Source organism: Anomaloglossus baeobatrachus, chromosome 1 (genome assembly GCF_048569485.1).
Source record: "Anomaloglossus baeobatrachus isolate aAnoBae1 chromosome 1, aAnoBae1.hap1, whole genome shotgun sequence".
Classification (NCBI taxonomy): Eukaryota; Metazoa; Chordata; class Amphibia; order Anura; family Aromobatidae; genus Anomaloglossus; species Anomaloglossus baeobatrachus.
This window is the reverse complement of record NC_134353.1, coordinates 235112445-235184533: the sequence shown is the minus strand read 5'-3', so window position 1 is coordinate 235184533 and position 72089 is coordinate 235112445.

The following is a 72089-nucleotide window of genomic DNA, read 5'->3' as shown; positions in this document are numbered from 1 at the left end:
GCCGGCTTGCCCAAATAAGGGATTCTTTGGCGCTTTTTGTCAGCCCAAGATACAACAATAGGCCATATTTGACTCATTCTCCAAAAATTATTGCCTTATTAAACAAACATTACCATGGGGTCTTAGTGACCCATTATATACGGTTTTATAGTTACAATCTAAATTGAGTAAAACTTAAAATAGCATGTGCAATATGTCAGTTGAACATATGAAAATACCTAAGAAGGCATTTTGTGGAAAAACATGTCTTGGAAACCACATATACAATCTGAGTGTGGTCATATTGACTCCATGGTATCAAACAAGGGTTAAATTACTCTGTGAATAAGCTCCATATTGATTATAATCAGTCAAATGTCTGTAGTGCACATAATGCTACTGTTTCTTTTTTATGGTGGAAAAAATAGAATAATATTGATTCCCATTATTGCATAAAAGTAGCTCCAAATTTGGCCACCAAATTATCCAGAAAAGCATTAAATTCCACTTGTTTTCAGAGACAGTATGATCATATCCTATAAGAAAATACTGTTTTGTGTCTTGATTATTTTTTGTCTTTGGACTAACAAGAATTACGAAGTATTTTAAACTAAATCATAAAGCTTTATTTACATGTTGTAACCCCTTTAAAACATGCCCAGCACATGTATGTTTCAAGTCAGAAGCTGATGTATGGATGTGTGGAGTTGGTTCATGGGGTGAGTGAGCACCATACTCTATAATGACTGAATGTTACAGCCAGGGCCTTCTTCTAATAATCGCCGCCCACAATTGTTGACTTGTTTAAGGCCACTGTCAAACTCTGACAGTGGCATTCATAGAGTGCAACATAGTGGTTGCGTTATTCTATGTGAGTATTGGCGATCCCATCACATGATTGTGGGATGCCAATGGGTAGCTGAAGACCTCCATACTTGTTATTATGAAGCTAAGCAACATTCTAAGTGCCCATCGGAACACCCGTAAAATGATTATGGCTTACCGATATGTTGCTCTGACAGAACGGGGTCTGTTAAAGACCTCTGTGCTTGTCATTACAGCAATATTTTGAAACAATGCCTATGGCCAGGCTTCAAATTAGACCATATTTTTTTCTATATACAGCAGTGCTATGGCATTGCTATTACATGTATTTTTTTATGCCTTTCCATCATGAAAATGAACTAAAAACACACATGTGGTTTTTACCAGCAGATTCTCTGCCTCTAATGCAAGTCTATTGCGAAAATCTGCACAAAAAATTAAGTGTACCCAAATGAGAAGTTGACATGCTGCGGATTTGAAAAATGCACAACAGGTGAGTTTGCGCAATGTAAAAAAGAAGCACAGTGGATATTTCTATAAATCCCATCTAATTAGCTAGAACTGGATATGTGCACATGTTGAATATTATTTTTTTCATCTCGGTATTTGTGAGCTGAAATCAAAAGTGGATAAAAAATGCAGAAATTGTGCACATGTGCTTATTATACTTTTCCTCTGACCATTCCACTCCCATTCCACTTACAAATACTGAGGTAAAAAACTCACCAAACATGGACATTGACATAGACACTGCATTTTTCACAGTGAAAATAGACAGCATCAAAAACTCACCAAAAGCTTATTATGGCAACATACCATCTGAGTCTCTTAAACCTGCTTTACACGTTACGATTAAGCATACGATATCGTATGCGATCGTAACCGTCCCCATCATATGTGCGGCACGTTCAATTTGTTGAACGTGTTGCACAAATGATTATTTGCTGTCACACGTACTTACCCTTCCATACGACCTCGATGTGGGCGGCGAATATCCACTTCCTGGAGTGGGAGGGACATTTGGCGTCACATCGACGTCACGTGGCAGCCGGCCAATAGAAGCAGAGGCCCGGAGATGAGCGGGACGTAAACATCCCGCCCACTCCCTTCCTTCTGCATTACCGGCGGGAGCCGCAGGACGCAGGTAAGATCTGTTCATCTTTCCCGGGGTGTCACACACTGCAATGTGTGCTACCTCGGGAACATTGAACAACCTCACGTTCAATTTTCAGCAATTGAACGACGTGCATGCAATGAACGTTTTAACATTCAATCACAATCGCACACGCTACAATATAACTTACGATGCCGGATGTGTGTCACTTACGACGTGACCCCGCCGACACATCGTAAGATATATTGTAGTGTGTAAAGCCCGCTTTACTTTATGCACATAGAGCCCATTAGGTCAACTGCACACATTAAGTATTTAGGGAGTTTTTTACCTCAGTATTTTTGAGCCAAAACCAGAAATGAAACATTCAGAGGAAAAGTATAATAGAAACATCAGAACCAGTTCTGCATTTTTTACCCACTCCTTAGTGCTCGCTTATAAATAAAGCTTATGCGTAATACTTCTCATCCCATGAGTTTAAATCATAAATAAGATTTGATTCTTCATTATTAATTAATATGCTATCACATTTTTGCTTTTTAAAGATATAGTTAGGACAATAAATATTAGATACCCTGCCAATCTTGAAAGTTTTCCAACCTACAAAGAATGGAGAGGGCTGTAATTTATATCATAGGTACACTTCAGCTATGACAGACAGAATCCCCCAAAATGTAAAAAATCTCATTGTTTGATTTTTAAATAATATAATTGCATTTTATTGCATGAAATAAGTATTTGATCACCTACCAACCAGCAAGAATTCTAACTGACACAGACCTGTTATTTTTTTGTTTAAGAAGCCCTCCTACTCTGCACTTAATAAATCACTTTAAACCTCTCCTTTATCACCAAAAGCTGTATAAGGACACCAGGGACAATATTGTAGCCCTGAAAAAGGCTGGTATGGGCTACAAGAGAAGAGGCAGGCAGCTAGGAGAGAAAGCAACAACTGTTGGCACAATAATTAGAAAATGGAACACGGTACCAAAACCTTTTTCTTTTAACTAGAAAATGGAAGAAACACAAGATGATTTTCAATCTGACTCGGTCTTGGGCTGCATGTGTAATGACAACTTGTGGGGTAAGGATGATTCCGAAAAAGGTCAGGAATTGGACCTGAACTACATGGGTGGACTTGGCCAATGATATGAAGAGAGCTTAGACCACGAGCTCAAAGATTACTGTTGATACACTAATTCTTCATAGATTAAAATCTTGAAGGATGGATAAGGTCCCCCTGCTCATGCCAGCACATGTCCAGGCCCATTTGAACTTTGCCAATGACCATCAAGATGATCCAGAGGAGACGTGGGAGATTGTCATGTGGTCAGATTTGACCAAAATATAACTTTTTGGTATCAACTCTATGAAACCTGAAAGATCTGGAAAAGATCTGTATGGAGGAGTGGGCTAAAATCCCTGCTGCAGTGTCTGCAAACTTGGTCAAGAACATCAGGAAATGTCTGACCTCTGCAATTGCAAAGAATGTTTTTTGCATGAAATATTAACTTCTGTATTTCTATTGTACGAAATACTTATTTAAAGCAATAAAATGCAAATTATTTATTTTTAAATTTTCCAATGTGACTTTTTGGATACTTTAGGGGATTCTGTCTGTCACAGTTGAATTGAACCTATGATAAAAATGACAGATCTCTCTATTTTTTAATGTGTGAAAACTTATCATATACTTATTTTCCCCACTGTATATGTATGTTTTATTTTCTTTGTATTTAACACAAAGTTTTTTCTGTGTCAGAATTTGCTTAGTTTCATGCTATTCTTTTTTTAATCCAATCAATTTTTATTGTAGGAAGTTACATTACAAAAAAAGGAGAAATTCAGGTATCATTGGCAATAATACACAAAGAAAACCACGCTGTAACATGTGGTAGTAACACCTTTGATTATGATTCACATTTCCTGTCACACCACCACCAATCATGTCTGATGCAAGTTTCATGCTATTCTTGTACTCATCTGAATGTGGTTTTAAATAAGTCATCCGAGCATATCCTCTGCTGATTGTCTGTGTTCAGTCAGGTTTGACAAAGAATCATTTAGGTCAGAAACGTGGTGCCTGGGAGCATATTGAATATTACTTTCCTGCCTTTTTGATCCCTTATTGACATAAGACATACTGATACGTCCTATGTTGGCTCTCTAACTTTGATGCGGGCTCACACACTGAGACTGTATCTTTCCCTATATGCACCGCCCCCGTGTCAGCGGCCGAGCCGCTCGGATCCGGAACTGCGGTAGCTCGAAGGGTCTCCGGACCCGGGGGTTCATGCAGACACTCGAATTTAAAAATGTGGATTATGAACAGGGGATTAGGAAGTTCATGATGCCACCCATGGTGCATGGTAAGGTGGAGTACCACTGCTGCTGTTGGGGAGCCCGGTGGCAGTGGTATGGGAGTGAGGTGCTGAACCCCTCCGTGGGTAGGGGGTTGTGCCCCGGGGCCCGGTGATGGCAGTGGAGGGGTACCGTTGGGAAAGGAAAGGGTTTCTGCATACTCACTCAGTCCAAGAATACTGACACCGACAGCTGGTAAACCAAATTCTGAGCACCGCTGCAGCAAGTAGGGAGCACGCTTGGATCCGTGTCCTTGGTGTTGCTTGATAGCCTGTGACCTTTTATGTGGCGCCTTGTTCACTGTTTGGACCCTATAGTGTGAAACAAATCAGGACCCGCTCACCCGTATGGCTAACGGACTGAGCTTGCTCTCAGGGTTCACGCTCGGGATTTGTTGGACTGTGTTTGTGGGGAAAGTCCTATCCCATCGGTGCGCTAGTACCCCAATTTTGGAGCGGGTGAGGGATGAATGTGAGGGATGAATCTTGAATACTTCACCCCATCGAGTAAATTACCAGGATGCTTGAAGCTACTTAGAGTCAGTGGAGTCAGGAAGGAAATTTTTTCCCCATTGGAACTTGTTTGCCACATTGGGGTATTTTTGCCATCCTCTGGATCAACATGTTAGGCTACGGGTTGAACTAGATGGACTTAGAGTCTCCCTTCAACCTTAAAAACTATGATACTATGATACTATGATACTTCCCGGCCTAGGGTCCGTATACCTGTCATGCCCTAGCATCTGCCCAGAGATGGCTCAAGGCCGCCGGCTGCCCTCCTTGGCAATTCGTGCCCCTTGATATGATCCCCTGCGACCGGGGTTCCAGCTCCTACCAAGCCCAGACCAACATCTGCCACCTAGTGGACTTCAGGAGCCCTGCTCCGAACCGGTGACCTTTCCCTCTCAGAGAGTCACACTCATACTACTTCCACTCCTTTTCACTTCTTCACTTTCCCTAACCGACCTCCCAAATGGACGGCCCTATTCCCTTCAGGCCCCCAAATGGTGTGTCTGGTTGGTGTGATGCAAAGTGTTCTTAGGGTTTTGACTGGCTCTGATCTTAGCAACACCAAAGAACAGGGATCCGTAGCCAAGGAGGACTTGGATACTATGCTGAAGGGAAGATTGCACAATACCCTGTGATGACCTGATAGGCCAAGGCATCACATTCCCCCTTGGTTAAACGTAGCTCGTCCCCGAACTACAGGACACCAGAGGTTTATTTTTGTTTTTAACTGTGAAAGAAAAAAGGAAATTTTAACATGACACAATATTTATTAACGGGTTCCATCCCACACAGGGGAGGCACTTTTCTTAAACGTTAACGCTAACTTTTTGAGTTCATCGTCCAACAGTGGGACGTTACCTTTTTCCATGGTAATGGAGGCTCAACCTACTCCGTTGCAGCCCCTTCCTGTGACAGTCCAGTCCCAATGTCCCGGACCCAATAACCCACCACCCAAAAAACCTGACCCCCTGGAAACCTATCCGCGGGTCTGTGACCAGGTTAAGGTCCCAGATCTTGTCTTTAGACGACTCTGGTTGGCACAGGAGGTACAACTATGTACAATACACAAGATCGTGTTGGTCATGCCAGTCCTGTGGCCATGGTCCATTTTTACTTATATATATATCTATAAAATAGAACGGAGTCCACGTACGGTTGTACACACTAGAAAGGAATTTGGTTGTTAATCAGGTAACTGCTTCGTTCATTTTCAATTATTTGATGAATAACAAACTGTGAAAAACAATAAACGAAATCACCGATACCTAACAGTTCTATGGCATCGTAAAACTACTGGCATTATAACATTTTTCAACATTCTTAGTAGTAGATCGTCGGGTCCCGTAGCCACGCTTCCTTGCAACTACATGCTACCGATGCAGACACAAACCCTTCTTCAAACATCACATGTTTGGTTACCTCCAGGGCATACCAGCCCCTCTCTCCGCATTGCTGGGTATAGGTAACCATCTCCTCTGGTTGAAGATTACACCCTGGGTGCCCCCAAGGGAGGTGCTGCGCTACGTCCTGACGGGACACATGCACACCTGCTATGAGGCCTGCTTCGCAGTTGAACCCCCACCCCAGCTTAGGGTTAAACTTTTCCACAAGGCCACGGCACCGTGGCCCTTTAACTCGAAAATCAGCACTCCTCACTTGCTCATTCTCTGCTCTGTCACGGATGGCAAGCTCCTGTCGTCGCCGGTCTAAGGCTGCGATCTCCACTTGTAGCTGGTACTGGTGTCGTTCCCAGTAGGGGGCATCAGTGTCTGGCTTCAGCTCCCTATCTGGCTCTAACTTTATTTGGACTCTGGCGGCCTCAAAAGCCATTGGGATGCTACGTAGAAGCGGAACAGGTGGGCTTCTTGGCACCGCTTCAGTGGCTGGGAACTGTAAAACTGACTGCTCCACAGCCGGGGTTGCAGGGTCCGAGAGCTCCGCCTCTGAGGATGGCCCGGTGATGCGGCCGAGTCTGGTCTGGTCGGGCTCTGGCAACCGCTGCCATGACAGGGATGATGGTCGAGATCAGGGCTTCTGCATCTGAAGCTTCACACTTAAATACTGCAGGTTCCGCTGCTGGGATTGGTGTGGGCAGCTCGGCATCCGCCGAGGATGGGGTAGGAGACAGTTGAGTGCTAACCGCGAGCGGGGGTGGTCCGCATCCCTCAGCCGCTGTGGCTTGATTTGGGAAATCAGTAGGGACTGGGTAACTGCTTACCCTCTCTTCACGTAAGATTTAAATCTCACGGGCTTGCACCGCCATCGCCAGGCTCCGCATCTCTTTCCTCCAGTGCTTCAATATAAACAGGAACTGCGTCCGCATTCTCCTGCATAGCTGCTCTGTCTCCTCTTTAATCCATGTCATGGTCCCGGGAACAACACGCTCCGGTGACCAATCTCGCTCCGCCATCTTTCCACTACGTCATTCAGGAACGTTATGGCAGAGTCCTGGCATCCCTGCTTCACTTCTGCTGGGATTACATTCCGGCACGCCCCCTCGGGCTTTTCTCAGCACTCTTTCGTGCACTGTGACCCTCTGGGAACTTCCAGTTCCGGCCTCACACACAAGACAAAGGGCGGGGCTTAAGATTTGCGCGCTTTCTCAGATAAGACAGTGTTTTGGCACGAAAAGGTGGTGGATAATGGCGGAATTGAAAGAAAAAGGACTCTTGACTCGCGGTTTTCGGTTTTCAAGGCGCACATCACCCAGGTTAGTGGGTCCTGCTCATATCCTGTTCACAGCGCCAGGTTTTTCAAGGTGTACCGCCCCCGTGTCAGCGGTCACCTCTTACAGCCAGCAGCCTCTGCTCACTGAGTGATTGGACTGCATGGAGCAGCAGCGTCTTCCTCCCATAACGTGCTATCTGATATAGCAGGGCTGCATGGGTTGAAGGAGAAAGAAGACAGAAGACCATGATTGTGGAGGGATGAGAATGAGTAATAAACATGGAGTCTCTAATGTGTCTTTGTATTTATTTCTTTTAAAGTATTTTTTCTCTGTGTGGTGTCTTTTTTTTAACCCTTTATTGGAGATTCTTAATGGCCGGCTCAAACTTGCCTGACATTAAGAATCTCTGGTTTAATACAAGCTAGTAAAACAAAGGTAGTAATAACCCATTATTACCCAGCAAGCCACCCGGCTTTAGGGCTGCTGGAAGAGTTAGATACAGTGCCAGATGATGGCGCTTCTATGAGAGCGCCATTTTCTGGGGCGGCTGCGGACTACAATTCGCAGCAGAGGGGCCCAGAATGCTTGGGCCAACCTGTGAGGATTCCAATCCCCAGGTGCCTTGTTGTACCTGGCCGGACACAAAAATGGGGCGAAGCCCATGTTGTTGTTTTTTTTAATTATTTCATGAAATTCATGAAATAATAAAAAAAGGGGTTCATTATATTTTTAGTTCCCAGCCGGGTACAAATAGGTATCTGGGGGTTGGGGGCAGACATACCTGTCTGCTGTACCTGGCTAGCATACAAAAATATGGCGAAGCTCACGTCATTTTTTTCTTTAGTTTTTTGGCAAAAAAAATAAAAAATGCTTCCCTGGATTTTCCATTGCCAGTGAAGGTAACACCAAGCAGTGGGGGTTAGCAGCCAGTAGCTGCTTGGATTACGCTTAGCTAGCAATACAAAAAATGCAGCAGGAGCCTATATATTTTTTTAATTATTTATTTAAATAATTAAAAAAAATGGGCTTCACTGTATTTTGATTGCCTGACATCACAGTACTGTAAAAATAAATCATTAAAAAAAAGGACGTAGTGCTCCACGGAATTTTTCATTCTCAGCGCAGATAAAGCAGGCAGCTACAGGTTGCCACCCCCATCTGCCTGGCGCTACCTTGGCTGGCAATCAAAATACAGGGAAGCCTATTAATTTTTTTTTATTTAAAAACATAGTTTAAAAAAAAATGACCTAGTTTTGATAGCCAGCTAGGGTAAAGCAGATGCAGACCACAGCTGGCAGCTTCACTTTGGCTGGTAATCCAAAACTGCGGGCACCCCACGCTGTTATTTTAAATTAAATAAATAATTTAAAAAAAAAACACTTGGGGTCTCCCCAAAATTGGATCACCAGCCAAGGTTAATCGGACAGCTGGGGTCTGATATTCTCAGACTAGGGAGGTCCATGATTATTGGACTCTCCCCAGCCTAAAAATAGAAGGCTGCAGCCGCCCCAGAATTGCCAGTCCTTGTGCTTCGATCCAGCTCATCCCATTGCCCTGGTGTGGTGGCAAACGGGGTAATATATGGGGTTAACACCAGATGTGTATTGTCACCTGGCATCAAGCCCTGGGGTTCGTGATGTCAGGCATCTATCAGATACCCGACATCACAAACCCAGTCAGTAATAAAAAAAAAATAGACGACAAACACATTTTTATTTGAAAAAACACTCCTCAACACATTCCCTCTTTCAACAATTTATTAGAAAGAAAAATAAATCCAGGTCTGGTGTAATCCAAGGGGCACCCACGACGATCCATACCATAGTCAATGTCTCAGTCAATGAAGAACAGAATGTTCCCCATTGGCTGGGAGAGTAGTGCAGTGACCTGAGCTAAGGCGGGCTTTGCACGTTGCGACATCGCAAGCCGATGCTGTGATGTTGCACGCTATAGTCCCCACCCCCATCACAGCAGCAATATCTTTGTGATTCCTGGCGTAGCGAACATTATCGCTACGCCAGCTTCACATGCACTCACCTGTCCTGCGACGTCGCTCTGTCTGGTGTCCCGCCTCATTCCTAAGGGGACGGGTCGTACAACATCAGAGCGACGTCACACGGCAGGTGGCCAATCAAAGTGGAGAGGCGGAGATGAGCAGGATGTAAACATCCCGCCCACCTTCTTCCTTCCATATAGCCGGCGGCGGCAGGCAAGGTGATGTTCCTCGCTCCTGCGGCTTCATACACAGCATTTTGTGCTGCCGCAGTAACGAGGAACAACATTGTACCTATCGCGGCAGCATAATTTTGAAAAAGTCGGAGCCTACATGGATGATACGATAACGACGCTTTTGCGCTCATTAATCGAATCATCTATGATTTACACACTACGATGTCGAAAGTGACGCCGGATGTGCATCACTTTCGATTTGACCCCACCGACATCGCACGTGCGATGTTGCAACATGCAAAGCCGCCCTAAAATTAATAGGTCAGCCCAGGTCACTACAGGGCATGACAAGTGCTGCTTCAGGAGGTTAGTGAGGTACATTACATGCGGTGATCGTTGCACTCCTGACATCAGTGCTGTCACTGAGTTCAATGACCGCCACCTTCACAAACCAAGTATCGCTGGAGCCTGTGACGTCACCGCTAGTGACGGTCTCGGGTCGGCAGCAAGAGAAGATGTGACAAGCGGCAGCCATGGAAGACAGTGACAGCACTGATGTCAGGAGGGCAGGACTTCATCACCGCAGGTAAGGAACTATACTAACCTCCTGACGGCAGTGCTTGTCATCCCCGCAGCTGCTGTCACTACAGTGTGGGCAGCTGCTGACACCATACAGTGAGAACATATGCTGACACTGCTGTGCGGGCAGCTGCGGACACCATACAGTACAGGCAGCTGCAGACACTGCTGAGCGGGCAGCTGCGGACACACCACAGTGCGGGCATATGCTCACACTGCAGTGTGGGCAGCTGCGGACACCATACAGTGCGAGAAGCTGCGGATACTGATGAGCGGGCAGCCGCGGTGCTGGAGCTGGAGCAGGACACAGACTGCAGTGGCATCCGACGGAAGTCACACGGAAGTGCTTCTGTGTGGCTTTCGGGAATTTTTGCACACATAACCAGGGTACACATTGGGTTACTAAGCAAAGCGCTTTGCTTGGATACCCGATATTTACCCTGGTTACCACCTTATCTCAGGCTGCCAGCGATGGCTCCCTGCACATGTAGCTATGAAAAGCCACACTTTTGGTGATCAAAGCGTTCTCAAACGTAACTCGAACTGCCGAACTTTTAGCAAATCGTTCAAGTTCGTTGAACGACTCGAACACCCCCCAAAATCACTCAAACATGAAATTGACGAACCTCGAACCTCCAACATTGCTCATATCTAGGAGGGGGTTGTGCCCCAGGGCCCGGTGATGGCAGTGGAGGGGTGCCATTGGGAAAGGAAAGGGTTTCTGCGTACTCACTCAGTCCAAGAATACTGACACCGACAGCTTGTAAACCAGAATTCTGAGCACCGCTGCAGCAAGGAGGGTGTACGCTTGGATCCATGTCCTTGATGTTGCTTGTTAGCCTGTGACCTTTTCCGTGGCACCTAGTTCACTGTTTTGACCCTATAGTGTGGAACTAATCAGGTCCCGCTCACCCGTATAGCTAACGGAGTGAGCTTGCTCACAGGGTTCACACTTGGGATTTGTTGGACTGTGTTTGTGGGGAAAGTCCTATTCCATCGGTGCACAATTTTGCAGCAGGTGAGGGAAGAATCTTGAAGACTTCACCCCTGATGGGTAAATTATTAGGATGCTTGAAGCTACTTCCTGGCCTAGGGTCCGCCTACCCCATCATGTCCTGGCCCCTGCCCGGAGATGGCTCAAGGCCACTGGCTGCCCTCTTCGGCAATCCGTGCCCCTTGACACGATCTCCTGCGACTGTGGTTCCAGCTCCTACCAGGCCCAAACCAACGTCTGCCACCTAGTAGACTTCAGGAGCCCTGCTCCGAACCGGTGACCTCTCCCTCTCAGAGAGTCACACTCTACCTCTTACTCCTTCCACTCCTTTTCACTTCTTCACTTTCCCCAACCAACCCCCCAAATGCACGACCCTATTTCCTTCAGGCCCCCCAATGGTGTGTTTGGTTGGTGTGGTGCAAAGTGTTCATAGGGTTTTGACTGGCTGTGATCTTAGCAACACCAAAGAACAGGGATCCGTAACCAAGGAGGACTTGGATACTGTGCTGAAGTGCAGATTGCACAATACTTTGTGATGACCTGATAGGCTAGGGCGTCACATATACATGTCACCTGAGCTGATCAACCAACATGTGCCTCTAACAGGGGCTGGTGGATCAGCCCACTCCTGTTAACTAACTAAATCTCGCGGTCAATCTCTCACAGTATTATTTAAAATGTGCCGGCAGGAGCGCATATTCCCTGCTCCCATTGGCAGCCCCCTTACATAATCATGGGGAATCGATGGGTTGTCATAATAGCCAGAAGTCAGCTGATGACCCCTTTGTCTGTCATGTTGGAATTTATTGGGAAGACAGCTTTTCTATGAAGTTTGAATAAATTTTTCTAGGAACACATGCATACATTTTTTGGTGGAACTCAGCAGGGAGATTGTTCCAAGCATCTTGGAGAACTAAGTGCATATCTTCTGTTGGTGTAAATTAGTGCAATTCCTTTGGTATTTTCTTTTTATCCCAGACAGACTTGATGATGTTGGGATCAAGGCTCTGTCTCTGTAGGAGCCATATCATCACTTCCTGAAGTCCTTATTCAACTTAAAAAATGGAAATAGTTCTTAATGAATTTTCTAAATAAATGTGGAACTAATCAGATTACTTCTTGATGGCTTAGACTTCTGACAGGAACTGGGATGAAATCTTCACAGCCACTGTCAAACCTGAAACAAGTATAGTTTTTTTTTTTTGTAGCGTTTCTACTGGTGTAATAATGAGCCAGAGTATGTAGGCAGTTTTTAAATGACAAAGCTATTGATGCCATTGACTGACCCTCATGTTCTTAAGAGTTTATTCAAATTGTAAACCTCTGAGACTTTTTGTAATAGTGCATTAATGCTTTAGAATGTCAAAAATTATTTATAATGCCCTCTTCTATGCCTGAGAGGAGATCCTCTAAGACACCATCCACAATTTTTCAAAACTATGTCAAGATGTTTTGGAAGTGCATTAAGGCATGTGGGTGCCAATCATGCTACTGTGTTACTTTACTAGTTAAATTAAATTTACCTAAATTAAATCCGCTTGTGATTTACATTTTTAACTTTGATTTTAGAGGGATTTGAAATTGAGGCATAAGTTACTTTTTAAAAATATTGTTGAATTTCTAAATTCTGTTAATACAGCATTTTGGTTTTAACAAAGTGCAAAATTTATATCAGTAAAACTTTTAAACTTTGATCTTTTGTTCAACAAGATCTAATGCATATTTGACATTTCATCTTCATTTTATTAGTAATGCATGTGGAAAAAGTTATATACTGTATTGGTCACCTTGTACCTCATGAAGATTACCATGAGGAGGTAGGTCCGCTTTAAGTGTTGGTATTACAATTATCTTGCCACATTCATGAAAAGTATTGAAGAAACATATTTTGTAATATATTTACAATTTGGATTGAAACAATTGACTCTATTTAATGTGCAGCATTTTGATTTGAGGACATAGCATTGAGCATGAGCCTGTAAAATGCAATGAAACACCCTTGCAGATGTGTGGAAGTTACAAGAGTTTCCCTGCAATATAAATCCAAGGCACTTGTAGAGTAATCCATGCATGTGCTAATTTTGAGACAATGGGTGGTTAGAATTGATTCCTCCCTGAGAAACAAACACCATTAGGAATATTTTGGTAAACCAAGGTGTGCCTCTATAGCAAACTAAAAGTTAACTTCGTCCCATTGCCTTTGTTACTGCGGTGGTATAAACCTATGTAGGACACCATTGCCAAAATGGACTGCATTATTAACATCTAAAGAATATTGTGCACCCCAAACCACTATTGTAAATACAAATATGTTGAGTTTTAGGCTATACAAAAGTGTTATGTTGCTGTATCTCTAAGATAAATGTCCCTCACCTATCTTCTAAAATACAAGTGAGAAGTGTGCAGCTTTGGAGACAGCACAGCACCTGCTTCAGTAATTGAACAGAACAGAGAACGAATGACATCCTAACCTGTGTAATTTTTAGTCATCTATTGAGTGATCAAAGGCTATTTCAGGACCTGGACCTCACTGATGTGCAGGTCAAGTGCATAAAAATCTTAAAAGTACAATTTTTAATTAAAATTGAACTTTTCATTTGTTCGATTTTTAGTTTTTAACGTTTAAAAATGCTATGTTATTTTATATTTCAAGTAGCACCCTAATTATTATGGAGTGTAGTCATTTCTTTATACTGACAAAATAAATACATAGCGATTCTGTAAATAAGAATTGTTTAGCTGGAATAGGAAAAAAAGATTTTACTAGCTTGAATGCACATATGGTAAAGTAGCATTGTACATAGGTATTTTCTCCCCTGCTGCTTTCTTGTTTGGGGTTGAGACAAAAGTTCTCTGTCATAGCAACCTTGTACAAATATCTTGTTATGTTCATTTGATGAAAAAAAACGACAGCTTTTCAACAAAGTGCTAGGTAGTAAACTATTTCATCTCTCTGTAAGCATTTTACATAATATACTACAGGGACCCAAGGTCTTTAGCCCATCCAAATACACATGTAGAGAGTCTCTAGCAGATGGTCAGTCTCTGACAGCCTGCTGGTTACATGGCAGATTTAGCTGGCTCTTGTCCTTTACTGAAATTCATGAATAAATCAAAAGAAAGTCAATAAAATATGCTTTTAATGCTTTTCCTTAAAAGGGACAGGAATACAACATCTGGATTTTAGAGTGTAATTTTTCATCTTAACCAAATTTTTAGAAACAATAAAATAATTAAAATCATAGTGTAGGAGGTTGTGTGAGTTAACACAATTGCCAAATACAATGCTTTGAAAAAGTATTTATCCTTTCAAATTTTTCCCCATTCTTTCATGTACACCTGCAAGCTTAAACGTATTTTGTGAGGATTTATGTGTAATGTCAAAACCAATGTAGAAAGTATTGTTATACAGATTTTTAAATATTTTAAAAATATAAATCTGAAAATTGAGTGGTGCATTTATATTCAGCCCACCTGGGTTAATAGTTTCTAGAATCACATTTTGCTACAATTATTGCTGGAAACATTTTGGGGAACTTTTTCGTTGGCTTTGCACATATAGCTACTGAACATTTTGCCCAATCTTTTTCGCAAAATAGCTGTAGGTTGGTGAGATTGCATGGAAAAAGTCAATGAATAATAATTTTCAAGTTTTGCCACAAGTTTTCAATGGGATTTAGGTTTGGAGTGGGCCATTCAAACACATGAATATGCTTTGATCTAAACCATTTCAGCTCTAACAGTATGTTTAGGGTTGTTGTCCTGCAGAAAGGTAAACGTTTAGCCCCAGTCTCAAGTCTTTTGTAGCTTCGAACATTTTCTCTTCTAGGGTTACTCTGTATTTAGCTCAATTTGTCTTCCCATTAACTCTTACTAGCTACCCTGTCCCTGCTAATGAAATGTAGTTTTGCAGCATGATGTGGTCATCACCATGTTTGATGGTGGGTATTTTCAGGATGATGCACTTTCTTCTACATGCTAGTTTTGTTTACTGCTACATGAGTGTTAGCAAACTGCAAGTGGGACTTCTTATGTCTTGCTATAGAAAATATCTTTCTTGTTGCCAGTCTTTCAAATTGGCCAAATTTGTGTAGTATATGACTTAACGTTGTTATGTGGACAGATTCTCTCATATGAGCCGTTGATCTCTGATGCTTGTAGAGAGTGACTATGGGCCTATTGACTGTTACTTAAATTAGTGTTTCCCTTGATTGGTATGTAAGTATAGGAGAATGGCTATGTCTTGGTTGGTTTGCAGTTGTGCCATTATCCTTCCATTTTTGGATGATGAATAGGACTGTGCTTTTTAAGATGTAAAGAACTTGTGCTATTTTTTTTAATACTCTAATCCTGCTTTACTCTTCTTCACAACTTTATCACTGACCTGTCTGGTGTGTTCCTTGGTTTTCATTATGCTGTTCGATCCCTTTTATTCTCAAACAAAATTATGAGATCTTTACAGCTAAGCTGTAGTTGTACTCAGATTAAATTGTACAACATGGAACCGATTATCTATTTAGGTGACTTCTGAAGGCAATTGGTCATTCAGTTTTATTTAAATACTTGCTACTTAATTTTTGTACCAAATTTCCATAAAATCCCAATAAAATAAATTTAAAGCATCATTCCATTTTTTTTTTATTGCTAGACTGATGTTTTAAAACAAAGTCCCCTGCCCCAGTTTTCTACTCACTCTGAGGCATTTTCACCTTTTTTTAGCATTGCTCCAGTCCCTTGGTGCCATATTGTGCCTGTACCTTATGACTGGCAAAAAGTCTGAAGTTACATGATAAATAATTAATACAACTTTATGAGAGACAGAAAGTGGCTCTCACTCTAAGTTGCTCTAAAGGGGGCTTTACACGCTACAGCGATCACGTTGGGGTCACAGATTTTGTGACGCATATCCGGCCGCTGTAGCTATGTCGTTGCGTGTGACACCTATGAGTGATTTTTCATCGTCGCAAAAACGTGCAAAATCGCTCATCGGTGACATGGGGGTCCCTTCTCAAATATCGTTACTGCAGCAGTAACGAAGTTGTTCCTCGTTCCTGCGGCAGCACACATCGCTCCGTGTGACACCGCAGGAACGAGGAATCTCTCCTTACCTGCCTCCCGGCCACAATGCGGAAGGCAAGAGGTGGGCGGGATGTTCGTCGCGATCATCTCCGCCCCTCCGCTTTTATTGGGCAGTGGTTTAGTGACGCTGCTGTGACGTCGCAGGGAAGGTAAGTAGTGTGACGGGTCTGGGCGATGTAGTGCGACACGGGCAGAGATTTGCCCATGTTGCACAACCGATGGGGGCTGGTATGCACGCTGGCGATATCGGTACCAATATCACAGTGTGTAAAGCGGCCTTAAATGGCTCTCACAATTCAATAGACATCACTCCATGAAACACTGGAGCAATCATCAGGTCAAAAAGTGCCCTAGACAGACTAAGCAGAGTACTTAGATTAAAAGCACCACACCGGCTGTAAAATTAAAAAAATGCTGGTGTTGTAATTTATGTTTGTGGGTGTAAAGTGAAATTATGTGGAACAGTTCAAAGATTCTGAAAGCTTTTTCATGGCAGTATACATCCTTAAGGCCCACAACACACATCCATGCCTCCGGTACGTGTTTGGTACGTTTTTGCACGTACTGAAGACACGGAGACCCATGTTATTCAATGGGTGATGGCACACACACGTAAAATCACACGGAAGGTGTGTCAGTGTGGTAAGTACGTGTGTGCGGTTTTCTACACTGACGACATGTCTGTTTTTGGCCGGCAGCACGCAGGAACGGACCCGCTATAGTCTATGGGTCCGTGATGCACGGACCGCACACGGAGTACGTCCGTGTTCAACACGTTTCGTCTGTGTGCGTTTTTAAATGAGCGATCTATTTTTTTTTTCTTTTTTATTAAAGTCAGTCTACTTACCTTTTTTTCTGCTGTTCTCAGTCATACTTACATTGGCGCTCGGTCTTTTTCTTCCCCCGGCTCATACTTAACAATCCCCGATCACCGGCGAGGAACAGCTGTGCCGAAAATACGCGGCTTTAATTCATTTGAAAATGCCGGCCGCTCATTAATCAATCTCGTATTCCCTGCTTCCGCCGCCCAGTGGCACCTATGATTGGTTAGAGTGAGACACGCCCCCACATTGAGTGACAGCTGTCTCACTGCACCCAATCACAGCCGCTGGTGGGTGGGTCTATACTGTGCAGGGAAATAAATAAATAATTAATTTAAAAAAAACAGCATGCGGTCACCCCCAATTTTGATACCAGCCAAGATAAAGCCATACAGCTGAAGGCTGGTATTCTCAGGATGGGGAGCCCCACGTTATGGGGAGCCCACCAGCCTAAAAATGTCAGCCAGCAGCTGCCCGGAATTGCCGCAGACAATAGATGCGACAGTTCTTAGACTCTACCCGGCTCTTCCCGATTTGCCCTGGTGCGTTGGCAATTGGGGTAATAAGGAGTTATTGGCAATCCATAGCTGCCAATAAGTCCTAGATTAATCATTGCAGGCAACTATGAGACACTCCCAATGATTAACCTGCAAGTTAAAGTTAATAAACACACCGTGAAAAAATCCTTTATTTGAAATAAAATACAATAACAAATACCTTTGTTCACCAATTTATTAAGCCCCAAATACCCATTCATGTCCAGCGTAATCCACGGAGGTCCAGTGTCGCTTCCAGCTCTGCTACATGAAGGTGACAGGAGCTGCAGAAGAACCCCGCTGCTCCTGACAGCTCCACGCAGCAACTGAGGTGAGTAGCGCGATCAGCTGTGCTGTCACTCAGGTTACTCGCGACCACCGCTGGATCCTCCACCTGTGACAGCAAGTCGCCCGAGTGACAGCGATGAAGTCACAGGTGAGTTGCGGTCACGAGTGGAGGATCCAGCTAGCCGCAGGTAACCTGAGGGATGGCAGCGCTAATCACGCTGCTCACTTCAATCACTCAGGGGATTAGCGGCCACCGGTGAGTCCTTCACGGGTGACCGCTAATCAGTACGTGACGCCCAGACAGAACTGCGGGATGACAATGAAGTCGGGTGAAGTATATCTGACTTCATTCTGATCGTGCAACTCTGTCTGCTGTCTGCTGACATGTATCATTTTACCACACACATGGACATTACACATGGACATTTCACGTACACATACACCGACATTCCACACACTCACATGGACATTCCACATGCACACAAGGATAGCATACGCCATCACACAGATGTCATACGTACCGGAGAAACGCCCAAAAAAACGTAACACGGACCCGAAAAACGGACCGTGTCACACGTACGTTTTTTATGCGGAAGTGTGTTTTTGGCCTAAAACAGTAGATTCACTTATAAATATATGGAAACTTTGTTTACTTTCATATAAAACATATTTTTGGTGTAGAGTTTATCACTCTTCCTAACGTTACTTAAAATTGTTTATGGAATAACTAGCTGCCAAATTTGCTAAGCAATTTCCAGATATGTTTTGATGCTAATATTTTTATCTAATATTATCTTTCTGGATGAATAACTAATCTTTCAGGATTTTATTTTAAAATTTGGCAGGCACTTTAATTGCCTGCAGATCAGTGGATCAAGGTCATGAGACCCCTAATTAATATTCAAAGAGTAGGCTGCTCAAAAGAGCTGAGAAAAAATTCAACTGCAGTGGCCAGAGTGTGATCCACTTGCTGTTCTAAAACCAGACTGAGGTCCATAAGTGAACCTCAAATTCAGTATATACTGTAATACTGGCTATTTTGTTAAGTTTGGGTTCTGAGAAAATGGTAAGAGGAAGAATTTTTTTTTACAAATTTCTGGGGGGGTTTCTACACCACTTAAAAGTTGGACAAGTCTAGTACTGCCATAACCATACTGACATGAAAATTTATGTTGCTCAGTCAATTTTACAAAACAATGAATGTCAGAAAAACAATACCTAAGAAACAAAAGCAGGCTTTACACTTTGCGATCTCGCTAGCGAGATCGCAAGTGATCGTACCTGCCCCTGTCGATTGTGCAACACGGGCAAATCGCTGCATATGGTGCACAACATCGCTTACACCCATCACAAGGACTTACTTTCCCTGCTACGTCGCTCTGGCCGGCGATCTGCCTCCTTTCTAAGGGGGCGGTTTGTGCGGCGTCACAGCGACGTCACACGGCAGGCGACAAATAGAAGTGGAGGGGCGGAGATGAGCAAGACGTAAAATCCCGCCCACCTGCTTCCTTCCGCATTGCCGGTGGAGGCAGGTAAGGAGATGTTTGTCGCTCCTGTGGGGTCACACATAGCGATGTGTGGTGCCGCAGGAATGACGAACAACATCGCTAATAAAAAGAGAACGATTTTTTGATTCAGGACGACCTCTCCACGGCAAACGATTTTGTGCACTTTTGCGATCGTTTTAGGTCGATTGAACATCTCACATGCTGTGATATCGCTAACGGCGCCGGATGTGCGTCACTAACGACGTTACCCCGACGATATGTTAGCGATATCATAGAGTGTAAAGCCTGCTAAAGGCACACTTGGGTATTTGGCAATTTTACCTCAGTTTTAATTTTTTTTACCATGTTTCCAGTAAATTATATGGTAAGATGGATGATGTCATTCAAAGTGGCAGCAAGTCCCATAAAAAAACAAAATGCCAAATGGGTACATCAATCAAAAAAAAAAGGTTACCGCTCTTGAAAAAATAAAAGGAGAAAACTAAAGCACAAAAACAAAAATTCCTTGATCATTAAGAGGTTAAAGAGAACCAACCAGCAGGGACCGCCATGCAGTCTAACAAGTACCAAGACCAGGCAGCAGAATGTGGGAATGGGGGAATAAATAGCAAATCCGTCCCATCTATTAGATATTCTGTAGCTGCTATCAATTTAATAGCAGTACATTTCTGTAATTTTACTTCCACATATTTCTGAAATAAAACCTCCAATCTCAGAACAAGAGGTATGCTTACATGCAGCATCCTAGCACCAGTATAGCACTGGCTTTGCTTTAGGCTTCTGCCACACTCACGTGAAATTCACGCACGTGCCGAGAGACACGTATTTTCCCTGCGTGTTGCGTGCAGGTAAGTACGTGTCTCTGGTACGTGCGTGACACGTGTGTTCTACGTGTGCTATCCGCGATAGCACACGTAGAACCGGTAATTATCATACTCACCTGGTCCTTCCTGATGTCCGCGCTGCTGTCCGTGGTGCTGATCCTCGGTCTCCAGCCCTCCCGTCTCCCCGCTGCTGCTGCTGCCAGCAGTGAAGTGAATATTCAATGAGAATAATGAGCGGCGGTCGGCAGCAAGAGGCAGCAGCGGCAGAGACAGGAGGGCTGGAGAAGGTGAGTTAATGTTTTGGTTTTTTTTCACTGACATGTGTGTTTTCTCCGGCGCGTGTCACACGGGACCGCATCCACACTACACCCGTGTGGTACGGGTGCGGGCCGTGTGACACCCGTGCTGCCGGTGAAAAAATGGACATGTCAGCGCTTTGAAAATCGCACACACGTACAAACGCACACGGACACACGTTCCGTGTGGTTTTACGTGTGTGTGCCTGCTACCATAGGGTGCCATTGCTGTACGTGTCTCCGTGTCTCCGGTACGTGTAAAAAATGCCAAACACGTACCGGAGGCACGGATGTGTGGCGCTAGCCTTACATATGAAAATCCTGATGGTTGGTTCTCTTTAAGCTAAGATTTAATATTCTACTATCACTAGCAATTTCAATTGATGGTATTATTGACATGTGAATTGTGTCTACTATTTTATAAGTTTTCTATATACAGTATTATCATTATACAACAGTCAAATTGTTTTCATGCATTTGCATGGTACATTAACAACTACAAAACTGTTAAGGAGCAGTTAAATGTGACACAACCCTTACTAGCTTTTGTTTCTTATTTACAGTGCCTTGATAAAGTTTTCATACTTTTTCATATGTTTTTATGCTACATCTACAAAGTTAAATGCATGTTTTTATATAGTAGTGCCTAGTAGCAAGTATGTGTAAAATGTAATGGAAATGATACAGGGTTTATGAAATATATTAAAAAATATAAATTTAAAAATTGTTATGTGCATTAGTACTTTGCCCCTTGAGTCAATATATTGTAGAACCACTTTTTGCCGCACTTAGTGCTGCAATTCTATTGGGGTATGCCTCCACTAGCTTTGCACATTTAGTAGCTGAGATATTTGTTTATTATTCATTGCAAAATAGTTATAGCTTAGTGAGATTAGATGAACAGCATCTATGCACAGCAATTTATGAGTCTTTCCATGGATTCTAAATGGATTTTAGGTCTGGACTGTGACTTGGCTATTCAAACATATAATTATGCTTTGATCTAAACCAATCCTTTATAGCTCTAGCAGTATATTTAGTTTTGTTGCCCTGCTGGAAGTGGAACCTATGCCTCAGCTTCAAGTCTTTTGCAGCCTCTAACACGTTTTCCTCTAAGATTGTCATTTCTAGCTTTATTCACCCTCCTTTCAATTCTGACCAGATTCGCTGTCCCTGCTGAAGAAAAGCAACTCCGCAGCATAATGGTACTACCAACAGGTTTAATGGTGGGGTGGTATTTCAGAGTATTATGCAGTGTTAGTTTTCCACCACTCATGGAGTGTTACAATTAGTCCATATAGTTTTAATATTTGCATGCCAGAGCTTCATTAACCTCGACCACATCATCCATGATCCAGAATTTCTTTGGATGAAAAATTATCCTCATGAGGTTGGATTCTCAGTATCATAAGATCAAGCTAGAATTCCAAAAAGTTCCTCTGCAGAGATTAATTCTTATACCTCCAAGAGCCTTTCCAGGGGAGCAACTGGCATTGAAAGTAGAAGTTAAGGGTCTAGTAGAGAAGTCAGTCCTCCTTGAAGTCCCTGTACAGGAGAAGGGGAAGGGATTCTACACCCCTTTCTTTTTGTTAAGGAAGACAAAAGGTTCCTTCAGAACAATAATACATTAAAGGAGCCTAAACAAGAACGAATCTTCAAGATGGAATCCATGAAATCTACAATAAAGATGTCTCCAAATTGTCACATGGTGGGTCTAGACTTAAAAGATGCATATTGCCATACCAAAAATTATTATACCAATAAGTATATACCAAGCTCATCATTGGGAAAGGGAAGCCCTCATAGTCCATATCTGGATGAATTTCTCATCATAGACAATTCAGCCTTTCATTGTTTCAAGCATCTATAAGAAGTCTGTACAACATTAAGAAATTTAGGTTGGTTCTTAAATCAATACTAGAGCAATGTACAAGGCAGTAGTGATGAGAGAACCCGTGGATATTCGGGTTTGCCGAACCAGCACAGCCAAAAGAAAAATCAGGTTCAGCAGCCAAACCTCACCCTAAAATTGACCTCAGACAACAAACCCCATACCAGTCAATAGGAACGAGAAGTTCTGGGCTGTAAAATGGCAGTAGTAAACACTAGGGGCTACAAATGGCAGTGAAATGGTAGTAAGAGCAGGATAGTTATAAATACCATGTTTACCGGAGCATCACACTGCATCAAACTAATTTCTGTGCCCTCTTATTAAGGTTCATTCATATTCACTGCTTCCTCACACACCCTCTGTGTCAGTATGATTGGTTAAAGACTGCTATACACGTCTCCCACCCTGTGTCCGCAGTCAATTTTGCTGTATGCTTCTGTAAAAAGAAATAGGTAAATAATTTTAAAAAATGAAGCAGGATCCTGCCATATTTTCATAAAACAACAGCTACAGGTGGCAGCCCCCGCCCGTAAGCTTTACTGGGGCTGGATATCAAAATAGAGGGGCAAACAAAGGTAGCATAAACGACACATACCAATTTCAGTGTGATAAAAAAAAAACAGAATAAGGTAACCCCAATCCTGGAGACATGCATAACAAAAAAAGGCCAATTGTAGCCAATATTAGAAAGAGATAATCCTGGTCATACAGCATGGCTAAATATATTCCCACAATTGTGATTATTTACTTAAGATCAAATATTACCTACAGCCATAAATATTACAATTTTAGAGAAAGTCCATAAGCATTATTAGCATAATCTACGATTTAAAAGCCCATATGCACCAATCCTTCATGAGGATAGAAATATTATAACTTTTTATTTATCATTCCTATTTGTATATAATTCTTCGCCTGTGCTTTTGGCAGCTGGACCCAGCTCTTCCCGTTGCCCTGGTACTGTGGCAAGTGAAGTAATAATTTTGGGGTTCATGCCAGCTGTGAATTGTTAATTGGGATCAAGCCCTGGTATTACTAATGCGTGGGCGTCTAATAGACACGCCTATTATTAATAATCCAGTATATGAAAGTAGAAAAAAAAATATTTGAACAAAAAAACCCTGACTACAGCCCTTATTCACCAATTAATTTAATTTTTTTTAACAAAAAAGTCCGCTGTAAGCCATAGCAAGGTCCCACGACGTTCCCTCAAAAGCAAACTTGAAAAGACACAAAAAGAGAATTTTTTCAAAGACACAAGACACCTATTTATACAGATATATGCATACATGGGACACACATATATTATATGTATTTTATACAATATATGCATGGACACAAAGATATATATGCATGCACATAAACACAAAAACATAATATATATATTTACTAACATTGTTTTGGGGTTTATGTGCATGCATTTTATATATATATATATATATATATATATATATATATATATATATATATATATACACACATGCATGCAGGGGGACACACATACATGAGACATATACATATGCACAGACACATGCACACATACCTGACAAAGGTAATCCCATTACCGAAATGTACATCGGAGTGTCGGTGTCTGGACCCAGCTTACCACGCTGACACCATTGTTTATCTTTGTAAGTTTATCTGCAATTATTAACTTATTTATTTACCTTGTGGGGTTTGTACAATGGGTTAAGTGCAGCTTTGAATCCCCATTCTAACTGGGATCATGTTTTTGATATACAGTGACCTCTTGTGGTGTACCTCTGGTGTCACTGGTGGGCTGAATTAATATCTGGATGCAGTGGTGTCTGGACTCAGCCTTCCATGTTGTCACCATTGTTGATTTTGTAAGTTCATCTGTGAATTGTATACTCACGTATTAATATATTTTTAATGTAATGGGTTTAGTACAGGATGTTTTTTATTCCTAATTAATTATGGGACTGTGTATTTGTAATCTGTATAGTGACCTTGTGATATATTGTTGTCATGCTGTACTCTAAGATGTACAATAGCAGTACAGCGCAGTAATGTGGGACACAGAGGATTCCTGAAACTACCTGAGAAGGTAGTTAGCTGGTAAACCACTAGGGGGCGTTAGAGTGGAAAAAACATATGAGCATAGAATTCCCTAGCAGAGGTAATACTAGTCAAGCCCACCAGATGGCAGTAGAATCGTCAGAAAGCCATGTCACAACATGAGGTCTTGTAAATACACAGGGGCAAAGTCTAAACGTAGCCGGGAAATCAGAACTCAGAAGCGAGGGAGAATGGGAAGACAAGACAGAATCAAGGTAAACAGATAAGGAACAAACAGGGAGACAGACAAACAGGGAGCTAAAAGGAGACAGCGGGAGAGACACTGACAAGACGGAAACAGAGAACAGAGAGGGTTAACAGCAGGTCAGGTGAACACGGAGGTCAGGCGGGGGGCAGGGCAGACAACAGGTCACTCACGAGCAGAACACAGCAGAGCCAGAAATAAATCATGACAAATGTGTACTACATTGGGTGACCGATTTATTATTATAATAAGGTGTAGCTGGGCCCGGACTTGTTTGTTTTAATTGGTTCCTTGTGCACCTCTACCAAATTCTTGTTTACAATATTTATCTAACATATAAAGCTGAATGTGTGTGTGTATGTGTGTGTGTGTGTGTGTGTATGTGTGTATGTCCGGGATTGGCATCTGCACCGTCGCAGCTACAGCCACAAAATTTTGCACACTCACACGTCTGGACCCCGAGAGCGTTATAGGCTATGTTTTGAGGGGAAATTTTAACCCCGCTCTTTACAGTTATTCGCCAAAAAATCTGCCTCCATTAAAGTGAATGGAGCTGGGAGCCACAGTGCAGCCAGAACTTCAGAAGCATGTGCATCCACGCCCTTATATGGAATGTTGGCGTGTCACAATGCAGCCAGGGAAAGAAAGAGACACAGACAGGGAAAGAGGCAGACACAGACAGGGTAAGAAACAGACATAGACAGGGTGAGAGACAGACACGAAGAGACAGACACAAAGAGACAGACTGACAGGGAAAGAGACAGACAGGGAGAGAGACGGAAAGAGAGAGACAGGTTAAAAGACAGACACAGACAAAGAGACAGAGACAGACACAGGGAAACAGTCAGACAGGGAAAGAGAGGGAAAGAGACAGACAAAGACAGGTAAAGGGACAGCCAAAGAGACAGACACAGGGAAAGAGACAGACAGGGAAAGTGACAGAGATAGACTATTTTGTTAACAGCAGTTATTAACCCGGGCGAAGCCGGGTAGTACAGCTAGTTGTTTAATAAAATTTAATTGCAGTAATTGGGCTTTTTGATCGTTTTTCTTTTGTCTTTCACCTTCAATAAACACTGTAAATGGATCTTTCATCCTGTGACCTCATCTTTGGGAGAAGGGTTCTACAGGCTTTAATCTCCCCCTTAAAAACTCTCCTCTGTAATTCTTTTGTATTATTTCCCAACACTGTCACTGTTCATAGTATAATTTAAAAAATACTGAAAATAATAATAAAACTATTCTACAGCCAAATTGGTTCTGAGAGAAAAACAGTTGAACCTAACTGATTTTTCTCTTGCATAAAACAAGTATGATACTAAAAATTGCCGATTGGCTCTTATTTTCAAGATCCAGAGATAGTTGTAATAACTTAAGACACATTTTCTGCAGGTTTATAAAAAATTAGTATCTTTATTATGTCATCATCACTAATACATTGTTAATAGGTAGGGATGAGCGAACCCTAACTGTAAAGCTCGGGGTCCGTATGGGACACCAGGTGTGTAGGTCCCAGACCCAGACATAGGCTTTTACCTGTATGTCTGGTTCCTGTTCGGATTTGTCAGCTGAATAAAGCTTGCTGAATGTTGCAGGACAGCCAATCAGCAAGCTTTTCCGGTTTGAGCACTTCTAGCCCCATCACAGCCATATCAAGTATTGGTATGGCTGTGATTGACCAGGGAAGTCACTGTAAAAAAAAATGATGTAGGCTCCCACCCTATTTTTATAGCCAGTGCGGGTAAAATAACAGCTACAGGCTGCAACCCCCACCTGTGTGCATTACCATGTCCAGATCCCCTTCATTTTTTATAACCAGCCAGGGTAAAGCAAACAGGTGGGGATTGGTATTATCAGGATGGGAGGTGCCATGAAAATTGACCCCCCCCGCATAAAAATACCCGCAGTTGCCCAGAATTGGCACATCACAGTAGATATGACAATCCTGTTGCTTTACTAGGCTCATACCTATTGCCCTGGTGTGGTGGCAATCAGTTTAACATAAGGAGTTAATAACAGCTTTGATTTGTCAAAAAATGATAGCTGCCTTCAAACTTTGTCACTTACAGGATTAGCAATGGGGCTGTGTCATAGATGTCTCCCATTACTAATCCGGACTTGATGATAGCTGTTATTTTATTTATTTAATTAAATAAAAAAAAAATCAGCATAAGATCCTAATTATTTTTATATCCAGCCACAGTAAAGCTCACAGTTGGGAACTGCAGCCTGTAGCTGTTGTTTAATCCATGTTGGCTATCAAAATATGGCGGGAGCCAATGTCATTTCTATAAATTTTTATTTTTTTTATTTTTTCACCACCATACAGAAAACTGACTGCAACCAATCACACATGTGGACACAGGATGGAGGCTTGTATAGCAGTCTGCAACCAATCACAAACACTAACACAGAGGGTGGGTGGGGGAAGCGGTGAATATGAATAAACCTTACTAACAGGGCCCTGAAAATAATTTGATGCAATGTGATCCTCCAGGAAAGATATGTATAACTATCCTACTCTTACTACCAATTTTATTCCATTTGTAGTCCCCTAGCGCTTACAACTGCCATTTTACAGCCTAGAACTTATTGACCCTGAATATTCACAGGTTTGCTCATCACTATTAACACAATGATTATATAATCTATTTAGTCTATTGAGCCTTTAGTATTTAATCATCATAGGGTGACCAAAATGCATAATCACAATGCATTTCCTTCAATTCCAGATGGTTATACAGTACAGATAAAAAAAACCTTGAATTACCCAAAACAGCTATTGAGGCATCTGAAACATTAATAACACTTGTGGCCTCTTTGTAGAAACTTAAAGTTGGCTGCCCTCTAACTTGGTCTCCTTGGTGTATACACAAAGAACTGCTGCATTTTGCGTGTGATAGTCATGCAAGAGAATATCACTGCACTAAATGAAACTGGCTAGGGCGTAAAACTGTCCCGCATCCAGCACTTATTGATCCACATTATATTTTGTTACCACCATTGCACATTGCATTAATAAATTGACAAGGTAGTGTGAAGAAAGATTAAGGAAGAAGTCTTTTTTGGACATCAGATTCATGAGCTTCTTCAAGATGAGGGGTTTCTCCATTTGTTGCAGGGCAAGAAAAAGGCTACATGGGTAGCATTTTCATTATTGGTAACTAATTATTTTGGAAACTCAAGAGAGGATAACTATAAAGAGTTGGTGGAAAATCTCGTCAATACATAGGAGGATGGAATCCATCAATATTTGCAGATTACTGTAGAACTATTGTAAGAGCTGATCCATTGCAGAGTATAAGAGACAAGCAAAAAACTGTTGTCATTGAAAGAGGACCAAATTTTGAAGTGCAATTTCTGTAATTGTTTATAATACCCAAAAGTGTTTAACCCCTTCACGACCGGCCAATTTTTCGCTTTCTGGGATTTTTTTCGCCATTCTTTTTCTGAGAGACGTAAATTTTTTATTTTTCAGTCAATATGGTCATGTGAGGTCTCATTTTTTGTGGAACGAGCTGTACTTTTAAATGATATCATCAGATTTACCATATGGTGTACTGGAAAACTGCAAAAAAATTCCAAATGCAGAAAAATTGCAAAAAAAGTGCGACAGCACTATTGTTTTTGAGATATTTTATTCACTGTGTTCACTATATGGTAAAACTGATATGTGGGTGTGATGCCTCAGGTCAATGCGAGTTCGTAGACACAAAACATGTATAGGTTTACTTTTTTATAAGGGGTTAAAAAAAAATCGGAAGTTTGTCCGAAAAAAGTGGCGCACGTTTTACGCCATTATCCATGACCCATAGCGTTCTCATTTTTCGGGATCTATGAATCCAGTGATGGCTAATTTTTTGCGTCTCGAACTGATGTTTTTAATGGTACTATTTTTGTGCAAATGCTACGTTTTGATCGCCTCTTATTGCATTTTGCGCAAAAGTTGTGGCGACAAAAAAAACGTCGTTTTGGCGTTTGGAATTTTTTTGCTGCTACGCCGTATACTGATCAGATTAATTGATTTTATATTTTGATAGATCGGGCGTTTCTGAACGCGGCAATACCAAATGTGTGTATATTTTTTTTTTTTTAACCCTTTAATTTTCAATGGGGTGAATGGGGGGTGATTTGAACTTTTAGGTTTTTTTTTTTTTTTATATTTTTTAAAACTTTTTTTTTAACTTTTTTTTTATTTTACTAGTCCCCCTATGGGGCTATTGCGATCAGCAGTCTGATCGCTCTGCAATATCTGCTGATCACAGCTACAGAGCTGTAAACAGCAGATACGCTCACTTTCTTTTTCACTGTGCCGCGGGCACAGCGAATGTGAAAGCAATTCATGTGTAGTACAGGAGTCATCACATGACCCTGTGGTACCATGACAACTACCGGAAGTCACGTGATCGCGTCACGTGACTTGCAGTATCGGGCGGTAAGTAAAAGTTTACTGCGATCGCGCTTATAATGGCGCTGTCACATATTGACAGCGCCATTTAACGGGTTAAACGGCTCGAGCAGATAACGATTCTGCTCGTGCCTAGCAGGCACACATCTCAGCTGTGAAAATCAGCTGAGATGTGCGGCGATCGCGGCATGCTGCTGCCGGCAGACCGCGGGCAGTAACGTTATGACCGCTAGGCGTAATTTTACTGCCCGCGGTCGTTAAGGGATTAAACATGTTTTAGTAATTTGAATGAATGCTGTTTCCTCTATGTAAATATAACAAAATTGTCATAACAATATATTCTGCATATTTATATTTGCAAACATGATAATGTTTCAAAGTGCTGAAACTTTTATGCATTAACCCCTTAATGACTGAGGACACACTGGTATGTCCTTGGTTGCCTCCCTCTGGTTACCACGTTCTCTGGCAGCAAGCCCTCTATATTTTCCATACATGTCTGTTGATCAGATCATACATGCGTGGCTAACAGGCGTGGGTAGATTGGAGATCCACCCCACCTGTTAACCCCTTAGATTATACTGTCAAACACTAATTTAAAGAGCAGAAGGGGATCGCGCTATTCTCCAACACCATGAGCAGCCCGGCAATGCAATCATGGGGCACCATAAGTTGCCAAGGTAGAGCGGAGTCCCCTGATGCTACCAAGACTCACTTCCTGTGAGAGCGGACAGAGCACTGCCACTCACATGAGATAAGCATTTCTGCTGATCAGAGCACTGCTGCTCTTATCAGCAGAAATGAACAGGTTATCAGACAGTGCAGTGATAAAGACCCCTAGTAAAATAAATAACAAATGTAAAATGAGTTTTTTAAAATATGAAAAAATAAAAAAAATAAAATTTAAATCACCCTCCTTTACCCCATTAAATTTAGAACAGTTAAAAAAACTTAAAAAATACACATATTTGGTATCGCCACATTCATAAATGCTCAATGTATAAAAATATAAATGCAATTAATCTGATCAGTACATGGTCTGGTGAGAAAAATTTCCAAATGCCAAAACTATGTTTTTTGGTCCTTGCAACATTTCTTTAAAATGCAATAACAGGAGGTTAAAAAGCGCATCTACACAAAAATGGTAAAATTGAAAATGTCAGCTAAAGACGCAAAAAAAAGCCATCACTAAGCCTCAGATCACAAAAAATGAGAATGCTGCGGGTGTCGGAAAATGGCGATAAAAGCGCTATTCTTTTTTTCGACACATTTCTGATTTTTTTTTTCACTTAGATATAAGTAGAAGTATACATTTTAGTATCTAAGAACTCATACCGACCTGAGGCATCATATTGACATGTTGGTTTTACCATAAGTGAAAATGGTGAATAAAGAAACAAAAAACATTGTGGAATTTTACTTTTTTCAATATTTCCCCACAGTTGGAATTTTTTTCTTGTTTTCCAGTGCACTTTATGGTAAAACTAATGGTTTCATTAAAACTTACAACTTGTGCCACAAAAACGTAAGCCATCATATAGCAATATTAACTGAAAAATAAAAAGTTATGGCTCTTGGAAGAAGGGGAGGAAAGAAACAAAAATGAAAAATGGAAAATCACCTGTGGGTGAAAGGGTTAACTATATGTAGCAGTAAAAATAAAACTTTTATATATAATAACAAGAGCCAACAAAAATTTTCATTGTCACATTTCAATTAAGGAGGTCAAAATCATTAATAAAGGGCTCGTTTAATAACTAAACCGGACAACTTTTGAATATATGTAGATTAGAGTAATTACAATAACAAAAAGACCATGCATATATTAGTGTACAATGATTATATCCGGAAGGAATAAATAATCCTAATGTATAGTCAATAGTGTATTTATGTGCAAACTTTGGTCAGCTTTTTTACATTGCTGAAATAACAGGTATTCTCCAGATGTCAACAACATCAACAGATGAAATGAACAAAAAAATAAAACTTTTTTTCATTCCATTCATAAAAACACACAAGACAACATTTCTACCAAAATGTTTTTTGTCAAGTTCTGTTTTACCATTTTCTGTATTTTTGATTGACAAAAAATAAATTTGCATAAATGTTGCAATGACTTTTTTATGAATGGATGAAATAAAGCTATAAAACTTTTTACACCAAAATCCTCTGATTCATTGGCTAAATTATTTAGATATTCAAAAATAAGCTCCCTTTTGAACATTGTTCTGGACCTACTTTCACATCATATTCTATTTTACAATTTAGAATATTGGCATAAGACATAAATGTTCTAAAAATATACAAAACCATACATTTAAATAAACAATTTTACAAGTAGTAATATTATCTATGCAATTAGTTTTCTTAGAAATATATAAAATTACAGCTAACACAGGCAACGAAAATATGATGGACCATTTAAATTTTAAACTATTATTTAAACTCTTGTATTTCTAACAAATAAGACTTTGAAATGAATACAAATGATTATTTTATTGGATATTATGTTTTTTAAGTTTCTTAATGTGTGTTAAAATATTTCTAATGTTTTATAGCGTTATTTTTAATTATAACAAATAACCCAATTTCTTTATAAAAAAAAATCTTAGAATTAAATATGTGCATATAATACATTTTTTGCAGAAGCATAGCGGTACTTTTTTAATAGAGATATTCTCGAACACAGTTTAGATTCTGTGTTACGTAATAAGTAGCATGGATTAACATTATATGTATTTTTCAATAATACTTTCTAAAAAACTATGTTCAATTTAGCCATTTAAAAGTAAAATTACTTAAAAATATCCTCTTGATCCTTATGACCTTGTTTGTGCTAAATATGGGACAATCTGTAAAAAATGCATGGTTTTATACTCTGTGGGTTTAAATTATATGCCAAATAGCTTCAAAAGACATTTTAATTGCTAAAATGAAAATACGACACACATCAAAGAATCTTTATTTTCTTCATGCTGATGCCTACTTAGCTTTTTTGCATATCCATTTAAAGCTGTTAGACTTTATCCTTACTATGGCACCCCTTGAACATTTCTCCTTTTAATGCCTTCAATAATAAAACCAAAATATGGAATAAAAGGCAAATTAAAATGTTAAACTAAATAAAGAACCCATAAAACCTTCTGTTAAACCTGATGTGTAAAAATATTTAAAACATGTAACTTTGAAAATTTGTAACACTTGTAAAGGTGAATTTCAATGTTTTTATGATGCCATTGCATGCATCTGTAAGTACAAAAACATCTACAATGTGTTTTAAGAATTTCTATTAAGTATAATGCTTTCTGTATTGAATCTGACACAACAAAAAAAACATTAAATAGTAAAGTACATAATCATTTTGTTGGAACAAGCTTTTGGATTAGAAGAATCTCTGTTTTGGCAACTAGAAATGAGATAATCGATTGATTTAAGTAGAACTTTGAATTCTACTCAAAGGATACAAAAATCTGTACTATTCAGAATTTGTATTCATTGCAATTCACTGACCATTAAATCAGTTAAATAGTGACCAGTTGAAGCAGCCAATTTACTGAACATACATCATCACTCACTTATCTTGCTGTCCATGAATCCCGCCAAATGTTCCTCCACAATGTCTCTTTTGCCATTAAGCCTTGTGTCTTTCAAATGATCCTCAAAATTCACTGGAAGCCGTGATGTTGTATATAGGGATCGCCTGACATTATAACTAGGGATGATCGAATAGCTCAAATATTTGGCTTTGTGAATATTTGCCGAATAGGTCGCCACTATTCGACTATTCGCGAATATTCGATGTGCAATGTAAGTCTATGGGAAACCCGAATAATAACTATTTGAAACTCTTCGGGCTTCCCATAGATTTACATTGCGCATCGAATATTTGCATAGCAGCAACCTATTCGTCGGATATTTGCAAAGCTGAATATTTGAGGTATTCGATCATCCTCAATATAACGTGTGCCCACTGGGTATCACCATGGATTGCAGACCCCAATAAGGAACAGTAATTTAACATATAATACCTTAGCCAAAAATTAAATTTCCAGGTAATATATATATATATATATATATATATATATAGCTAAAAAATATATATATATATAGCTAAAAAAAAAGGAACACTTAACCAAGGATTTTGTATTTTGGTGTTTCTTTTATTTTTTTCAGCAGTATATAGTCAGGTGCGCTTATTTCTACTGGCCACAGGAAAAGTGTTTTACTAATGGCCCCTCTAAAAGCAATGTAGGCAATCATTTTTAATTCATAATTTGTGCTAGGTCACTACTAAAATGCTTGGGTGCTTATTACTTGAGTCTAGAAATTTGTAATGCGCGAGTGCTCATCTAAAGTAATGAACATAATGAACATAAGGAAACTCAATGGGAAACTTAAGGTCAGAGGAGTTCCCAGGAAGTCGAGAGAGAGCGAGAGAGAGAAAGAATCTGTGCTTGGGGTGGAACCTGAACTTTTAACTTTTGACCTATTACTATATTATGACTAGAGATGAGCCACCCCTCTAGAGTTCGAGTTCGAATTGTCGAACCGATGCTCCGTTCGGCAAACGTTCGGCGAATGTTCGACGAACCCCTTCGAAACAAATTGAAAACAATGGCAGGCAAATACAAACACAAAAAAACATATACATGTACACATACAGTTAATAAACATTTATATAACACTTACAGGTCCCCGCGACGCATCCTGCACTCTGTCTCCCTCCACTTTTCCTTCCAATAATCACTGCGTCCTCCCGGTAACCAGCACTGATGAATGATGATGACAGGACTTTCCGTGACATCAAAATAGCATGTTACCAGTTACGTGTGTATTATCTCATTGGCTACAGACTGGTCACATGGCTAGACGTCATGCTAGGTCCTTTCACTGCATCTCTCCAGTACGCGGTGCTCATTTGTGCATCTCCATGTACCAGCGAGATGCTCTGGCACATGGTTGGCTTCCCCATTCCTGCATTTGGGCGCTCTTTACAGAGTCAGCCCACATGCAAGGACTGGCTATAAAAGCTTGTGAATTGCGGAATCGGGAATCACGTGATCGGAGCACCATTGATATAGTAACCGCCTTTCAGATTACTTTAGCAACGGTGGCAGCGGTGATGTCACCGCTTACATCCTGCAGCCTCTGCTCACTCTCACTGAGTGATTAGACTGCACGGGGAGCAGCAGCGTCTTCCTCCCATGCAGTGCTGTCTGATGTAGCAGAGCTGCATGGGTTGAAGGAGAAAGAAGACAGAAGACCAAGATCGTGGAGGGATGGGAGGGAGTAATAAACATGGAGTCTAAATGTGTCTGTGTATTTATTTCTATTAAAGTATTTTTTCTCTGTGTAGTGGCTTTTTTTTAACCCTTTATTGGAGATTCTTAATGGCCGGGTCAAACTTGCCTGACATTAAGAATAGAGATGAGCGAACCGGTCGCGGTTCGGCTCGAGGTTGGTTCGCCGAACGGACCTCCCGTTCGAGTTCGGTTCGTCGAACGTTCGACGAACCGAACTCGAACTGCATAGGAAACAATGGCAGGCAATCACAAACACAGAAAAACACCTAGAAAACACCCTCAAAGGTGTCCTAAAGGTGACAAACAACTCAAACACATTGGAAAGTGACAAGGACATATACTCATGCGAAAACAAAACAGCTGGACAAGGAAAAAGAGGAGGACACACAGATATAGGCATGCCACGCCCTTCTAAAATCATGTAAAACACCGCAAGGTGACTCCAAGCGGAGTCTCCATTTTTTCCAAAAATTGGGCCACACACACACCCACCCCTTCAGTGGCAGCAGTTGTGCCCCAGTTGTACACTTCACAGCTACATTTGCATCAAGCACATTCAAAAATACGCCATTCTTATCCATCCCCAGGATGACACCGGGGTAGGTAGCAAAGTCTTTGCTGACCCATGACTTGTTCATCTTGGCTTCTTTTAAAAACAATGTAAGCAAGGGTTACTCCAAGCGGAGTCTCCCTTTTTTCCAAAAATTGGGCCACACAGACACCCACCCCATCAGTGGCAGCACTTGGGCCCTAGTTGCAAACAGGATGTTTTGATTTGCATCAAGCACATTCAAAAATACGCCATTCTTATCCGTCCCCAGGATGACACCGGGGTAGGTAGCAAAGTCTTTCCTGATCCCAGCTCTGTTCATCTTGGCTTCTTTTAAAAACACATCAAGCAAGGGTTACTCCAAGCGGAGTCTCCCTTTTTTTCCAAAAATTGGGCCACACAGACACCCACCCCATCAGTGGCAGCACTTGGGCCCTAGTTGCAAACAGGATGTTTTGATTTGCATCAAGCACATTCAAAAATACGCCATTCTTATCCGTCCCCAGGATGACACCGGGGTAGGTAGCAAAGTCTTTCCTGATCCCAGCTCTGTTCATCTTGGCTTCTTTTAAAAACACATCAAGCAAGGGTTACTCCAAGCGGAGTCTCCCTTTTTTTCCAAAAATTGGGCCACACAGACACCCACCCCATCAGTGGCAGCACTTGGGCCCTAGTTGCAAACAGGATGTTTTGATTTGCATCAAGCACATTCAAAAATACGCCATTCTTATCCGTCCCCAGGATGACACCGGGGTAGGTAGCAAAGTCTTTGCTGATCCCAGCTCTGTTCATCTTGGCTTCTTTTAAAAACACATCAAGCAAGGGTTACTCCAAGCGGAGTCTCCCTTTTTTTCCAAAAATTGGGCCACACCGACACCCACCCCATCAGTGGCAGCACTTGGGCCCTAGTTGCAAACAGGATGTTTTGATTTGCATCAATCACATTCAAAAATACCCCATAATTAACCGTCCCCAGGATGACACCGGGGTAGGTAGCAAAGTCTTTGCTGACCCATGACTTGTTCATCTTGGCTTCTTTTAAAAACAATGTAAGCAAGGGTTACTCCAAGCGGAGTCTCCCTTTTTTCCAAAAATTGGGCCACACAGACACCCACCCCATCAGTGGCAGCACTTGGGCCCTAGTTGCAAACAGGATGTTTTGATTTGCATCAAGCACATTCAAAAATACGCCATTCTTATCCGTCCCCAGGATGACACCGGGGTAGGTAGCAAAGTCTTTGCTGATCCCAGCTCTGTTCATCTTGGCTTCTTTTAAAAACACATCAAGCAAGGGTTACTCCAAGCGGAGTCTCCCTTTTTTTCCAAAAATTGGGCCACACAGACACCCACCCCATCAGTGGCAGCACTTGGGCCCTAGTTGCAAACAGGATGTTTTGATTTGCATCAATCACATTCAAAAATACCCCATAATTAACCGTCCCCAGGATGACACCGGGGTAGGTAGCAAAGTCTTTGCTGACCCATGACTTGTTCATCTTGGCTTCTTTTAAAAACAATGTAAGCAAGGGTTACTCCAAGCGGAGTCTCCCTTTTTTCCAAAAATTGGGCCACACAGACACCCACCCCATCAGTGGCAGCACTTGGGCCCTAGTTGCAAACAGGATGTTTTGATTTGCATCAAGCACATTCAAAAATACGCCATTCTTATCCGTCCCCAGGATGACACCGGGGTAGGTAGCAAAGTCTTTGCTGATCCCAGCTCTGTTCATCTTGGCTTCTTTTAAAAACACATCAAGCAAGGGTTACTCCAAGCGGAGTCTCCCTTTTTTTCCAAAAATTGGGCCACACAGACACCCACCCCATCAGTGGCAGCACTTGGGCCCTAGTTGCAAACAGGATGTTTTGATTTGCATCAAGCACATTCAAAAATACGCCATTCTTATCCGTCCCCAGGATGACACCGGGGTAGGTAGCAAAGTCTTTGCTGATCCCAGCTCTGTTCATCTTGGCTTCTTTTAAAAACACATCAAGCAAGGGTTACTCCAAGCGGAGTCTCCCTTTTTTTCCAAAAATTGGGCCACACAGACACCCACCCCATCAGTGGCAGCACTTGGGCCCTAGTTGCAAACAGGATGTTTTGATTTGCATCAAGCACATTCCAAATCCACAAGCATTTACTCTCCCCAGGATGACACAGGGGTAGTAAATTCCTTCTGGATCCATGACTTGTTCATTTTGATGAACGTCAGTCTGTCCACATTGTCACTGGACAGACGCGTGCGCTTATCTGTCAGCACACACCCAGCAGCACTGAATACACGTTCAGAGACAACGCTGGCAGCTGGACACGACAAAATCTCCAAGGCGTAACTGGAGAGCTCTGGCCATTTTTCTATGTTTGAAGCCCAAAAGGAGCAAGGCTCCAGTTGCACAGTCATGGCATCGATGTTCATTTGGAGATACTCCTGTATCATCCTCTCCAGCCGTTGAGTATGTGTCAGACTTGTTGTCTCTGGTGGCCTTGCAAAAGAGGGTCTAAAAAAATTATGAAAAGATTCCATAAAATTGCTGTTACCGGCACCAGATACGGTCCTACTGGTACGGGTAGACTGGTGAAGATGACGAGACCGTCCCATGTTTGTCAAGTTACAACTGGGAGATTCCCTCCCTGCACCTGCACGGTTGTTTGGTGGAAAAGCCGAGCTAAGATCGAGTAACAGCTTCTGCTGATACTCCTGCATACGTGCGTCCCTTTCTATGGCTGGAATTATGTCACAAAATTTGGACTTGTACCGGGGATCTAATAGTGTGGCAATCCAGTAGTCATCATCACTTCTAATTTTGACAATACGACTGTCATGTTGGAGGTAGTGCAACAAAAAGGCACTCATGTGTCTTGCGCAGCCATGCGGACCAAGTCCACGCTGTGTTTGTGGCATAGAGGTGCTACCCGTTCTTTCTTCCTCTGACATCTCCCCCCAACCTCTTTCAACTGAAATTTGACCAAGGTCTCCCTCATCCGCTGAGTCTTCCATGTCCATGGACAGTTCGTCCTCCATTTCTTCATGTTCTCCTGCACCTTGCTCAACATTTCGCCTGCTACTATGCGCCCTTGTCGATCCCTGTTCCCCATGGTCCCATGCCTGCTGCGTTGGTGATGATGAACGTCTGGACCTTGGTGATGTTGTTGTCCCTTGCACATATGAATCCTCCTGTAGTTCCTCCCCTTCATGTTGTCCCACCCCCTGACTCCGAATAGTGTTTAGCGTGTGCTCCAGCATGTAAATGACTGGAATCGTCATGCTGATAATGGCATTGTCAGAGCTAAACATATTCGTCGCCATGTCGAAACTGTGCAGAAGGGTGCATAGGTCCTTGATCTGAGACCACTCCATCAGGGTGATCTGCCCCACCTCTGCATCTCGTTGGCCCAGGCTATACGTCATGACGTATTGCACCAGGGCTCTGCGGTGCTGCCACAGTCGCTGTAACATGTGGAGAGTTGAATTCCAGCGTGTCGCCACATCGCATTTCAGGCGATGAACCGGCAGGCCGAAAGACTTCTGTAGCGATGCAAGTCGCTCAGCTGCGGCGCTTGAACGCCGGAAGTGAGCAGACAGTTTTCGTGCCCTGTTCAGAAGGCCATCTAGGCCGGGATAGTGTGTTAAAAATTGCTGCACGACAAGGTTCAACACGTGAGCCATACAAGGTACGTGTGTCACCTTACCCAGGCGAAGGGCCGCACCCAGGTTTGCAGCATTGTCGCACACGGCCTTACCAGGCTGCAGGTTGAGTGGAGACAACCATTTATTAAACTCGGACCGCAGAGCTGACCACAACTCCTCAGCTGTGTGACTTTTATTACCAAGACATGTCAAGCTAAAGACCGCCTGATGCCGTTGCGCTCGGCTGCCAGCATAGTAATGAGGCGTGCGTGATTCCTTCTGCGCAGTGAGAACGCTGGTGGCCTGACCAGGCAGGCTTGGGGCGGAGGTGGAGGACCCAGATGAGGTGGAGGATGCAGAAGCTGTGGCGGAACTTGGACAGACAGAGGATTGACACACAAGTCGTGGGGACGGCAAGACTTGTGCAGCAGACCCTTCACCATCTATCACCATAGTTACCCAGTGCCCAGTCAGCGACATGTAACGTCCCTGTCCATGCTTACTGGTCCAAGTATCGGTGGTGAAATGCACCCGTTCACACACAGAGTTTCTCAAGGAAGCGGTGATGTTGTGTGCGACATGCTGGTGTAGCGCGGGCACACCTTTCTTAGAGAAGTAGTGGCGACTAGGCATCTGGTACTGGGGCACAGCGACAGACATAAGGTCTCTAAAATCCTGTGTGTCCACTAGGCGGAAAGGCAGCATTTCGGTAGCCAACAGCTTACAGAGGGATAGAGTCAACCTCTTAGCTTTGTCATGGGTCGGAGGAAGTGGCCTTTTATTTGACCACATCTGAGGGACAGAGATCTGGCTGCTGTGTGTAGACGGTGTTGAGTAGGGTGTCCCTGGAAAAATGCAGGTTTGTGAGGAAAGTGCAGGCGGAGACATGATGTTGCCTTCATCCAACGTTGGTGCTATCGATGTCTGAGAGAGCTGTACACACTCACTTGTTTCCCCTTCCAAACCAACTGACGACCTTACAAGCAAACTGCCTGTTGCGGTTACAGTGGTGGAAGTTTTGCGTGGAAAAACAGGTGTGACAGCTGTCCCCACAGTCCTAGAAGATGAAGAGCGCGCGGATGCACTGGAAGGGGCGGGCGGTGGATGGTTCGCTCCGCTAGCCGGCATTGCAGCACGGTGAGCTTCCCACCGGGACTTATGATATTTATTCATGTGACGATTCATGGAAGAAGTTGTCAAACTGCTGAGGTTTTGACCTCTACTAACAGAATCATGACAAATGTTACATATCACATGAGTTGGGCGATCTTTTTCGATGTGAAAAAAGGCCCAGGCTAGGCAAGGCTTAGAGGCCATGCGACCTGTTGATCCACCCCGAATAATGCTCATAGGCAGAGTGGTGGCTGAGGATGCAGTTGTAGACGTGCTACCAGTGCTCCGACTCTGTCCAGGAAGGCGCAAGGTAACTTCGTCGTCGGTTGCATCCTCCTCCACCGCCTCTGTTGACCTCCTCGAGTGCCTGACTGGGGGTTGACAGTAGGTGGGATCTAGAACGTCATCATCAATTGTTGTGTTCGCACTCCCCTCCCCCTCAGACCGAGCCTCTTCTTGCCCTGACCGAATATTTAAGTTGTCATCCCAATCGGGTATCTGCGTCTCATCTTCATCAGTATGTTCCTCATTGTCTATAACCACAGGTGTTACAGTTTGTTACAAAGGGTCAACATTATGCTCAGAAACTTGGTCCTCACGGCCTGAATCTGAGTCACAAAGGTTCTGGGCATCACTGCAGACCATTTCCTGTTCTGTACTCACTGTAGCTTGGGAGCAGACCTCTGATTCCCAGGCTATAGTGTGACTGAACAGCTCTGCAGACTCAGCCATCTCAGTTCCACCATACTGTGCAGGGCTGATGGAGACTTCAGAGCTGGGAGAAATCAAGTGTGATTGGGATGACAACTCAGAGGAATGGTGTTTTTTGGATGCGGTACTTGAAGTGGCTGAGAGGGCACTTGTTGGACCACTTGAGATCCATTCAAGCATTTTCCTTTTTTGCCCATCATCTACCTTTGTTCCTCTTGTTCGTGTCCGTAAAAAAGGGAGCACATCGGATTGTCCACAATAAGTAGTAGACATCCTACTTTTGCTAGTAGATGGTCTATCTTCAGCAGATGATAATGGAGCTTTGGCACCTTCCCCACTGACAAAACCTTTTTTGCCTTTTCCACCACGCCTCTTCCCCTTTCCACCAGCATCTGTCATTTTGCCACTCATGTTGATTGCGACAAGATTGTGGACTGAAAATGTGGTAGTAAAAATTGAGAGGTGGTGAAGATTGCAGTGGTGGTCTAGCTTTATTAACAGCAGAATAATAAAGAATAAATATCCCTGACAATGTAACTTAGTTATAATTCGTTGGAGTGTGCAAAGCAGGCAGACGTGCTGCAAATGTCTTGGCACTAGTGGGACTATAGCAAAGTCCAATAGCCACGTATAGGATGCCACTAGGTACACTGAGTGTGTGCTAGTATAATGGCTTAGTTATAATTAGTTGGAGTGTGCAACGCAGGCAGACGTGCTGCAAATGTCTTGGCACTAGTGGGACTATAGCAAAGTCCAATAGCCACGTATAGGATGCCACTAGGTACACTGAGTGTGTGCTAGTATAATGGCTTAGTTATAATTAGTTGGAGTGTGCAACGCAGGCAGACGTGCTGCAAATGTCTTGGCACTAGTGGGACTATAGCAAAGTCCAATATCCACGTATAGGATGCCACTAGGTTCACTGAGTGTGTGCTAGTATAATGGCTTAGTTATAATTAGTTGGAGTGTGCAACGCAGGCAGATGCGCTCTGCAAATGTCTTGGCACTAGTAGGACTATAGCAAAGTCCAATAGCCACGTATAGGATGCCACTAGGTACACTGAGTGTGTGCTAGTATAATGGCTTAGTTATAATTAGTTGGAGTGTGCAACGCAGGCAGACGTGCTGCAAATGTCTTGGCACTAGTGGGACTATAGCAAAGTCCAATAGCCACGTATAGGATGCCACTAGGTACATTGAGTGTGTGCTAGTATAATGGCTTAGTTATAATTAGTTGGAGTGTGCAACGCAGGCAGACGTGCTGCAAATGTCTTGGCACTAGTGGGACTATAGCAAAGTCCAATAGCCACGTATAGGATGCCACTAGGTACACTGAGTGTGTGCTAGTATAATGGCTTAGTTATAATTAGTTGGAGTGTGCAACGCAGGCAGACGTGCTGCAAATGTCTTGGCACTAGTGGGACTATAGCAAAGTCCAATAGCCACGTATAGGATGCCACTAGGTACACTGAGTGTTTGCTAGTAAAATTGCTTAGTTTAAAAAAGTTGTAGTGTGCAATGCAGGCAGACGTGCTCTGCAAATGTCTTTGCACTAGTGGGACTATAGCAAAGTCCAATAGCCACGTATAGGATGCCACTAGGTACACTGAATGTTTGCTAGTATAATGGCTTACTTAGAATGAGTTGGAGTGTGCAGAGGACAAGAGGGTACAGTGGCAGGATTGTGGTGCTCTGGGTAGAGGAATGGAAGCCTGCCTTTCTATTCCCTCCTAATGGTGAAATGCAGGGAGGAAATCCCTGACCTGGGCTACACAGACGCTGTTGCTGTTTGCAGGACCTGTCACTAATGGCTCTCTGACCCTGCCGCTTTGAGCCCTTAAAAGGACTGCTAGAATGTGCTCTCCCTAAGCTGTCTAACGCTGTGTATGCAGCGCATACAGCTGTATCGGCTATAGGACTCAGGAGGACGGAGCTGCGACACTGATGTCTGACACCAAAGACGCAGAAGGCAGATAATGGCGTTCGTGAAGAAAATGTTCGGTTTTATAATGCAGGGACATATGACATGCAGATCCTATCACACATGCCGTTGCTTCTCTGGCTCAAAGTCCACTTAGGTGTGTGTGTGTCTGTGATTGGCTGACATGCTGGCCCGCCCCACAAGACGCGCGCGCTTAGGGAAGGAAGACAAGAAAAAAAAAAAAAAAATGGCGATCGCCATTATAGAAACAGCAGTGATCTGAAGGCGCTGTTCACGCACACTATACACTGAAATGTGATAATAGTTTGATTCACAGAGTGACTTACACTATTACAGCAGAAACCAAGCTAGGATTTAGCTGTTTTTTGACTGCTAGAACCGTTCTCGAACGTTTCTAGAACTATCGAGCTTTTGCAAAAAGCTCGAGTTCTAGTTCGATCTAGAACATGCCCCAAAATCACTCGAGCCGCGAACTGGAGAACCTCGAACCACGAACCGCGCTCAACTCTAATTAAGAATCTCTGGCTTAATACTAGCTAGTAAAACAAAGCTAGTATTAACCCCTTATTACCCAGCAAGCTACCCGGCTTCAGGGCTGCAGGAAGAGTTGGATACAGAGCCAGATGATGGCGGGTCTATGAAAGGGCCATTTTCTGGGATGGCTGAGGACTGCAATTCGCAGCAGAGGGAACCAGAAAGTTCGGGCCAACCTGTGCTGCGGATTCCAATCCCCAGCTGCCTAGTTGTACCTGGTTGGACACAAAAATGGGGCGAAGCCCATGTCGATTTTTTTTTTAATTATTTCATGCAATTCACTACTGCGGAGGGGGGTTCTTTATTTCAATAAAGATGGAGTCACTAATTGTGTTGTGTTTTATTTATAAAAAAAATATTTTTCTGTGTGTTGTGTTTTTTTTTTATCTGTACTAGAAATTCATTGTGGCCATGTCTGATATTGGCGTGACACCATGAATTTCGAGCTTAGGGTCAGTTGATAATATAGAGCTAGCCCTAACCCCATTATTACCCAGCGAGCTACCCGTTACCAGGGCTGCTGAAGAGTTGGATACAGCGCCAGAACATGGGGCTTCTATGAAAGCGCCATTTTCTGGGGCGGCTGCAGACTTCAATTCGCAGCAGGGGTGCCCAGAAAGCTTGGGCACCCTTCGATGCGGATTCCAATCCCCCAGTTGCTTAGTTGTACCTGGCTGGACACAAAAATTGGGCAAAGCACACATCATTTTTCTTTTTAATTATTTCATGAAATTCATGAAATAATTAAAAAGAAAAAGGGCTTCCCTATATTTTTCTGTCATAAAAAACATGCAGACACGCTTTACATGTTTCAGACTCATAAGTCCTTATTCATAGCCTCTCTTAACATACAGTGAAACATGGTTAAAAGAGAAAAAACGGGGCGTGGCTAGCAGCGCATGGAGACAGACATGCAGTAGTTCTGCTCCTGACCAACTCCTAACAGCAGCACACAGAATTCATTTCCACCGGCTCCAGTCCCGATCGGGGTAAACAAGCCAGGAAGGCGGAAACATGAAGGAGACCAGAAATACCCAAGGAAAAGGGAGGAAAAGTTCTCTGAAACTGAAGCAGATTACTTTCAAAATGGGGCTGGGAGGTAAAAGAGCCTCAGAGCCACTGACAGAAATTACCATGAGGAAACATATGGCTGAGTTAATGTCCTCATTTAAAAGGGATATGCAGAGTGTGCTCAGATCCAGTCAAAAGGGCATCATTGTAATTGAGGAGTGCACATCCCATATAGAAAACAAGATGGCAGAACTTACAACTGCGCACAATGAAGTGGTAGACTCTGTGGTATCTATGGATGGATAGATGGATGCACTGAAGCTTAAAATAGCTGATATGAAAGACAGATCATGCCGAAATAATGTCAAACTGAGGAGTATTGCAGAATCGGTTAAAACAGATGACCTTAAAGAACTCCTTACAGACTACTTTTCCTACCTGGTACCGGAATCAGCACAGATGGACCTGGTGCTGGACAGAGCTCACAGGCTCCCCAAACCAAAGCAATTGCCGGCATCAACCCCTAGAGAAGTCATAGTATGAATTAATTTCTTCCATATAAAAGAAAAAATACTGGAAGCAGCCTGCAACCCACCTTCCTTACCAGATCGATTCAACTGCATTGCTATATTCACTGACCTGTCAGCAGTCACTCTAGCCCACAGAAGAGCCTTTATAACAAGTACCAGAACCCTTAGGGATACAAGTGGAGATTCCTAGTAAAGTTAATCATTACTAAAACGGGGCATAAGCATGTGGCAAGCAGCCCAGAAGAAGCCCTCCAACTATGTAAGGAATGGAACATACCCACCATCACCATGGAAAACCAAGGAAGAATTTCCCCACCACGCTATATCTGAGAAGAATGGTCTAAAGCCTAAGATTGATGGAAGTCTAGCCAATATAAGGCTAGTCTCTGGTTTATTATAGAACGAGAATGTTCAAGATCAGAGGAAGGCTGAAGTGAATGTTGGTAGATAATCTCGCCACTTGTTCCTCTATGATGTATTCCATTAAGTTTCCTCTTTGCCTAATCTCTCTGTTTGGAGCTATTGGAACGTGGAGCCGACCGTGGCACAGATCCCAATCCCTTCTTGAGCTTAGACCTGAACATGGACCCTTTTATTTTTTGATCCAAGCCCTTCTGAACCCTTTTTCTTTTTTTTTATTCTTTTTCACAATATTTAGCTCCTCCCCTTTTGAGTTTTCTTTTTTGGGAATTTTAGAAGCTTCAGACACATTTTATTTTTCAGCACCATGTTTGTATTTTGGTGCCTGGCATGTGAAGCCTCAGTTGGCGTCCTGTATTTTTTCTCAATTGAGCTTAGTTGATTATTTCAAGTTTACTTGTTTTTTTTCTTTTGCAGATTGATAAACTTCCAGTCTGGTCTGTGCAGTACGGACTAGGAAGCATGCAACAAAACTTGCGTGGGATGGATGTGTGCATCCGTGATCTGGACACTCATACTAGCTTATGTAAGATAATGTAGCTTTCAGAATCTATTTTCTTTACAAATTCCCTCTTCCAAAATTGGGATAATGAGCCTAAGGCACCATAAGGCAAGTATGTATATCTATTTGATGGTGGTTAGATTTATATCTATCAATGCTAAAGGGTTAAATTCACCATTAGAGTTGAGCGCGGATCGCGGTTCTCCAGTTCGCGGTTCGAGTGATTTTGGTAGGTGTTCTAGATCGAACTAGAACTCGAGCTTTTTGCTAAAGCTCGATAGTTCTAGTTACGTTCGAGAACGGTTCTAGCAGCAAAAAGCAGGGCTTTTTACAGCTACAGTGTGCAAGAGCCATCGCTGGCAGCCTGCCAGAAGCTGGTAACCAAGATAAACATCGGGTATCCAAGCAAAGTGCTTTGGTTAGTAACCCGATGTTTATCCTAGTTACGTGCAGGAAGCCCACACTTCCCCGCTCAGCTCACTCCGCCCCCTCCTGCACGCGGCATGTACACACACACTCACACACACACACACTCACCTGTCCCCAGCAAAGCAGTCCACGACACTGACGTCCTCAGCGCCACATGACCCCGCTAGGCTCCACCCACTTCGCACTCCGCCGCCAGCACACATGGCTCCACCCACCTGGCACTCTGCACACATGGTCCCGCTAGGCTCCGCCCACCTGTCACTCTGCACACATGGTCCCGCTAGGCTCAGGCCAACCTGTCACTCTGCACATATGGTCTCGCTAGGCTCCGCCCACCTGGCACTGTGCACACATTGTCCCACTAGGCTCCGCCCACCTGTCACTCTGCACACATGAACCTGCTAGGCTCCACCCACCTGGCACTCTGCACACATTGTCCCACTAGGCTCCGCCCACCTGTCACTCTGCACACATGGTCCCGCTAGGCTCCACCAACCTGACACTCTGCACACATGGTCCTGCTAGGCTCCACCGACCTGACACTCTGCACACATTACCCCACTAGGCTCCGCCCACCTGTCACTCTGCACACATGGTCACTCTAGGCTCCGCCCACCTGTCACTCTGCACACATTACCCCACTAGGCTCCGCCCACCTGTCACTCTGCACACATGGTCCCGGTATGCTCCGCCCACCTGGCACTCTGCACACATTGTCCCGCTAGGCTCCGCCCACCTGTAACTCTGCACACATTACCCCGCTAGGCTCCGCGCACCTGGCACTCTGCACACATGGACCAGATAGGCTCCGCCCACCTGGCACTCTGCACACATGGTCCCGATAGGCTTCGCCCACCTGTCCTTCTGCACACATTACCCCGCTAGGCTCCGCCCACCTGTCACTCTGTACACATGGTCCCGCTAGGCTCTGCCAACCTGGCACTCTGCACACATGGTCCCGCTAGGCTCCGCCCACCTGTCACTCTGCACACAGTACCCCACTAGGCTCCGCCCACCTGTCACTCTGCACACATGGTCCCGCTAAGCTCCGCCCACCTGTCACTCTGCACACATGGTCCCGCTAGGCTCCACCGACCTGACACTCTGCACGTATTACCACACTAGGCTCCGCCAACCTGTCACTCTGCACACATGGTCCCTCTAGGCTCCGCCCACCTGTCACTCTGCACACACTACCCCACTAGGCTCCGCCCACCTGTCACTCTGCACACATGGTCCTGGTATGCTCCGCCCACCTGGCACTCTGCACACATTGTCCCGCTAGGATCTGCCCACCTGTCACTCTGCACACATTACCCCGCTAGGCTCCGCCCACCTGACACTCTGCACACATGGTCCCGCTAGGCTCCGCCCACCTGGCACTCTGCACACATGGTCCCGCTAGGCTCCGCCCACCTGTCACTCTGCACACATTACCCCGCTAGGCCCTGCCCACCTGGCACTCTGCACACATGGTCCCGCTAGGCTCCGCCCACCTGGCACTCTGCACACATTGCCCCGCTAGGCTCCGCCCACCTGGCACTCTGCACACATAGTCCCGCTCGGCTTACCTGCGGTGATGAAGTCCCGACCTCAGCGCTGTCACTGTCCTCCATGGCCGCCGCTTGTCACATCACCTTCTCTCGCTTCCAACCCGAGACTGACTAGCGGTGACGTCACCTGCACCCGCGATACTTGGTTGTGAAGGCGGCGGTCATTGAACTCAGTGAGAGCTCTGCTATCAGGAGTGCAGCGATCACCGCAGGTAATGTACCTCGCTATCCTCCTGACAGCAGCACTTGTCATGCCCTGCAGTGACCTGGGCTGACCCATTGATGTTAGCTCAGGTCACTGCATTGCTCTCCCAGCCTATGGGGAACATCCTGCTCTTCATTGACTGGGACAGTGTGGATCGTCATGGCAACTAGAGATGAGCGAACCGGTCCCGGTTCGGCTCGAGGTCGGCTCGCCGAACGGGGGTCCCGTTCGAGTTCGGTTCGTCGAACGTTCGACGAACCGAACTCGAACGTATAGGCTAGAATGGGAGGCAATCACAAACACATAAAAATGCATTATAAATGTACACATACAGTTAATAAACATTGCCATAACCCTTACCGGTCCTCGCGATCCCTTCTGCACTCTGTCTCCTGCCGCTATTCCATCCGATGATCGCTGAATCCTCCCGGTGACCTGCACTGCCAGCAGAGATGCAGGACCTATCGTGACGTCAAAATAGCCATGTGACCAATCACGTGCCTATTATCTCATTGGCTACAGACTGGTCACATGACTATGACACGTCATGTAGGACCTGCGAGTGCATCTCTCCGGTACACGGTGCACATATGTGTATCGCCGTGTACCGGCGACATGCTCTAGCACACGGTCGACTCCCCGTTCCGTTAGGGACCGGCTGACACAGCCGGTCATTAACGGAGATCACCGTTGCCATAGCAACGCAGTTAGCGGTGACGTCACCGCTAACTGTGGCTCCGAGAGCACCGTTGCTATGGTAACGCGTCTGTCAGCGTTACCGCTAGCAGCACTGATCACTCACGGAGTGAAGGCTGCACGCTGCTTCCCGATTGTAGTGAGGATTGTACTGAGGATGAGGTTCCCCAGCCCATGATGGGCTGGTGCACCTCATCCTCACTACAATCGTCACTACTACTACACTAGTGAGGATTGTAGTGAGGATGAGATGCCTCAGCCCATGATGGGCTGGGGAACCTCATCCTCACTACAATCGTCACTACTACACTAGAAAGAAAGAAGACAGAAGAGCAGGATCGTGGAGGGCTGACAGGGGGTAATAAAGATGGAGTCTCGAATGTGTCTGTGTATTTATTTCTATTAAAGTATTTTTTCTCTGTGTGGTGTTTTTTTTAACCCTTTATTGGAGATTCTTAATGGCCGGGTAAAACGTGCCTGACATTAAGAATCTCTGGCTTAATACTGGCTAGTAAAACAAAGCCAGTATTAACTCATGATTACCCAACAAGCCACCCGGCTCCAGGGCTGTTGGAAGAGTTGAATACAGCGCCAGATGATGGCGCTTCTATGAGAGCGCCATTTTCTGGGACGGCTGCGGACTGAAATCCGCAGCAGAGGCGCCCAGAAACCTCGGGCTAACCTGTGCTGCGGATTCCAATCCCCAGCTGCCTAGTTGTACCCGGCTGGACACAAAAATGGGGCGAAACCCACGTCATTTGTTTTTTAATTATTTCATGAAATAAGTGAAATAATTAAAAAAAACGGGCTTCCCTATATTTTTGGTTCCCAGCCGGGTACAAATAGGCAACTGGGGGTTGGAGGCAGCCCGTGGCTGCCAGCTGTACCTGGCTAGCATACAAAAATATGGCGAAGCCCACGTCATTTTTTTGGTGGGCAAAAAAACTCTGCATACAGTCCTGGATGGAGTATGCTGAGCCTTGTAGTTCTGCAGCTGCTGTCTGCTCTTCTCCATACAGATAGACAGCAGCTGCAGAACTACAAGGCTCAGCATACTCCATCCAGGACTGTATGCAGAAGTTTTTTGCCCCCTCAAAAAATTATGTGGGCTTCGCCATATTTTTGTATGCTAGCCAGGTACAGCAGGCAGGTACGGCTGCCCCCAACCCCCAGTTGCCTATTTGTACCCGGCTCGGAACCAAAAATAAAGGGAAGCCCTTTTTTTATTATTTCATGAATTTCATGAAATAATTAGAAAACAAATGACGTAGACTTCGCCCCATTTTTGTGTCCAGCCAGGTACAACTAGGCAGCTGGGGATTGGAATCTGCAGCACAGGTTGGCCTGAGCTTTCTGGGCCCCACTGCTGCGAATTGCAGTCTGCAGCCGCCTCAGAAAATGGCATTTTCATAGAAGCGCTATATTCTGGCGCTGTATCCAACTCTTCCAGCACCTGCCTGCTATACCTGGCTAGCATACAAAAATATGGCGAAGCTCACGTCCTTTTTTTGTAGTTTTTTGGCAAAAAAAATAAAAAATGCTTCCCTGGATTTTCCATTGCCAGTGAAGGTAACACCAAGCAGTGGGGGTTAGCAGCCAGTAGCTGCTTGGATTACCCTTAGCTAGCAATACAAAAAATGCAGCGGGAGCCCATATATATTTTTTTTAATTATTTATTTAAATAACTAAAAATAAAATGGGCTTCCCTGTATTTTGATTGCTGGACATCACAGTGCTGTAAAAATAAATCTTTAAAAAAATGACGTAGCACTCCGCGGTATTTTTGATTCTCAGCGCAGATAAAGCAGACAGCTATGGGTTGCCACCCCCATCTGCCTGCCGTTACCTTGGTTGGCAATCAAAATACAGGGAAGCCCATTAATTTTTTCTATTTAAAAAATAGTTAAAAAAAAAAATGACGTTGGGTCCCCCCATTTTTGATAGCCAGCTAGGGTAAAGCAGACGGCTGTGTCCTGAGAACCACAGCTGGCAGCTTTACCGTGGTTGGGGATCCAATGTGGAGGTCCCCTCAGGCTCTTTTTTATAATTATTGTATAAAAATTAATAATTACACAATAAAAGTAGGGTGCCCCCCAAATTGGATCACCAGCCAAGGTAAAGCGGACAGCTGTGGTCTGGTATTCTCAGGGTGGGAAGGTCCATAGTTATTGGGCCTTCACAGCCTAAAAATAGCAGGCCGCAGGCACCCCAGACGTGGCGCATCCACTAGATGCGCCAATCCTGGCGCTTCACCCCAGCTCATCCCGTGCCCTGGTGCAGTGGCAAATGGGGTAATAAATCGGGTTGATACTAGCTGTAAAGTAACCTGAGATCAAGCCCAGCAGTTTGTGATGTCATGGCGTCTATTAGATACTCAACACCATAAACTGTCAGTACTAACAAAAAAAAAAATCGACAAAAGAAATTTATTTGAAAAAACAGTCCCCAAAACATTTCCTCTTTCACCAATTTATTGTAAGAAAAAAAATAAAGGGGTCCCACGACGACTCTGGACCATCTAGAATATGGGGGGGAGACACTCAGGGAACGTATCCCCCATTTTCTAGGAGTGCGGACCCTTCATGTGAGGAGTGTGGGTGCAATGAATCTGCACTCACTCTTCTCGGGTCCACAGCAGCAGAGTCCATGTCGTAATGGTTGCTACCAAAGCTGCAATGCCCTGCTCATGAGGTAAGGGCATGCCTAATCAGGAGAACTACTGTAGAGGAAGCTCTGCTCACTGGTATATAGGTGCTCAGAGGTAATAATAGATAAAATTAGTGAGTAACCTCGGCACTCTAAATCTCCCAGACTAAGTCAGTAAGTCACAACGGATAGTAATGCAAAATCACTCTTTATTGGTCCGTATTAAGAAAAAAAAAATTTTCATAAGCATATATGTTTTTGTCCAAAACAAGTTACAAATGACGTTTCGGCCTGAGCCTTCGTCAGATTGGACTTATCTGCATGTAATCATGAAAAATGACAATAATCAGTATCACATAAGAGTGAGAGAACAATAACATAAACTCGAACAATGTAGAGGTACAATTGGGATGCAGCAAAAAAATTGCAACACAGCAAGAAATGAAACACATGATACAAATGTCATAATACAGTACAAGGACAATATAGTAATGACAAATATGGGGTCAGAGTAGACTTAGACAGCTCTGGTACGAAAGAGATGTCAATCATAAAGTAACATGTGAAGTAGGTGTAGAGCTACAGTATGCATGGCAGAGCTAATGGGTAGACCGACCATAGAAAAAGAACGGAGAAAAAGTGGAGAAAAAGTGGAGAATAAGTGGAGAATAAGTGGAGAATAAGTGGAGAAAAAGTGGAGAATAAGTGGAGAAAAAGTGGAGAAAAAAGTGGAGAAAAAGTGGAGAAAAAGTGGAGCAAAAGTGGAGCAAAAAATGGAGAAAAAGTGGAGAAAAAGTGGAGCAAAAGTGGAGAAAAAAATGGAGAAAAAGTGGAGAAAAAGTGGAGAATAAGTGGAGAATAAGTGGAGAAAAAGTGGAGAATAAGTGGAGAAAAAGTGGAGAAAAAGTGGAGAAAAAAGTGGAGAAAAAGTGGAGAAAAAGTGGAGCAAAAGTGGAGCAAAAAATGGAGAAAAAGTGGACAAAAAGTGGAGAATAAGTGGAGAAAAAGTGGAGAAAAATTGGAGAAAAAGTGGAGAAAAAGTGGAGAAAAAGTGGAGAATAAGTGGAGAAAAAATGGAGAAAAAGTGGAGAAAAGGTGGAGAAAAAGTGGAGAAAAAATGGAGAAAAAGTGGAGAAAAAATGGAGAAAAAGTGGAGCACCCTTTGGTGCCTTTCATGTGGCACTAAGGGGTGCTTAGCTTTGTATTTAGCCAAAAAAATGAAAAAAAAAAAATGACGTAGGGTTCCCCCTAGTTTTATAGCCAGCTAGGGTAAAGCAGACGGCTGCAGCCTGCAGACCACAGCTGGCAACCTCACCTTGGCTGGTAATCCAAAACTGAGGGCACCCCACGCTGTTATTTTAAATTAAATAAATAATTAAAAAAAAAATCACGTAGGGGTCCCCCAAAATTGGATCACCAGCCAAGGTAAAGCAGACAGCTGGGGCCTGATATTCTCAGACTAGGGAGGTCCATGGTTATTGGACTCTCCCCAGCCTAAAAATAGCAGGCCGCAGCCGCCCCAGAAGTGGCGCATCCATTAGATGTGTAATGTCACCTGGCATCAAGCCCTGGGGTTGGTGAGGTCAGGCGTCTATCAGATACCCGACATCACCAACCCAGTCAGTAATAAAAAAAAATAGACGACAAACACATTTTTATTTGAAAAAACACTCCCCAAAACATTCCCTCTTTAACCAATTTATTAGAATGAAAAACAAATCCAGGTCTGGTGTAATCCAAGGGGTTGCCAAGTCGATCCACACTGTCCCAGTCAATGAAGAGCAGAATGTTCCCCATTGGCTGGGAGAGCAGTGCAGTGACCTGAGCTAACATCAATGGGTCAGCCCAGGTCACTGCAGGGCATGACAAGTGCTGCTGTCAGCGAGGTACATTACCTGCGCTGATCTCCAGCACTGCCGACAGCCCCTGTCACTGAGTTCAATGACCGCCCGGCGCCTTCACACCAAGTATCGCGAGAGGCCCGTGACGTCACCGCTAGTCAGTCTCGGGTCGGAAGCGAGAGGTGATGTGACAAGCGGCGGCCATGGAGGACAGTGACAGCGCTGAGGTCGGGATGGCGGGACTTCATCACCGCAGGTAAGCCGAGCGGGGATGGGGGGGGGGGGGTTTATGTGTGTGTGTGTGTGTATGTGTATGTATGTGTATGTATGTGTACATGCCGCGGGCAGGAGGGGGCGGAGCGAGCTGAGCGGGGAAATGTGGGCACGCAACTAAGATAAACATCGGGTTACTAACCAAAGCGCTTTGCTTGGATACCCGATGTTTATCTTGGTTACCAGCTTCTGGCAGGCTGCCAGCGATGGCTCCTGCACACTGTAGCTGTAAAAAGCCCTGCTTTTTGCTGCTAGAACCGTTCTCGAACGTATCTAGAACTATCGAGCTTTTGCAAAAAGCTCGAGTTCTAGTTCGATCTCGAACACCCCCAAAAATCACTCAAGCTTAGAACTGGAGAACCTCGAACCGCGAACCGCGCTCAACTCTAATGGCAACCCCTTGGATTACACCAGACCTGGATTTGTTTTTCTTTCTAATAAATTGGTTAAAGAGGGAATGTATTGGGGAGTGTTTTTTCAAATAAAAATGTGTGTGTCGTCTATTTTTTTTTATTACTGACTGGGTTGGTGATGTCGGGTATCTGATAGACGCCTGACCTCACCAACCCCAGGGCTTGGTACCAGGTGACATTACACATCTGGTATTAAACCCATATATTACCCCGTTTGCCACCGCACCAGGGCGCGGGATGAGCTGGGGCGAAGCACCAGGATTGGCACATCTAATGGATGTGCCACTTCTGGGGCGGCTGCGGCCTGCTATTTTTAGGCTGGGGAGAGTCCAAAACCATGGACCTCCCTAGTCTGAGAATATCAGACCCCAGCTGTCTGCTTTACCTTGGCTGGTGATCCAATTTTGGGGGGACCCCTACGTGTTTTTTTTTTAATTATTTATTTCATTTAAAATAACAGCATGGGGTGCCCTCAGTTTTGGATTACCAGCCAAGGTGAGGCTGCCAGCTGTGGTCTGCAGGCTGCAGCCGTCTGCTTTACCCTAGCTGGCTACAAAAATAGTGGGAACCCTACGTCATTTTTTTTTCATTTTTTTGGCTAAATACAAAGCTAAGCACCCCTTAGTGCCACATGAAAGTCACCAAAGGGTGCAAAATTACAAAATGCAGGAGAGTGGGACATTATGTGTCTTTCTGCCATTATAATGACAGAAAAGACTGATATGAAGTGCACAAGCACAGGAAAATCACCAGCGCGCTCTACGCTGTGAAAAGCAGTAGAAAATGGCACTGGAGTGAACATGTGAGTGCCTCATGTAGGATGAAGCTATTGATCCTGGGTAAATTTATGCATTTACCCTCCTTCAGTTTTTTTGCAGTACACAAAAAAACCGAAAGGCACACTGATGACAAACAGATGATATACGGACCGTCTACGGAACGGAAACGGATGCCACACGGATGCACCTGTGAAAAAAACCGGACTGTTTTTTGCAGACCGCAAAAATGGATCGGTCGTGTTAATGTAGTCTTATTCTGATCTGCCGTTTATAAACAGCAGGCAGAAATAAGTGAATAACACCCCCCCAGCGTCAGAAAATCACCGGGGTTTCAGGGGGTAGCTGAGACCCTGGAGATCATGATTCAGGATGGTTTGTCCGGTCCCCGCTCACGTGATCACAGGTATACACCGTAAACCGATGATCACGTTACAGTAAATGACAGCGCTGGTAAAAAATTATTTATCTCCCATCTGGCATGAACAAACATGATAAATCTCCTACCCGGTCCCCCGGTGTCGCCAAAGTGCCCCCCCTGATGCCCTCCCAGAAATCCAAGATGGCCGCGCGCACAGCACTGCGCCGGCCGCATTCACCCTACTCCTCTAATTTCTGTCGCATGTGTCATGTACCAAACTCCTTCCCAGGCCCTGTCAGGTCACCCCCTATAACCCCACCGGTGTTCCCCGGTGTCCCACGGTACCTGTGCAGCGTTGATCCCCCCACGGCCCTCTCCTTCCAATAGACGCTGCCACATGCACAGAGCGGCTGTCAGCTCAGCTTCCTGTGTTCAGACACAGTGAGTGGTGGTTATGCATCTGTAAGCTAAATGGGCGGCACGGTGGCTCAGTGGTTAGCACTGCAGTCTTGCAGCGCTGAGGTCCTGGGTTCAATTCTCACCATGGGCACTATCTGCAAGGAGTTTGTATGTTCTCCCCGTGTTTGCGTGGGTTTTCTCCGGGAACTCCGGTTTCCTCCCACACTCCAAAGACATACAGCGCTATGGAATTAATAACGCTTTATAAATGAATAAATTATTATTATTACTGCAATGCCCTGCTCATGAGGTAAGGAACATAATTGATCAGGAGAGCTATATACTACATTTCCAAATGGAGGGATTTGCTTTTATAGTTTCCCTGCTGAACGACTACCAAACATGAGAGTCCGTTATACGCCACAAGAAAACACATCTAATAGCGAGCTCTGTTGTTAAGTATTCATTCAGCTGGATAACTGGACTTAGAGGGGTATTCCATCTCTAAGATCCTATCCCCAATATATAGTAGGTGGAATAGCAATAATATCAGCAAATACCAATATTTGGAAATGTAGAATAGTTCTCCTGATTAGGCATGCCCTTACCTCATGAGCAGGGCATTGCAGCTTTGGTAGCAACCATTACGACATGGACTCTGCTGCTGTGGACCCGGGAAGAGTGAGTGCAGATTCATTGCACCCACACTCCTCACATGAAGGGTCCGCACTAGTAGAAAATGGGGGATACGTTCCCTGAGTGTCTCCCCCCCATATTCTAGACGGTCCAGAGTCATCGTGGGACCCCTTTATTTTTTTTCTTACAATAAATTGGTGAGAGAGGAAATGTTTTGGGGACTGTTTTTTCATATAAATTTCTTTTGTTGATTTTTTTTTTGTTAGTACTGACAGTTTATAATGTTAGGTATCTAATAGACGCCATGACATCACAAACTGCTGGGCTTGATCTCAGGTGACTTTACAGCTAGTATCAACCCGATTTATTACCCCGTTTGCCACTGCACCAGGGCACGGGATGAGCTGGGGTGAAGTGCCAGGATTGGCGCATCTAGTGGATGCGCCACGTCTGGGGTGCCTGCGGCCTGCTATTTTTAGGCTGTGAAGGCTAAATAACTATGGACCTTCCGACCCTGAGAATACCAGACCACAGCTGTCCGCTTTACCTTGGCTGGTGATCCAATTTGGGGGGACCCTACTTTTTTGTGTAAATTAATGGGCTTCCCTGTATTTTGATTGCCAACCAAGGTAACGGCAGGCAGATGGGGGTGGCAACCCATAGCTGTCTGCTTTATCTGCGCTGAGAATCAAAAATACCGCGGAGCGCTACGTCATTTTTTTTAAAGATTTATTTTTACAGCACTGTGATGTCCAGCAATCAAAATACAGGTAAGCCCATTTTGCTTTTAGTTATTTAAATAAATAATTAAAAAAAATATATATGGGCTCCCGCTGCATTTTTTGTATTGCTAGCTAAGGGTAATCCAAGAAGCTACTGGCTGCTAACCCACACTGCTTGGTGTTACCTCCACTGGCAATGGAAAATCCAGGGAAGCATTTTTTATTTTTTTTGCCAAAAAACTACAAAAAAAGGATGTGAGCTTCGCCATATTTTTGTATGCTAGCCAGATATAGCAGGCAGGTGCTGGAAGAGTTGGATACAGCGCCAGAAGATGGCGCTTCTATGAAAGTGCCATTTTCTGAGGCAGCTGCAGACTGCAATTCGCAGCAGTGGGGCCCAGAAAGCTCAGGCCAACCAGTGCTGCGGATTCCAATCCCCAGCTGCCTAGTTGTACCTGGCTGGACACAAAAATGGGGCGAAGCCTACGTCATTTGTTTTCTAATTATTTCATGAAATTCATTAAATAATAAAAAAAGGGCTTCCCTTTATTTTTGGTTCCCAGACGGGTACAAATAGGCAACTGGGGGTTGGGGGCAGCCGTACCTACCTGCTGTACCTGGCTAGCATACAAAAATATGGCGAAGCCCACATAATTTTTTCAGGGGGCAAAAACCTTCTGCATACAGTCCTGGATGGAGTATGCTGAGCCTTGTAGTTCTGCAGCTGCTGTCTGTCTGTATGGAGAAGAGCAGGCAGCAGCTGCAGAACTACAAGGCTCAGCCTACTCCATCCAGGACTGTATGCAGAAGTTTTTTGCCCACCAAAAAAAGGACGTGGGCTTCGCCATATTTTTGTATGCTAGCCAGGTACAGCAGGCAGCCACGGGCTGCCTCCAACCCCCAGTTGCCTATTTGTACCCGGCTGGGAACTAAAAGTATAGGGAAGCCCGTTTTTTTTAATTATTTCACTTATTTCATGAAATAATTAAAAAACAAATGACGTGGGCTTCGCCCCATTTTTGTGTCCAGCCAGGTACAACTAGGCAGCTGGGGATTGGAATCCGCAGCACAGGTTAGCCCGAGGTTTCTGGGCGCCTCTGCTGCGAACTTCAGTCCGCAGCCGCCCCAGAAAATGGCGCTCTCATAGAAGCGCCATCATCTGGCGCTGTATCCAACTCTTCCAACAGCCCTGGAGCCGGGTGGCTTGTTGGGTAATCATGAGTTAATACTGGCTTTGTTTTACTAGCCAGTATTAAGCCAGAGATTCTTAATGTCAGGCACGTTTGACCCGGCCATTAAGAATCTCCAATAAAGGGTTAAAAAAAGACACCACACAGAGAAAAAATACTTTAATAGAAATAAATACACAGACACATTAGAGACTCTATCTTTATTACCCCCTGTCAGCCCTCCACGATCCCTGGTCTTCTGTCTTTCTTGTTCAACAAATGCAGCTCTGCTACATCACTGATGCATGGGGGAAGACGCTGCTTCCTGTGCAGCCTTCACTCTGTGAAGGCTGCACAGAAAGCAGCGTGCAGCCTTCACTCCGTGAGAGATCGGTGCTGCTAACGGTAACAGCGGTAACTTTGACAGACGCGTTACCATAGCAACAGTGCTCCCGGAGCCGCGGTTAGCGGTGACATCACCGCTAACTGCGTTGCTATGGCAACGGTGATCTCTGTTAATGACCGGCTGTGTCAGCCGGTCCCTAACGGAACGGGGAGTCGACCGTGTGCTAGAGCATGTCGCCGGTACACGGCGATACACAAATGTGCACCGTGTACCGGAGAGTGCAATGACAGGTCCTACATGACGTGTCATAGTCATGTGACCAGTCTGTAGCCAATGAGATAATAGCCACGTGACTGGTCACATGGCTATTTTGACGTCACGATAGGTCCTGCATCACTGCTGGCAGTGCTGGTTACCGGGAGTGGAGAATAAGTGGAGAAAAAGTGGATAAAAAGTGGAGAAAAAAGTGGAGAAAAAGTGGAGAAAAAGTGGAGCAAAAGTGGAGCAAAAAATGGAGAAAAAGTGGAGAAAAAGTGGAGAAAAAGTGGAGAATAAGTGGAGAAAAAGTGGAGAATAAGTGGAGAAAAAAGTGGAGAAAAAAGTGGAGAAAAAAGTAGAGAAAAAAGTGGAGAAAAAAGTGGAGAAAAAGTGGGGAAAAATTGGAGAAAAAGTGGAGAAAAAGTGGAGAAAAAGTGGAGAATAAGTGGAGAAAAAATGGAGAAAAAAATTGAGAAAAAGTGGAGAAAAAGTGGAGAATAAGTGGAGAATAAGTGGAGTAAAAGTGGAGAAAAAAGTGGAGAAAAAGTGGAGAAAAAGTGGAGAAAAATTGGAGAATAAGTGGAGAAAAAATGGAGAAAAAGTGGAGAAAAAGTGGAGAAAAAGTGGAGAAAAAATGTAAACACGTTACAGTAAATGACAACGGTGGTAAAAAATTATTTATCTCCCATCTGGCATGAACAAACATGATAAATCTCCTACCCGGTCCCCTCCGGTCCCCCGGTGTCGCCAAAGTGCCCCCCCTGATGCCCTCCCAGAAATCCAAGATGGCCGCGCGCACAGCACCGCGCCGGCCGGATTCACCCTACTCCTCTAATTTCTGTCGCATGTGTCATGTACCAAACTCCTTCCCAGGCCCTGCCAGGTCACCCCCTATAACCCCACCGGTGTTCCCCGGTGTCCCACGGTACCTGTGCAGCGTTGATCCCCCCACGGCCCTCTCCTTCCAATAGACGCTGCCGCATGCACAGAGCGGCTGTCAGCTCAGCTTCCTGTGTTCAAACACAGTGAGTGGTGGTTATGCATCTGTAAGCTAAATGGGCGGCACGGTGGCTCAGTGGTTAGCACTGCAGTCTTGCAGCGCTGAGGACCTGGGTTCAATTCTCACCATGGGCACCATCTGCAAGGAGTTTGTATGTTCTCCCCGTGTTTGCGTGGGTTTTCTCCGGGAACTCCGGTTTCCTCCCACACTCCAAAGACATACAGCGCTATGGAATTAATAACGCTTTATAAATGAATAAATTATTATTATTACTGCAATGCCCTGCTCATGAGGTAAGGAACATAATTGATCAGGAGAGCTATATACTACATTTCCAAATGGAGGGATTTGCTTTTATAGTTTCCCTGCTGAATGACTACCAAACATGAGAGTCCGTTATACGCCACAAAAAAACACATCTAAATAGCGAGCTATGTTGTTAAGTATTCATTCAGCTGGATAACTGGACTTAGAGGGGTATTCCATCTCTAAGATCCTATCCCCAATATATAGTAGGTGGAATAGCAATAATGTCAGCAAATACCAATATTTGGAAATGTAGAATAGTTCTCCTGATTAGGCATGCCCTTACCTCATGAGCAGGGCATTGCAGCTTTGGTAGCAACCATTACGACATGGACTCTGCTGCTGTGGACCCGGGAAGAGTGAGTGCAGATTCATTGCACCCACACTCCTCACATGAAGGGTCCGCACTAGTAGAAAATGGGGGATACGTTCCCTGAGTGTCTCCCCCCCATATTCTAGACGGTCCAGAGTCGTCGTGGGACCCCTTTATTTTTTTTCTTACAATAAATTGGTGAGAGAGGAAATGTTTTGGGGACTGTTTTTTCATATAAATTTCTTTTGTTGATTTTTTTTTTGTTAGTACTGACAGTTTATGATGTTAGGTATCTAATAGACGCCATGACATCACAAACTGCTGGGCTTGATCTCAGGTGACTTTACAGCAAGTATCAACCCGATTTATTACCCCGTTTGCCACTGCACCAGGGCACGGGATGAGCTGGGGTGAAGCGCCAGGATTGGCGCATCTAGTGGATGCGCCACGTCTGGGGTGCCTGCGGCCTGCTATTTTTAGGCTGTGAAGGCTAAATAACTATGGACCTTCCCACCCTGAGAATACCAGACCACAGCTGTCCGCTTTACCTTGGCTGGTGATCCAATTTGGAGGGACCCTACTTTTTTGTGTATATAATGGGCTTCCCTGTATTTTGATTGCCAACCAAGGTAACGGCAGGCAGATGGGGGTTGGCAACCCATAGCTGTCTGCTTTATCTGCGCTGAGAATCAAAAATACCGCGGAGCGCTATGTCATTTTTTTTAAAGATTTATTTTTACAGCACTGTGATGTCCAGCAATCAAAATACAGGTAAGCCCATTTTGTTTTTAGTTATTTAAATAAATAATTAAAAAAAATATATATAAGCTCCCGCTGCATTTTTTGTATTGCTAGCTAAGGGTAATCCAAGCAGCTACTGGCTGCTAACCCACACTGCTTGGTGTTACCTCCACTGGCAATGGAAAATCCAGGGAAGCATTTTTTATTTTTTTTGCCAAAAAACTACAAAAAAAGGACGTGAGCTTCGCCATATTTTTGTATGCTAGCCAGATATAGCAGGCAGGTGCTGGAAGAGTTGGATACAGCGCCAGAAGATGGCGCTTCTATGAAAGTGCCATTTTCTGAGGCAGCTGCAGACTGCAATTCGCAGCAGTGGGGCCCAGAAAGCTCAGGCCAACCTGTGCTGCGGACTCCAATCCCCAGCTGCCTAGTTGTACCTGGCTGGACACAAAAATGGGGCGAAGCCTACGTCATTTGTTTTCTAATTATTTCATGAAATTCATTAAATAATAAAAAAACGGCTTCCCTTTATTTTTGGTTCCCAGACGGGTACAAATAGGCAACTGGGGGTTGGGGGCAGCCGTACCTACCTGCTGTACCTGGCTAGCATACAAAAATATGGCGAAGCCCACAAAATTTTTTCAGGGGGCAAAAAACTTCTGCATACAGTCCTGGATGGAGTATGCTGAGCCTTGTAGTTCTGCAGCTGCTGTCTGTCTGTATGGAGAAGAGCAGGCAGCAGCTGCAGAACTACAAGGCTCAGCCTACTCCATCCAGGACTGTATGCAGAAGTTTTTTGCCCACCAAAAAAAGGACGTGGGCTTCGCCATATTTTTGTATGCTAGCCAGGTACAGCAGGCAGCCACGGGCTGCCTCCAACCCCCAGTTGCCTATTTGTACCCGGCTGGCAACTAAAAGTATAGGGAAGCCGGTTTTTTTTAATTATTTCACTTATTTCATGAAATAATTAAAAAACAAATGACGTGGGCTTCGCCCCATTTTTGTGTCCAGCCAGGTACAACTAGGCAGCTGGGGATTGGAATCCGCAGCACAGGTTAGCCCGAGGTTTCTGGGCGCCTCTGCTGCGAACTTCAGTCCGCAGCCGCCCCAGAAAATGGCGCTCTCATAGAAGCGCCATCATCTGGCGCTGTATCCAACTCTTCCAACAGCCCTGGAGCCGGGTGGCTTGTTGGGTAATCATGAGTTAATACTGGCTTTGTTTTACTAGCCAGTATTAAGCCAGAGATTCTTAATGTCAGGCACGTTTGACCCGGCCATTAAGAATCTCCAATAAAGGGTTAAAAAAAAGACACCGCACAGAGAAAAAATACTTTAATAGAAATAAATACACAGACACATTAGAGACTCTATCTTTATTACCCCCTGTCAGCCCTCCACGATCCCTGGTCTTCTGTCTTTCTCGTTCAACAAATGCAGCTCTGCTACATCACTGCTGCATGGGGGAAGACGCTGCTTCCTGTGCAGCCTTCACTCTGTGAAGGCTGCACAGAAAGCAGCGTGCAGCCTTCACTCCGTGAGAGATCAGTGCTGCTAACGGTAACAGCGGTAACTCTGACAGACGCGTTACCATAGCAACAGTGCTCCCGGAGCCGCGGTTAGCGGTGACGTCACCGCTAACTGCGTTGCTATGGCAACGGTGATCTCTGTTAATGACCGGCTGTGTCAGCCGGTCCCTAACGGAACGGGGAGTCGACCGTGTGCTAGAGCATGTCGCCGGTACACGGCGATACACAAATGTGCACCGTGTACCGGAGAGTGCAATGACAGGTCCTACATGACGTGTCATAGTCATGTGACCAGTCTGTAGCCAATGAGATAATAGCCACGTGACTGGTCACATGGCTATTTTAACGTCACGATAGGTCCTGCATCACTGCTGGCAGTGCTGGTTACCGGGAGTGGAGAATAAGTGGAGAAAAAGTGGAGAAAAAGTGGAGAAAAAAGTGGAGAAAAAGTGGAGAAAAAGTGGAGCAAAAGTGGAGCAAAAAATGGAGAAAAAGTGGAGAAAAAGTGGAGAATAAGTGGAGAAAAAGTGGAGAATAAGTGGAGAAAAAAGTGGAAAAAAGTGGAGAAAAAAGTAGAGAAAAAAGTGGAGAAAAAAGTGGAGAATAAGTGGAGAATAAGTGGAGTAAAAGTGGAGAAAAAAGTGGAGAAAAAGTGGAGAAAAAGTGGAGAAAAAGTGGAGAATAAGTGGAGAAAAAATGGAGAAAAAGTGGAGAAAAAGTGGAGAAAAAGTGGAGAATAAGTGGAGAAAAAATGGAGAAAAAGTGGAGAAAAAGTGGAGAAAAAGTGGAGAAAAAATGTAAACACGTTACAGTAAATGACAGCGGTGGTAAAAAATTATTTATCTCCCATCTGGCATGAACAAACATGATAAATCTCCTACCCGGTCCCCCGGTGTCGCCAAAGTGCCCCCCCTGATGCCCTCCCAGAAATCCAAGATGGCCGCGCGCACAGCACCGCGCCGGACGGATTCACCCTATTCCTCTAATTTCTGTCGCATATGTCATGTACCAAACTCCTTCCCAGGCCCTGCCAGGTCACCCCCTATAACCCCACCGGTGTTCCCCGGTGTCCCACGGTACCTGTGCAGCATTGATCCCCCCACGGCCCTCTCCTTCCAATAGACGCTGCCGCATGCACAGAGCGGCTGTCAGCTCAGCTTCCTGTGTTCAGACACAGTGAGTGGTGGTTATGCATCTGTAAGCTAAATGGGCGGCACGGTGGCTCAGTGGTTAGCACTGCAGTATTGCAACGCAGAGGTCCTGGGTTCAATTCTCACCATGGGCACCATCTGCAAGGAGTTTGTATGTTCTCCCCGTGTTTGCGTGGGTTTTCTCTGGGAACTCCGGTTTCCTCCCACACTCCAAAGACATACAGCGCTATGGAATTAATAACGCTTTATAAATGAATAAATTATTATTATTACTGCAATGCCCTGCTCATGAGGTAAAGAACATAATTGATCAGGAGAGCTATATACTACATTTCCAAATGGAGGGATTTGCTTTTATAGTTTCCCTGCTGAACGACTACCAAACATGAGAGTCCGTTATACACCACAAAAAAACACATCTAAATAGCGAGCTCTGTTGTTAAGTATTCATTCAGCTGGATAACTGGACTTAGAGGGGTATTCCATCTCTAAGATCCTATCCCCAATATATAGTAGGTGGAATAGCAATAATATCAGCAAATACCAATATTTGGAAATGTAGAATAGTTCTCCTGATAAGGCATGCCCTTACCTCATAAGCAGGGCATTGCAGCTTCGGTAGCAACCATTACGACATGGACTCTGCTGCTGTGGACCCGGGAAGAGTGAGTGCAGATTCATTGCACCCACACTCCTCACATGAAGGGTCCGCACTAGTAGAAAATGGGGGATACGTTCCCTGAGTGTCTCCCCCCCATATTCTAGACGGTCCAGAGTCGTCGTGGGACCCCTTTATTTTTTTTCTTACAATAAATTGGTGAGAGAGGAAATGTTTTGGGGACTGTTTTTTCATATAAATTTCTTTTGTTGATTTTTTTTTGTTAGTACTGACAGTTTATGATGTTAGGTATCTAATAGACGCCATGACATCACAAACTGCTGGGCTTGATCTCAGGTGACTTTACAGCTAGTATCAACCCGATTTATTACCCCGTTTGCCACTGCACCAGGGCACGGGATGAGCTGGGGTGAAGCGCCAGGATTGGCGCATCTAGTGGATGCGCCACGTCTGGGGTGCCTGCGGCCTGCTATTTTTAGGCTGTGAAGGCTAAATAACTATGGACCTTCCCACCCTGAGAATACCAGACCACAGCTGTCCGCTTTACCTTGGCTGGTGATCCAATTTGGGGGGACCCTACTTTTTTGTGTAAATTAATGGGCTTCCCTGTATTTTGATTGCCAACCAAGGTAACGGCAGGCAGATGGGGGTGGCAACCCATAGCTGTCTGCTTTATCTGCGCTGAGAATCAAAAATACCGCGGAGCGCTACGTCATTTTTTTTAAAGATTTATTTTTACAGCACTGTGATGTCCAGCAATCAAAATACAGGTAAGCCCATTTTGTTTTTAGTTATTTAAATAAATAATTAAAAAAAATATATATGGGCTCCCGCTGTATTTTTTGTATTGCTAGCTAAGGGTAATCCAAGCAGCTACTGGCTGCTAACCCACACTGCTTGGTGTTACCTCCACTGGCAATGGAAAATCCAGGGAAGCATTTTTTATTTTTTTTGCCAAAAAACTACAAAAAAAGGACGTGAGCTTCGCCATATTTTTGTATGCTAGCCAGATATAGCAGGCAGGTGATGGAAGAGTTGGATACAGCGCCAGAAGATGGCGCTTCTATGAAAGTGCCATTTTCTGAGGCAGCTGCAGACTGCAATTCGCAGCAGTGGGGCCCAGAAAGCTCAGGCCAACCTGTGCTGCGGATTCCAATCCCCAGCTGCCTAGTTGTACCTGGCTGGACACAAAAATGGGGCGAAGCCTACGTCATTTGTTTTCTAATTATTTCATGAAATTCATTAAATAATAAAAAAAAGGGCTTCCCTTTATTTTTGGTTCCCAGACGGGTACAAATAGGCAACTGGGGGTTGGGGGCAGCCGTACCTACCTGCTGTACCTGGCTAGCATACAAAAATATGGCGAAGCCCACATAATTTTTTCAGGGGGCAAAAACCTTCTGCATACAGTCCTGGATGGAGTATGCTGAGCCTTGTAGTTCTGCAGCTGCTGTCTGTCTGTATGGAGAAGAGCAGGCAGCAGCTGCAGAACTACAAGGCTCAGCCTACTCCATCCAGGACTGTATGCAGAAGTTTTTTGCCCACCAAAAAAAGGACGTGGGCTTCGCCATATTTTTGTATGCTAGCCAGGTACAGCAGGCAGCCACGGGCTGCCTCCAACCCCCAGTTGCCTATTTGTACCCGGCTGGGAACTAAAAGTATAGGGAAGCCGGGTTTTTTTAATTATTTCACTTATTTCATGAAATAATTAAAAAACAAATGACGTGGGCTTCGCCCCATTTTTGTGTCCAGCCAGGTACAACTAGGCAGCTGGGGATTGGAATCCGCAGCACAGGTTAGCCCGAGGTTTCTGGGCGCCTCTGCTGCGAACTTCAGTCCGCAGCCGCCCCAGAAAATGGCTTGTTGAGTAATCATGAGTTAATACTGGCTTTGTTTTACTAGCCAGTATTAAGCCAGAGATTCTTAATGTCAGGCACGTTTGACCCGGCCATTAAGAATCTCCAATAAAGGGTTAAAAAAAGACACCACACAGAGAAAAAATACTTTAATAGAAATAAATACACAGACACATTAGAGACTCTATCTTTATTACCCCCTGTCAGCCCTCCACGATCCCTGGTCTTCTGTCTTTCTCGTTCAACAAATGCAGCTCTGCTACATCACTGCTGCATGGGGGAAGACGCTGCTTCCTGTGCAGCCTTCACTCTGTGAAGGCTGCACAGAAAGCAGCGTGCAGCCTTCACTCCGTGAGAGATCAGTGCTGCTAACGGTAACAGCGGTAACTCTGACAGACGCGTTACCATAGCAACAGTGCTCCCGGAGCCGCGGTTAGCGGTGACGTCACCGCTAACTGCGTTGCTATGGCAACGGTGATCTCTGTTAATGACCGGCTGTGTCAGCCGGTCCCTAACGGAACGGGGAGTCGACCGTGTGCTAGAGCATGTCGCCGGTACACGGCGATACACAAATGTGCACCGTGTACCGGAGAGTGCAATGACAGGTCCTACATGACGTGTCTTAGTCATGTGACCAGTCTGTAGCCAATGAGATAATAGCCACGTGACTGGTCACATGGCTATATTGACGTCACGATAGGTCCTGCATCACTGCTGGCAGTGCTGGTTACCGGGAGGATTCAGCGATCATCAGATGGAATAGCAGCAGGAGACAGAGTGCAGGAGGGATCGCGCGGGACCGTTAAGTGTTATGGCAATGTTTATTAACTGTATGTGTACATTTATAATGCGTTTTTATGTGTTTGTGATTGCCTCCCATTATATCCTATTGGTTCGAGTTCGGTTCGTCGAACGTTCGCTGAACTGAACTCAAACGAGACCTCCGTTCGACGAACCGCCCTCGAGCCGAACCACGGCTGGTTCGCTCATCTCTATTCACCATATAACAGGTCAGAGCTGTAGAAAGAAGCACTCCAAAAGAACATAGCTGTGTTATGCAAAAACACCAAAAAAATCTCCCTCTCTCACCCTCCCCCTTTGGCATACCTGTCTTGCCACACAGTGTGAGTATGGGCATGCTTCTTTTCCCATTGCTCATACCACACCTTGCATCTGTAGCTGTTCTGATATAAACAGCAATGTGGAACTTATTCATTCAGGTGCAGGGAAAACACTTGTGTGTACCGTAATACTCTACCTTGGTGAGCAGATTATAAGATCTATTTGTGGCCCTGCTCCCAAACATAAATATTGATTGAGTGGGAATGTGGAGTTGTAATATGGTCTTGTTCACCGTTTAGATATATTAAGACGGGTCTGGTATACATTCTGTGGTCTGAAAGTATTAAAAAATATTGTTTAAGTGCAATTATCTATTGTCTCACTTCTAATAACGCCCATATCTAGACCAAGCTTCCGTATCTGAATATGTGACATATAAGTTCTAAATATTTGATGTATATCTGATATATACTAACATTTGAGGTTGCTCCTATATATTGTTATGTCTGATACCATATACTGACTTGTCATTTCCCTATTGACCTGATATTTCACTTATCAGTTTAATGAGGGGAGGGTAATTTTGTACCTTACATTATTTGTGCAGTTATTCTATGCTGACTTGTTAATTATTTGAACAGGAGATTGGAGTGTTGGGGATCATGCCTTGTTGGGCTTTTTAAGTGTTTTTAATGTCTGTCTTTTTGTGTGCTCTGGTTGGTCCTTGAGCCAGAACTTGTTTGCACTGTACTCAAATAATGTTTGTCCCTTTTTCAAATTATTCAAATGTTTGGTGATCCCTGTATAGGTATACCTCTTTTTTTCTTCTCTTAGAGACCTAGTACAGGAATACGCTTTAGGCTCACTTGTTAAATATGCCAGATCATCAAGGTTCTTCATCGACTTTAGAGTTCGGGGCACAGCAGCAACGAGGGAACCTGGGAACTGGAACAGAGGTCCAACCCATTTAGAGGTTCAAGCTGCCTGCAATACAGGCCAAGACTGTGAGACCAAGAGGGGACCCCAAAATGCTTCAGGCCACGTGGACCCACCATTTACAGAAGGGTGCATGGAGGAAGATCCCACCAGGTCACAACATCGGCACTGGGATGACAGGAACAAAGGATCACCTGAGACTCAGATTGGCAGAGACCAGTACCAGAGAGGTGGCAATACCACAGAACCAGTAAGTAAAGAACAAGTAGAACCGCAGTCCCTTTGTTGTTTGAATTCTTCCTGCACCTCTGCATCACCCATTTTCACTATACTATAACCATCATCATCTTTCCCTGGGGCTTAGCTTTACTTGCGGAGGGCCATAAGATCCAAGCTGCTCAACACCAACAGCCAAAGCCATGAAAGACTACGCAAGCGGCGGTTCCCTCATATAGCCGCATACTGCAAGTGGCGTCATGAAAGACTTTTTTTTTCTCTTTCTTATTTTATTTTTCCTTTAACATTTTTCAAGCGACCACTAGGGCCACGGAAACGGGCACCGGCCATCCGTGACACAACCCCGTGGTTCAATGCCCAGAACTGAGTACCCCACAGGCCCTGGGGTGTGTCAGTTTTTAGCGTCATGAACAGGATCGGACTCTCCCGGTAATACCGGGTGACATTCGTCTTGTGAATTGTATTTCTGACTGAACTTGTGAATTTGCTCGCCGTATTGTGCGACAGAAAAGTAACTGCCTCACATGGAGAGCAGTTCTGAAAAGGGTGGGAAAAGAAGCTCCAACCTCTACTCTGCTGAAGAACAGATGTGGGGTAGTAGCCTGACTCGGAAGCTCCTGAAGTGCTCCAGTCCCAGAGATTGGTCAAAGTTAACCAAGGGGGAAGCAAGATGGAGGCGCAAGGAGACGATAATGCTATGGGGTTTAATCCGGGCATGGAAGAGGCAGTGCCCGGAGCATTAGTACCAATCATGCCAATCACGCTGCCACCACACCATCACATGTTTCTCAACGCTGGCAAGAAACTAGCCAGGTCTTTCTCAGGGAAGGAACAGGGTAGGCCAGCGTTGAGAAACATGTGATGGTGTCTCCGCAGGCTTTCTTGTTTTGAATATTTCCCAGGGGGCATTGCTCTAGAATCACTGCGTTGAGAAACATGTGATGGTGTCTCCGCGGTGTTGGATGTTGATCTCCCTAAGGTCAACCATCCTTGCTTTTGTAGTCTTTCACTAGGCATTGCTCCCACTAGCCAGTTTCCTGCTCCACACTGATGAGGGGCAAATACCCCGAAACAGCTGTCTGTGGATGGATACCATGTTTGGCATAGGTGGTCTCCTTGACTGGAGACTGCCCTTCCCATGGTTGTTCCTTCCGGTGAAAGACCTGGCCAGTTTCTTCCCAGCGTTGAGAAACATGTGATGGTGTCTCCGCAGGCTTTCTTGTTTTGTTGTCTTTAAAGACCAAGCAATAAAACCGCTGCAACCCCCTGAAACCACAGACCCTGCCCCTCAATCATGGCAAGTCAGTACCTCACCTTTGAGAGTGGAGCCCTCTTCCTTAACCATTGTGGAGACTTATGGACAGGCTGCGACACCTGGTGCTTCTGATGACTTACGCTCCCAGGTGCAACGGTAAGTAAGGATGTGGACATGATCTTAAAAGTCATGCAACTCAAGCCAGAACCCAAGTCATCAGAGAAGATTCAGCTGGATGACTGCCCCGAGGACCTTCCATGGATGCCAGGAAGGAGCACCCTATTGTCTCGAGGAAGGAACAACGATCGCTATGACTCATCCGGACAACTCATCTGCTGTCGTTGCAACCAGCGGGCCATATTGCCAGAGCTGGTTGCAACGTGTTTGCTGGTATCCTTTAAACCAGCAACCCCTGGGGCCAAGGACCAATCCCCAGGAATAGGACGACCAGGCCCATCTGATTGGCGTGATAGATATGTGGGAGCACGGCCAGTCCTGTCCATCACGCTGGACGTAATTCCCACATCTGCATTATTGAACACCGGCTTGCAGGTATCAACCATTCCGCATATTCTTTACAAGAGATTCTGGGCCGATACTGAGCTCACCCATCTGGATTCGAACCTCACTATTTGTGCTGTTAATGGATTACCTATGAAAAAAATAGGGTTCAAAGAGGTGACCATAAAAGTAGGGAGGGTGGTGTTAAAGGGTCAAGGATTGATTGTAGTTGAAACTGATGCTAATGAGAAAAATCCACAGATGATTTTGGGTACTAATGTTTTTGAAAATTGTCTGGCAGAAATGCTGTTCTTACGCACACAGATTGCTGAAACTGCCAGCGTTGGACAGCAGAGGGTCCTGCAAAAAGAAATTAGAGCCCTCCTGAAGAGGCAACAGGTAAATCTATCTGGTGAGAAAATTGGTAATGTACGGGTAATATACTCAGACCCTATTTTATTACCCCCAAGAAGTGAAATGATGATATGGTGTCGGGCAGCAATAGGCCTTAGAGGGCGGGATCACCAGGCAGTAGTGGAGTCTGTGTACTCAGAGAGTTGGTCTACAATCCTGACAGCCTGGGGGGTGGTTGTTGTACGCAAGGGAAGGGTACCTGTACGAGTGTTAAATTGTGGAGAGGAGGAAACTAAATTGCCCAGGTAAGCTACCATTGCCAAATTGTTTGCTGTCACTGATAACTCCATCCAAGCAGTGGAACCCTTAACCCCATCAGAACCGGCAGGGGATAACCGTACTAAGGAACAGTTAGAGGATTGGTGTCAGAAGCTGCATGTAGGTCCTGATTCCTTTTGTTTTCTTACCAGGACCAGTGAAGCTGCCCAGGGGCTACAACTGTCTCTAATAACCCCAGCCTATTTCATGTCCTGTAACATTTCCTTGGCACACTGATAGTGAGCTGGTGGTACAAGCCTATATCTCTCCTTAATGGGTGGATGATTTCCTGTGGGTATATGGTGATGTACCCCTTTATCTTCCCGAAATCTAATGGATGCTTACTGAAGACCTGTTCATACTCCTGTACTACCACATCAGTTGATCACCGGCAGTTCCTGGAGCGATCGGACGTGTCCCAGGAGCCTGCAGACAGGTGAATATGATGTTTTTTTTCTTCTTCCACTGTTCACTTTTGGTTTCGCTTAGCAGCGAATGTACAGGCAGAGAGAGGCTGCCGCACATATGCTACTAAGCAAAAGTGCATGTCACACATGTCACACGGGAGGAGGAACACAGGATTCTTCCTTCCCCTAATACAAAGACAACATTGCTCACAGCAGTGACATGGGAGTCAGAAATGCTTGCAAGGGTCTTCCCCATGCTGCTCCCAAGTCTTTTGAGCACTGTTGTTATACATTTGTGACATTTTTTAGCTTATTGCAGACCGCCGGGGGTGCCACTGGAAAAATGCTCGGGTATCCCATAGGCTAATATAGGGCTCGGTGCTCGGGTCGAGCACCCGAGCATTTCAAAATGCTCAACCCGAGCATCGAGCACTCGAACATTTTACTGCTTGCTCATCTCTAATCAGCAACAGTCTCTAGAGACCACCCAAAGAGGTGCCCGGCACAATTGAAACGCAAAGAAGAGATTCCCTGTACACTTCAATTAAAGGAAAAGAAAAAGAAAGTCATACATACGATACTCGAAGACTTTCCTAAGAATTGGCCTCAGTACAATGGAGCTATATTGGTCCCATTGATCACTTTTGCACAACCAGTAGAAGTACTAGAAGGACTGGAAAAACCCGTTCAAGTTCCAGAGGAACCACCAGTTGTAGCAGAACCTTATAGTAGGATTAAAGAGTAGCAGGCAATTACCCAGTATACCTATAACACATAGGTTGATCTAGAGTACAGACACTAGTGGGACACTTACACCAGACACCAGAGTACAACAAGGACAAGCTGAGACACTTGAATCATGTAGGTAAAGTCGTAACAACTTTGGTCAGCCCCTGTCCCGGTATCGAGAGAGGGCATAAAAATGAAAAGTATAAAAAAGTGTCTTTTTGTAAATAGACTGTAAATAGTAGTGTACAGAAGGGTGGAGGAACTGGGCTCAGCCCCATGAACATTAAGTTAGGAAAGCAAGTTCCTGGGGCTGGGAAGTAGAAACCAGGACTCCTAAGCCGAGACACCCATAGGGAACCATAGAGAAATAAGAAAATATGAATGGTTACAAAATATAAATGTTTATGTAATTTATCAATACTACAGAGACTTTCCTGTATTTGGATCATTCCTAGAGTTATTAAGTATAAGAATGAACCATCAGCTACTGGACTGGTAGTTGCAAAAACTTTCAGTGTAAATAGTTGCACCAGTTGTGCAGCCTACCAGAGTAATACGGCAAAAAGTCTTTCGAAGAGGACTCTTGTTCTGCAAAACAGTGTTTTGAAGAGGAGACCGGGGATTCCAGGTGGTGGGTGTCAGAAGGAGTGCCTCCTGTAAATATGTTCATAACTTAACTG